General features: G+C 44.1%; 2 protein-coding genes across 2 annotated transcripts; one reads left to right on the forward strand and one right to left on the reverse strand.

Annotated features, from left to right (window-relative positions):
- Window positions 1-22,916: 22,916 nt before the first annotated feature.
- On the forward strand, window positions 22,917-24,146 carry LOC104264925 (olfactory receptor 10A7). The gene is given in 4 exon segments (XM_059830248.1): window positions 22,917-23,083; window positions 23,085-23,126; window positions 23,128-23,852; window positions 24,127-24,146. Coding segments are annotated over 4 exon segments (954 nt in total).
- A 15,977-nt stretch (window positions 24,147-40,123) lies between these two features.
- Window positions 40,124-50,159, reverse strand: LOC104255871 (olfactory receptor 5J3-like). Its single transcript, XM_059830249.1, has 2 exons — window positions 49,248-50,159; window positions 40,124-40,207 (listed from the first exon to the last, which is right to left on the reverse strand). The coding sequence occupies exons 1-2, from the start codon at window positions 50,157-50,159 to the stop codon at window positions 40,124-40,126; spliced, it is 996 nt and encodes a 331-aa protein (XP_059686232.1).
- Window positions 50,160-72,089: the final 21,930 nt, after the last annotated feature.

Raw genomic sequence — 72,089 nt, forward strand, 5'->3', positions numbered from 1 at the left:
GTTTAATGAGTGAAATGAAATAAAATAAAATAATGATAATAATGATAATAACCATAATAATCGTAATGAAAAGTAAAATAACAACAACAAACAAGAAAGACTAGTGATGCAAATGAAAACAATTGCTCACCACCCTCCGACCGATGCCCAGCCCAAGCAGCGGTCCCCCGGCAAGCTTTCCTGTAGTTTATATGCTGAGCATGACATCATATGGTATGGAATATCCCTTTGGTCACTTGGGGTCAGCTGTGCCGTCTGTGTCCCCTCCCAACTTCTTGTGCACCCCCAGCCTACTCGCTGGTGGGGCAGTGTGAGAAGCAGAAAAGGCCTTGACTCTGTGTAAGCCCTGCCCAGCAGTAACTAAAACAACCCTGCTTTATCAACAATGTTTCCAGCACAAATCCAAAACACAGCCCCATACTAGCTACTATGAAGACAATTAACTCTACCCCAGCCAAAAGCAGCACACCCAGCCATTACCAGACAATTGCGTTTGATATAGTGTTGTACACAGAAATCTCAGATGCCTTTTCAAGGGTACCCTCATTGATCATCCGGCATCCTGTATTAATTTCTTCCCCTGCTGTTCACCAATGTTGGGGAACTTTGCCATAAGCTTCATATTTGTCCCAATTCCGTTTGTTTTGTAAGGATACTTTGGTTCTGTGTATGATCACGGTGGAAGGATTTGAACGTCTCCTATAAGAGTGTGTTTCCATACTCCCGGTGTACTTATTATGACATTGAGACCATGGCCACTCTAGGGTTCTTTGATCTCAGGTTAGGAGAAGAAGCATTGTTAGGATTCGGAATAGCAACATGAACAAAGCATTTTCATCTGCCATCCTTCAGGGTGCTGTAAGGGAAAATAGAGATTGTTTCAGTGGGCAGTAGAGTTGCAGGCCTCATGGATTCATATGTTTGGGTGCCAGCAGCTGGGGAGACTGATTTTTCCAAAGGAAGTTACTGAGCATCTAACTAAGTATCTCAGCCAGATACTAGAGGGATACATATTTTATGTACATATGTATATATTTTCCACTAACCGATCTTTATCCTGTTCAGCCACAGAGGGGAACAGGTTAAGGCCATTCATTCTCTCTGTACTTGTGTGAGTGCTGAATGTGTGTGTCTGTATTGATCTGGGTAGCTAGCCATGTGTGTTTGTGTGTATATATATTTTTGTGTGTGTGTTTCGCATACATGTGTCTCTGTGTATGTGTGCGTACGTGCCGGGAATACATGCTCAGCCTTCTTACCGGTTGTACCTCAGGTTATGGAGATGGCAGCCCTTAGCATAGATCATGCTTACTGTGGAAGTATCAAGACAGTCTTAAGACACAGGCTTTAGTCACGTAGTCAGAGACAACAGCTATTGCAGAAAGAGCAAAGGGAGAAGCAGAAACAAAAACCATGGTTGGGCAGAGCTGAAAGATAATGATTATTACAAAGTACAGAGTAGCATCATCCAGGATGTATGTCTGGTTGTGCTGATAATTTTGGGACCATGATTTACAAGTGGCATTCCCATGGCAGTGGGAATTGTCCAGAGGTCCAAGGCTAGGCAATATGTAGAAGAGTAGAGATTTGTTAATTTAGATGAGGTATTACTACGTGAAGTTTATGTAACATTTGTGAAAGTTGTAGATGAACTCTGAGTGTTTTCGTCAACTTTTAGAACGTGGTGATTATACTCAGCCCTGTGTTGAAGCTGTCAGCCTGCACAGCTGTTTATATTCTTCCACTCTTCATTTAAGCAGTATCAATGTAAATGAGTTTTTTTAGAATGGGTCAGTAGTCTCTAAATAGAAGAGCTGTCTTTTGATGAGAATTTCCACCTTGCTATCAGTATTGTAAAAGGTGTAGGGGGTGAAGTAGGCAGAACCCTGCAGTTAATCCCTCATTTTAAAGTTTTAGACAAAATATGGTGTCATTTAGATGTTCTATATAACAGGAACAATAACTTCTGTTTTGCTAGGAGTCTCACACAGCTTGACATCAGTGATGGATTTGACAGATGCAGCATTATTAAGTGGTGCAAAAGACCAACATGAAAAACTGGACAGAATTATGCACAAGAGAGCCAGGCTGAGAAAGATCCCTTTGTTTGAGGATCTACTACTTGTTAAGGTATCTGTCATCGTCCAAACTGAGAGTTAAAAAGACTGGGTGATTTTTGAGCCGAGTGACACTCACAGATATGCAAAGACCTGCTTCTTCCCTTTATGTGATGAACTTCATCTTGGTATTAAGAATGTCAGGAAGATATTTATGGCTTGAAACTTTTGTGAACTTTGTCTAACATTGTACAATCATGTCCACAGCTGGACGTACTGATGATGACTCTGCCTGGCACATGGCTGTGCATTTAACATGGACAAGAATATAAGGTGCTCTCACTACAGATTGATGCTCAAGGCTGGGCTATATTTATAGAGACACAAGGCCTTGACTATAAAAACCAAAATGCTTGGTCGAATCTGATTTCATGATGTGAGACATGAAAAACGTACGTGGAAAAAGATTACAAAAGGGAAGGCTAAAAATGCAGTATATGTCACAGAGATATCTTAAACATAAACTAGCGCCAATGTGTAATACCAGTTACCAACGATCCAGAAACACAGAAGGGTTAAATTTTCTGTGACATGGAATGTATAACAGAAATTAGGACACATGTCCCAGAATTAGCATCAGAAACACTGCAAGGTGGAAAGAAAGCTGAAGGAGAAGGAATATAAAACAGGAACAGGTCTCAGGGCCTTTACTCAGTTGTTTATGGACAGAAAGTTTCAGGGATACAATTTCTAGCACAAAATTCCAAAAGTTACACTAGCTACTTTGTTATTAGCCAGATTCTGAAAGAAAAAAGGAAATGCAATTTATCACTTGAGGTGGTACACTCCTGTGTTTAGAGTCCCCTGTCTGAGCATACATTTCATTGAGTCTGTCAACTATTTACTGATGAAATTAAGGATCCCTCCTGAGTTGATGAGATTTGAAGAGTGCAAAGGTTGTCTCTTCCATTTCTTTAACACCACTGAAAAACAAAATTATGTAGGCCCTCTTCCACAATTAAATGGTACAAAGTGAAGAACGTGATGCTCAAGGTGAAAACACAGTTCTGGCTGTGACACATCATAGCTATCCAGAAAAAGTTTTTTCACCTGCCTGCAAACATCACCATATAAATTATGCTGCGCTCTACTTGCATAGTAACATACCAGCAAATATTCCTCAAGACTAACACTTTAACACACCTCCTTCTGGATGGCTATTACCGGAGGATAAAAATATATTCAGCCTGCTCTATTCAATGCCTTATGTACATGATCAAAAAGTAAAATTCTCACATCAGATATGTTACAGGGTGAAGTAGTGGGGACCTACTGTTTGGGCAGATACATAGTCATTCATGGTTTGCTGAAAGCTTTCAAATTTTATGAGTGTTTTTTCATTCATGTATCAAATGGAGGCTTGTGATGTCACCAGAGAGGGATGGCTCCTTCTCTACCTGCAAATCAGCAACTGCAGAATAGCTTCAGTGCCCTGATAGCAGACATGGGGCTGGAACCTCTGTCTGAAGAACAATCATAGCCCACTGAGACTGAAACATGAAGCAGCATCAAGTGGAAGTGCCTACTAACAGAAAACAAGAGACTCCCTCCTGTGGGGTATGCAGGTCCTTATCTGCTGGCCTGTCATACTGTCCAGGCAGGTTTGATGCTTACTGAGTGCGCAAATCTAAGTCGGTGCAGACAGACTTCCAAGGTTTTCCCAGCCATCTGGCTACCGCTCCCTGCTGTTCATCCTCATAGGAACCAATGACACTTCCAGGGCAGACCCTGAGCATATCAGGAGTGACTACATGCCTTTGGGGATGAGGATCAATGGCATGGTGGGCGAGGTGCCGTTTGCTTCAATCTTGCCACTGAAGAAAAAAGGCCTTGGAGGAACGGGCAGATCCTCATCATAGAATCATAGAATGGTTTGGATTGCAAGGGACCTTAAAGATCATATAGTTCTAACCCCCCTGCCGTGGGCAGGGACACTTTCTGCTGGACCAGATTGCTCAAAGCCCCATCCAACCTGGCCTTGAACACTTCCAGGAAGTGGGCATCCACAACTTCTCTGGGCAACCTATTCCAGTGCCTCACCACCCCTAAATCTACCCTCTTTCAGTTTAAAGCCATTACCCCTTGTCCTATCACTACACGTTCTTGTAAAACATCCTCTCCAGCATTCTTGTACGCCCCCATCAGGTACTGGAAGGCTGCTATAAGGTATCCCCGGAGTCTTTGCTTCTCCAGGCTGAACAATGCCAATTCTCTCAGCCTGTCTTCATAGGAGAGGTGCTCCATCCTCTTGGTAAACACCTCATTCTGCAGATGGTGTCGTTGATAAGGACTCAACTTTTATGAGTATGCAACTGTCTTTTAGGTTTGAGAACATCTACAGAGAGATGGGATCTATTGGAGGGAGGTGAGGCCAAATCCAGAAGCCTTATGGATGTGATGTTGCCACAGTTCTATGCCCTCACTCAATTCACTCGCTGGCATTACATACATATGAGCCCTTATGACCTGTGATCTGACTCCAGGTGCTGACACTTATATCTCCATATACACTTTCACAGAGAATAGTGTGTCCCTCACCTTGTAAGAGTTAGGAATGGAATTTAATAAGAAGATAGGACAGACTGCACTGATCAAGCGTAGAGCATGTCCACACCAGCATACTCACCAGCCTCCTGTTTACATGCAACTAATGCTTTTTATGCATCAGTTTTTGTATACCTCTTTATTTTTCCACATTTTTTCCTCAGCAAATCAGCTAGATCACTCCCTTTTCCCCACCTCTGGTTCCTCCCCTAAATATCCCATAGTAAGTCTTGTACAATCCCCAAATGCTCTTCTCTTGTTTCCATAATATGTTCCATATTCCTAGTCAGTATGTACACATCCGCCTCACCTCCCCTTCAGTTTGAAAGGCGATCCAGGGAGCTGGTTATGTTGACTCATGTTGATAATTATCTATCTCACTTGGAATATGTGAGTGGTTGCTCTCCCGGGTCATCCCTGGGAGGAGCATGGACAGAGGTCCTTTCTTTTGAGTACCTAGTTTAGGCTACCCTTCCTGCCATTGTCTCTGTGTGCTCATCTGTGCCTGTGGAGATGAACCTTTGATGAGCTGATGGGTCTCCCATGATGGCCAGGTCAGGGTGGAATTCAGGTTTTCCCATCTTTCACTGTCTCTTTCTGCTCTTTTCCATGTGTGCAGGTGAGCTTTTATATCACATAATCTAGCAGGATGCACAAGAGAAACTGGGGAATAGGCACTTTCTCACCAGGCTGGGCAATCTGCTGAGGAGGTTTTTATACAAGGAATGATGGAGAAGGGAGATGCCAGCTCACACTTACATGAAGAAATGACTGCACAAATGCAGAGAGTGCAGGGATATGTAGAAAGCAGAGACCTTGAAAACAATGAAACAGGACAGAAAAGTGGACCAGCTAAATTGTATGCAGTCAGGTGAGGGTGTAGCAAAAGGACAGCTTTCTTTTCCGGAAAAATGAGCATGACTGGATATCTATCATCTGAAGTGGTCAGAATGGTCAGTCCTCATATGCAGGAACTCAAGCTACGGTAGAAGGATGCTTTCACGGATGAACAAGGAGCTCCTAGATGAACTGAAACATAAAAGGGAAGCATACAAGAGGGGGAAGGGACCAGTGACCCAGGTGGAATGCACAGACACTGTCTTGAGCACACAGAGAGAGGTTTTAAAAAGCCAAAGCCAATCTGGAACCGAATTGTGCACGGCACGTGAGGAGAAACACGAAGGGCTTCTGCAGGTATATTAGCAGCAAAAGAAGGAGTAGAGAAAATGTGGGAGAAGACATCTTGGATTTATAAAGGGGAAATCACGCCTGACTAACCTGAGAGCTTTCTACAGTGAAATAACTGGTTTGGTGGACCAGGGGATTGTGACAGATGTTTTTTTATCTTTTCTTTAGCAAGACTTTTGACACTGTCTCCCATACCATCGTCAGTGACAATCTAATTAAATATGGGCTAGAGAAGTAGACAATAAGGTGGATTGGAAGCTGGCTGAAACGAAAGGTTCGAAGTCTTATGACCAGCAGCACAAAGCCCATCTGGAATTCAGTCAACACTGGTGTATGCCAGGGATTGAGACTGAGATCAGTACTGTTTAACCTCTTCATCGCTGACCTGGATGATGGGACAGAGTGCACTCTCAGCACGTTTGCAGATGATAAAAACTGAGTGCAGTGGCTGTGCTGCCATTAAGAGGAACATCAACAAGTGGAGAAATGAGCCAAGACGAACCTCATGAAGTTCAACAAAAGTCCTGTGCCTCAAAAGGAATTGCCCAATGCACAAGCACAGACTTGGGATGAACAAGCTGCAAAGCAGGTTTGTAGAGAAGGACCTGGGGGTCCTGATGTACAAGTTGAACATCAACCAGCAATTTTCCCTTTATGCAAAGGTGGCCAACAGCATCCTGTGTTGTTTTAAGAAGCAAACTGGCCAGCAGTTTGAGTGAGGTAAGCCTTACACTCTATTCAGCACAGCTCTGGAGCCCTGTGTCCAGTTCTGGGCTCCAAGTAAAAGCGACAAGGAAGAAGTAGGCTACAAAAAATAAGAGAACATTCAGAAGCAAGTCCAGCACTAAGTTGATTAAGGGCTTGGATCATCTGATATATGAGGAGAGACTGAAAGCTGGGATAATCTAACCTTGAGTAGGGTTATGGGGAAATCTTATGAAACTACATAAATATCTGCCTGGGCAGTAAAGATGCTGCCAGACACTTCGTAGTACTGCCCAGGCACAGGACAGGAGGCAATAGGCACAGACTGAAATAAAAGAAATTACACATAATAAAAACCTTTTTTTACTCTGGAGGTGATCAGACACTGGAATACTTTGCCCAGAAAGGTTGTGAAGTCTCCATCCTTGAAGATATTCAAAACATGACTGAACATGACCATATGTAACATGGTCTAGCTGACCCTGATTTAAGCAGGGTAAGCAGCTGGACTAGACTATCTCCAGAGTTTCCTTCCAACTACTATTTTCTGATTACATGAATACATGAATTGTACCATAGAAAATACTGGAATCATCTGCCTGGGGTCACCTTTTGCTATTTGTACTACAAGGCACAGGAAAAGGTGGACCATATAACCATGTTAAGAGGCATTACAAACTCTGCTGACTGGCTCACCATTGACCTGTGGTGTGTCTGTTGCCGAGCCAGCTCAAACTGACTGTCACCAGCACAAGACAGTCCCTGACCTCCTCCAACAGAGGTGACACCTATAGCCAGCTCTGCTTTTAAAACCTTGCCACTTGTCCCCAGTCCATCCATACAGCAATTACAGTAGTTACACTTTTTCTGTGGTTGATCATGATTGCTGATTATTATGATGGAGCAGAGGAAAAGCGTGAGGAGAAAGGAGTGGCAGAGATGAAGTGTTACAAACCTATACCCCTGCACCACTTTGGCGGGTGGGAGATATAAAAGTTGTGAGTGAAGTTGATATTGGGAAGAGAAAGAGGAAAAAAGGTGTATTTAGATTAGTTTTTATTTCTCACTGTCCTACTCTGTTATTAATTAGCAGTAAATCAAATAAGTCTTTCCCCAAGTCGAGTCTGCTTTGCCACTGATGGTAATTCGTAAGTGCTCTCCCTGTCCTTGTCTCAAACCATGAGCTGTCTTCATCCTATTTTCTGCCCCTGTCTTGCTGAGGAGGCGGAGTGAGAGAGCACCTTTGTGGTCACCTTGTGGCCAGACAAAGCCCACCCGCCACAGTAACACTAGGAATGTGACAACAGAAGAGTCAGCCCTCAAACAATGGTAGGGTGGCAGGTAGGCTATAGTACCTTGCATATGCCATTCCTTTTATTGTTAGCCCATTAGGGAAATAAATTATAGCCACAAAGATGTGTGTATTTCAAACATAAGACTTAGTATAACATGCATATTGTAGTAAGGCAGATTCTGAAGCGAACTACCTCATAATAATTGTGTAAACAGTGTAAGCATCATTCCAAAGACTAGTTTGCAACTTCTCATCAATAAAAAAAGCCAGAAAGTTAATGAAGTCTCAATAGTTGGCATATCTTGTGTTCTGTGTCAGACGTTATACTGGGTGGATCAGCTGGTCTCAAGTGTCTTGCTGCTTGTGAACATGTTTGTGTGAGCCTATAAAGGTGTGAAGGGATGAGATCTATATATGAACAAGTGTGAGTGGATAAAAAAACATAGAGGTTTTTCTAATTAAATATTGCTTTCCTCTTCCATAAAATCTATTTTGTTAGCATTAATTTCCTACATATTGACTAATAAATCACTGGCATTGACATTAGAGAAATTGTCCAGCAAAAAGAAATTGGAGTGTTGAGGCTGCAATCAGTGGTCAATATGATGACAGATCATAAAGTTTCTCAACCACGTTGTCATACAGGCAATGAAGAAGACTACAAAAAGCTGTAGTTTGCAATCCTAAGTGAGACCCAAAGAATCAAACTCACCTAGTGAATTCCGTGTCCCCACCTGCCACCCAAGCACGACTTAGCTATATATTCCAGAGATACAGTCAATAATTTATTTTTTTCTTGAGTGATTCAGCTCATTGTAGATTGTCCACATCAGTTCTCTTAGCTCTACTGAGGATACTGACTGTATTTCAGTTGGCTATAATAAGAACTTAGACAGCTGATATATGTGTACAAAATTACACTGCAGACACCTAATTTGCCTCTTCACTTTCTTAACATCTTTACGCTCACAAATGTTTTAAATAGATATATCAACAAAAATACAGTAATGCGCAGCCTTACTACGTAAAGCGATTTCTCATCCACACATTGCATTGGGTTTAAGTGGCAAGGTTTGGGTAGTGAGGAGGGCTGCAAAGGTAGCTTCTGTGAGAAGAGACCAGGGGCTGCCTTGGACCAGACTCAGCCTGCTCTTGCCAGCTCTGAAACACACCCACCACAGGGCAAAGCTGAGCCAATCAGGGGAATTGGTGGACACTCTGTGAAAAAATATTTAAGAAAAGGCAAAATGCTGCACAGCAGTATGAGGAAGGAGTGAGAAGAAGAAAGTACGAGAAACAATCCTGCAAACACCAAGTTCAGAAAAGAAGGAGAAGGAGGATGTGCTCCAGGTGCTGGAGCAGATATTCGCCTGCAGCCTGTGGAAGAGAACACAGTGGAGCAGGTATTTCCCTGTAGCCCATGGAGAGGACAACACTGGAGCAGACTTTCACATGGCAGTCTATTGAGAACCCCATGCTGGAGCAGACTCTCCTACCAGGAACTGTGGACCCTGGAGAGGAGCCAGAACCATAAGCAGGTTGTCCTGATGGGAAATGCAGCCCATGAAAGACCTATAATGGAGCCGCTTTATCCTGATGGAGTGCAGCACATGAAGAAGACAAACACAAAGACTGCAACCTGCAGGAAGGATCCATACTGGAGCGGGGAAAATTATGGGGAGGAAGGACTGGCAGAGATGAACTGCTATGGACTGACCACAACCGCTCATTCCCCGTGACCATGCACTACTTGCAGGGAGGGGGAGGAGGTAGAGCAGTTGGGAATGAAAGAGTGAAGTTGAGACTAGGAAAAAGAGGACATGGAGGAATGTGTTTGAGTTTTTGTCTTTATTTCTCACCATCCAACTCTATTTTAATCGGCAATAAATGAAATTAACTTTCCCCTAGTCTGTTTTGCTCATGACAGTAACTGTACATGATCTCCCTCTCTTTGTCTTGAACCACGAGTTTGTCATCTTACTTTCTCCATTCTCCTATTGAGGAGTGAGAGTGACAGAGTGGACTGACTGTATTATTGAAAAAATAATACTAGTTTGCAGTGCAGAGTTGAGAATAACAGAGCTCCTTATCGTTTCCACACATGCTCTTCGGTTCATTATTGTTGCATAGTACAGTGATTGGCAGATGGCAACACAGTCATCATAGGACATAACAGTGAGAACAGGCAAATTTGCCACCATGAGGAAACCAAGGAAAAAGTTTTGAGCAACACATCCAGAATAGGAAATTTATCTGGTGTTCAGCAAAAAAAGTGCTCATTGATTTAAGGATGGTGACAGAGATGCTTCCAAGATCTCGGACTTGTAAGTTCATAAAGATAAAGTACATGGGAGTGTGAAGGTCCTGGTCGAAGGCTTTGACTATGATAACAGGCAGGTTCCCCACTATGGTTATCCCATAAATTATTTTAAATAAAAAGTGCAAACTCTGCAATTCTGAAGAATCAGAGAATCACAGGAGAATATATTCAGCTGGGTTGGACAATACCTTTCCCAGTATCTGATCCTTCATGGAGAAAAGTGAAACATCATACATCAGTTTTTATTTGCTCCATTGTCACTACTGAAAAAAGCTATTTAGTTACCTTCAGCTTAACCCAAAGACAGACATAAATTATATAAATGACTACTGTAATAATAATTCTGCCAATGTCTTACTGTTGAAAGAGTTTGAATAGAGTAACTCTTGATTTCCCAACCTAGTGCAGAAAATGCAAGAGAAAAATCCTTATTCACCACAAAAGTCTTCTTCCTCTGTTAACATCAATCAGGCTTGTAAGACTCACTGGCGCAGAAGATTTACTCTTGTTTTCATGCATAAAAAAGAGAATGTTGTCAGGGCATCTTATTCTAGACATGCACAAGCAGCTTTTTTGATGCAAGGAGAGCTCTGACTACATTTTGATGACTGCCGTTAAGCACATCCTAAAGAGAATAAAGCAAGGCACAGAACTGCAGGTACTGTTATATAGGTGAGAAAGGTGTCATCGATGCTCTCCAGGATCTTCCTGGCTTGCTTATGCGTTGCTTTTTGTTCCTTAAGCAGATATCAGGATGGTTGAAGTCCTTTATGAGGACAAGGGGTGGCAAACGTGAGGTTACTCTTAGCCGGAGAGAGTGTCATCCACTTGTTCTTCCCAGTCAGGCACCCTATAGCAGACAACCACTACAATGTCACACTCACCTGCCTGGTCTTTCATCCTTACACATATGCTCTCAGTTGGCTCCCACCCATTCCCGGGCAGAGCTCCAAGCATTCCAGAATTTGTCTATCATAAAGGTCAACTCCACATCCTCATCCTCGCAGCATGTCTTTCCTAAAGAACTTATATCCCTGCATTGGAACAGTCCAGTGATGGGAGTCATCCCACCACGTGTCCATGATCCCAACAAGGTCATAGCCCTGCATCTGCACACATATGTCTTACTCCTCATGTTTATTGCCAATACTATGTGCATTAGTGTACAGGTACTTCAGAGTGGCAACCTACCGTGCTGATTTCCCAGCAAGGTTTTGGGAGATTTCCCCCAGTAGTGCCTTGTAGGCACTTCCTTGCTTACATGCAAATTCTGAAGGTGACCCCATTTAAGCCATGTTCTGCTGATTTCATTTTCCCTTCCATTTATATCCCTCCAGGTTCTTTTGTTGTCAACCCTGTATATCACTCCCTCCGAGGGCTGCTAGTAATTTGTCCATCCCCCATCATTCCTAGTTTAAAGCCCTCCTTACCAGATCAGCCATCCTGTTGGCAAAGATATGTTTGCTTCTCTCGGTGAGTTGGATTCCATACTCCCCCAAGCAGATATTGATCCTCGAATAGGGTCACATGATCATAGAAACCAAAATCCTGTTGCTGACATCAGCTACGCAAACAATTGTTGACATCCGGTATCAGTGTCCTCCTCCTCACAGACTTTCCCCTCACTGGAAGGATTAAGGTGAACATCACCTGGGCCCCTATACTCCTGACTATCATCCCAAGAGCTCTCTACTCACTTTTCATATCCTCAATGTTCTCCTTGTCAGTACCATTAAAGTCCACATTGAATAACATCAGAAGTTAGTAGTCCGAAGGTCAGCTGTCTCTCCACAGCATCAATGATTTGGGCCTTCAGCAAGCAGCAAATCTATCTAGACAACAGGTCAGGTCAGCAGATGGGCGCCTCTGTCATTCGCAACAGGTAATAGCCCAATACTATCACCAACCGCGTCCTCCTGGTGGTCTTGCAATGTTCTGAGTCAGTTCGCCTGCATTCTTTTTCTGAAAATGCATCTGGCTCCCCCTCAGTTTTGAGGGCAGTGAGCCTGTTTTTTTAGATACAAACCTTCAGGTGGAACATCTTATGCAAAGATGTTTTCATGTAGACACCTCCGTGTAGGTGTCTTAATCTGTAAATATGATTCATACCCCACACTGCAGAGTTCTCTTTTGCTAGATTAGACAAGAGCAGTGGATGTTGTTTATCTTGACTTCAGTAAGGCTTTCTATACTGTATCCCGTAGCATCCTTGTAGAGAAGCTGACTAAGTATGGGCTAGCTAAATGGACAGTGAGGTGGGCTGAAAACTGACTCAACAGGTGAGCTCAGAGGGTTGGTATCAGTGACATAATGTCCAGTTGGAGGCCAGTCACTAGTGGTGTGCCTGAGCATGTATCCCAGAGACACACAGACACACACAAGGTGGACGCTGGCAAGGCCAGTCACACAGACTACCACAGCCAAGGCATTGCCATCAACAGCACTCATTTACAGGGCCCACAAAACAGACAAACACAGACAGCCTCACCCCCTCCTCTTCTGGAGCTGTCAGAGACAGGAGGTCACTACTGCAGGCACGCACACAACACTCTCAAGGATCACAAGCACACACACATTAGCAGATGCCCCAAGAACTGGCATGGCCACTCTGTCTGGCCGGTACCCTTGCTTGGACCGTGGCCCTCTGACTTACCCCACGGGAACCCTACTCACCACCTGGTTCCACATGAGGCACCAAACATGTAGCACTCACACACTCATCCCACAGACAAACCCTGCGTACCAGCATGGGACCCTCCATCTGCCTTATACCCCCTCCTGGAACCAAGGCCCCCTGTTTGCTAGTTGGTCCAGCTTGAAGTTTGCTGGTGAATACACATCCACACTCCATGTACACCCAGTTTGGCGGAGGTACAGACAGTCGTCCTGCCAGCAGCCAGCAGCAGGCATATGGGCTGTGACCTGTGGTCCTGTTCCAGCGACAAGCGCTGAGCCCCTCACTTGCCTCCATCACACCTGTGCCTCCTCTAATGGTATGTGGAAGGAGACTGTCTGCTATTTTAACAGCATCTGGTCAAGGACGATTACAATGCCTTTTCACAGCTGTTCCCAACGCAGTGGCTGGAAGTTAAAGACCCTCACACTCACTCCAAAGCCTGACAACCACAGGCCATGGGGACTCCTGGTCTGATTCCCATTGCTAGCATAGAATCCAGGCACACTTGTTTCTCCAGCAGCTGTTATCTAGACCTCGCAGCCCTCACACACACACAGATATACCCACACTCACACTGGCCCGCAGTAGCTGTTTATAGGGACACACATCATTCCCACCTCAGTGACTGATGGAAGAGACACCCTCCCTCTCCAGTTACTGGAACTGAGACCCCACTTACTCCACTTGCTGCACCACAGGTCAAGGGCACCTACACCCCCACCCTGACTTCCAGTAACTGGTCGAAGATCCACTCTCACAGAATCACAGAATCACTAAGGTTGGAAAAGACCTGTAAGATCATCAAGTCCAACCATCAACTAACACCACCATGCCCACTAAACCTTGTCCTACAATGCCACATCCACATGTTCCTTGAACACCCGCAGTGAGGATGACTCCACCACCTCCCTGGGCAGCCTGTTCCAGTGTTTCACCACTCTGTCAGTAAAGAAATTTTTCCTAATATCCAGCCTGAACCCCACTTGGCACAACTTGAGGCCATTTCCTCTTGTCCTGTCACTCATCACGTGGCAGAAGAGGCCAACACCCACGTCTCTGCAACCCCCTTTCAGGTAGTTGTAGAGAGCGATGAGGTCTCCCCTCAGCCTCCTCTTCTCCAGGCTAAACAACCCCAGCTCCCTCAACCACTCCTCATAAGACTTGTGCTCCAGACCCCTCACCAGCTTCGTTGCCCTTCTCTGGACGCGCTCCAGCACCTCTATATCTTTCTTGTAATGAGGGGCCCAAAACTGAACAGAGTATTCGAGGTGCGGCCTCACCAGCGCCGAGTACAGGGGCACGATCACCTCCCTACTCCTGCTGGCCAGACTGTTTCTGATACAGGCCAGGATGCCATTGGCCTTCTTGGCCACCTGGGCACACTGCTGGTTCACATTCAGCCGGCTGTCGACAACACCCCCAGGTCCTTTTCTGCTGGGCAGCTTTCCAGCCACTCGTCCCCAAGCCTGTAGCGTTGTCTGGGGTTGTTGTGGCCAAAGTGCAGAACCTGGCACTTGGCCTTGTTGAACTTCATCCAATTGGCCTGGGCCCATCGATCCAGCCTGTCCAAATCTCTCTGCGGAGCCTTCCGACCCTCCAGCAGATCAACACTCCCACCCAACTTGGTGTCGTCTGCAAACTTGCTGAGGGTGCACTCGATTCCCTCGTCCAGATCATCGATAAATATATTAAACAAGACCGGCCCCAAAACTGAGCCCTGGGGGATTCTGCTTGTGATCGGCCGCCACCTGGATTTCAGTCCATTCACCACGACTCTCTGGGCTCGGACATCTAGCCAGTTTTTAATCCAGTGAAGAGTGCACCTGTCTAAGCCATGATTCGCCAGCTTCTCCGGGAAAATACTGTGGGAGACAGTGTCCACATAATGAAATTTTGATTATATGATCTCCTGCTCTGCAGAAAGGTTAGCTGTCCTGGAAAGCCTTTTCAGGTGGTCATTTTCTGCTTTAGCATAAGTTGTCCACTGCCTCATAGTATTCAGAAAAAATTTTTGCATTTAAGGACTTTGTGGTAAGTGCAAATAAGATGCTTCTAGTGATGAAAAATTCGTTTACCTTTATTCATTTACCTCCATTGTAACTGTGTTTTTGTTTGCTAGCTTGTAACACATGGTCCCAAAATTATCAGCACAACCGACTCCTCTGTGACATACATCCAGCCAGTTTTTTACCCAGCAAAGAGTGCACCTGTCTAAGCCACGATTCCCCAGCTTCTCCAGGAGAATACTATGGAAAACAGTGTTGAAGGCTTTACTAAAGTCCAGGTAGACAACGTCAACAGCCTTCCCCTCATCCACTAGACGGGTCACCCGGTCATAGAAGGAGATCAGGTTGGTCAAGCAGGACCTGCCCTTCATGAAACCATGCTGGCTGGGCCTGATCGCTTGGTTGTCCTGCATGTGCCCTGTGAGCGCCCACCAATGAGTGCACACCAGTCCACTCAGTACCTGGCACTTTGGACACATGGTCTGTAGGACCCTCCCTAGATTCTGAGAGCTACGGAACCTCCAACTACTAGCACTGAGACCCCACTGGCTCCAATAGTTGACAGCACAGGTCGCAGAGTGCCCAGGGCCTTGGTCTGACTCCAATACGTGGCACCGAGGCCCCTTAAGCTTTTCTCCCTAGTAGCTGACACTTAGACCTCGCAGCACACATGCACACATGATAGACAGTGAGATTATGTAAAGAGATAGCTAAGAAAGGGTTTAATAAGAAAGAGGACGTGCTGTGGTGTGGGGTGCAGTGGTCTATCAGACAAGCATACTTATCAGCCTCATTTTACATGTTACCTGTTCTCCCTTCCCCTGCACATTCCTTCATCAGTTGGCACAGTCCCACTGACCCTGTCCATCATCCTGGACCCTCAGGTTTATAATCTTACCAGTTGCAAAGCCCCACTTTGCCTGTAGTTTCCTGATAGCTCATCAATTAGTGTGACTGATGAGGTTTTTCTTTTCTTTTCCTCCGTTATATTTGCCTGTAAGATTTGTGTGTCTGTATACTTTGTTTATGCCATCCACCTTTTCCCCGGTATCCATTTAATAAGGTCCTCAGTCAGATAATGTTACTGAAATAAACATTCCCACATACCACATAGACTTCAGGGTGACTGACCAGGTCTGGTTCTCGTTACTGCCTGTTGCTGCCGCCCTTATCATTCTCACTCAATTAGGTTTGTGTCTTTCTATATACTTGTTTATATGGCTTCCTCTTTTTCTTATCATCCCCTTTTGCATATAAAAGGCCCATGACCAGTTACCCTTAAAAAAACAGATGCTCTCTCCTTCCACATGTCTTAACAGTATATACTGTAGACTGGATCTTCTGGTCCAAATGAGCTAGATAGCTCTACTAGCATTGATCTCTAAACTAGTGATTTGGCAAACATAAGATCACATGAATGTAAAGTTAACAGATACAGTATAGGTAGAGCAAGACTGACAGTTCCTTCTTTGTGAAGCAAGACCGTTGGCAGGAAGGGAAAACACTGCTTTCACAGATAACTTAAGGAGGCTATGATTAACTGTTTCTGGAAGAGTTTGGATAGCTCTTTTTTTGGTGATAGCCAATCTTCCTACAAGGTTTTAGAAAAAAACCTGCACACCTAATTATTAGGATTTTCAAAACAAAATATCCATCAGTCCTTCAATGCTGGGTATAGTTTAGTCATCAAAGCACCCTATGAATAGGAAGGATACATTTGTAAACAAAAGAAATGAGATAAAAGATTCTACCTTGGGAAAACAGTAAGGTGGCAGACCCACAAGCAGGAAGGAGGTGAGTGAGCCAGCAAATAAGAAACAATCATAGTGGTCTTACTACACTGCCAGAAGGATATTTGTTTTACCCATTGCACTTTAACCTGCATCTCCTCAGCCTATGTGCTTAGTTAACCATGTACAGAACAGTTTATTCCTCAAACCTCTTTCATCTCCTTGTTCCTCAAACATTGGATATGATGGTCCAATGCCAGAGCAAGCACAGCATAAAAAAAATGAACATGATTCTGCTGTGGTGCAATGGATGTATTGTCCTTCACCTGGCATATGTGAAAAGAGCCGCTGTGAAGATGATTATGATTACAGGAAGAAGAGAAGAAGGCTTTTTTACTTTCCCAGTGCTGAGGGCATGCATAAAATGGAAGACATCATACTACTGGAGGAGCAACACTGAAGTAGACAAAGTGGAGTAGGGTGATGCAGCTGGAGAAGGAGGTGATTTTGCTCTGTGACCAGAACCTAGACAAAAGCTAGGGTAAAGTTACACACATCTATGTCACTCAGGGTAAGATATAGTGATGGGGAGCACAGGTTCGGTCATGAAAGGTTATAAAATGTGGCATAGCCTGGGCCACTAATTCTCAGTGCAGATTTGGGACATGCTATAACTAAGAATGAAGGAGGACAAAAACACAGTACCAATTACTGTGCTGTAAAACAGCTCTCACCAACTTCTCCATGTCTAGAATATTCACTGAAACAGGTCTGTCTCACATATGCCCATGTTTCATTTTGCCTAATCTAGACAAAAAAAACAGAAGTGAAGCTGTATCCTGAAATTAATTGCTCTATATACTTGTTATTGTCACTGTTAAAATCTGTACTTTATCCTAATCGAAAAGGATAGGATTTCTATGTCAAAGTTGGCACCTCCACTGTAGACATCTTCATCTGAATTTCTGAATTCACTTTTTGTAATGCAACTCAAGGGATTGTGTACAACTTATTACATGGTATATGTCTAAAAATGAATTAAATAATTTCCTTCATTTTAGTAAAATTTATCTCAGTAGAAAATAACTTCCTTCAATAATTTGGAACTTCTTAGTGAGATAGGAAATTACTACTTTTACCTTGAAAGTTGAATTATTGATTTATGGGTTTTTCAATGTGTAGTTCAAAGCCTGCATTCACACAGCCCTAGTGCCATTGGCTTGTAGATCTTTTGTTTATTCCCCACCCACTCCCACAATCTCCTTGATTAAGAACTACGAGAAGGTTAATGTTTTGAAAGAGATTTTAAATAAAACTTAAATGTAGCGGTCACTTAGACTTCCTGCAGAATGCCACAAAATCCCACGGGACAGTGATTTCCAAGAAACAGTTATTTTGTCATTGGTGTAACTGGGATGGTTCATTATCAATTTTTTTAGAGAAGTCATCAGACACCCTTACATCTCTATAGATTTCTAGCACCAACAAGATTAGCTCTGTCCTAGCCAATAGTTCAGCCCATCAAGAAGGATTATATGTTTTATAACAGGGAAAGAAATACATTAGAAGACAGAGCACTGGGGAGGAAGCTGTCCCTTCAGTGGAAAGTACTGTGGCAGAGGTATCTTCAGCATGGGGAAATTATCCTAGGAAAATTATCCTAGGAAAATTATCCTAGGAAAGATCATAGTTTTCTAGTAAGTAGACTGCGGCCTCCAGGCATAAGTAACAACCTCTGCCTATCTGATAGGTGGCAACAAAGTTGAAATCAGTGCCTCTGCTAGGGAAAAGGTGAATTTACTTCATGTGGAGGAGGAGAGAATGGGATAGTTCTCAGTTTCATGATTCATGGTAGCTTAACAGAGCTTTTCAGAGGTGCAGTAGTTTTCTGAAGTCTGGCACTGAGCCTATCACGGATTGGATACCTATTACACTATCCAATCAGATGGCCAAACTCATTTGTAGCCAGTAATCTTAAATAGAACAAAAGACATCAATTCACTTGCTCACACATACATTAATTCAGTGCCATGTTAAATGCACTGGGGTGTCTTGCTAGTCCTCAAGTTGTCCCTCCAGGAATTCACTGGTCTTCTGCAAGTTCTTTCTCGTATCCGCCAACTCCATGTGATGTATCAGATAGTCCTGACATATCAAATAGAGAATTCTTTGTAGACACCTGTTTAAAGACATAACTAGCTTTCCAGGATTCATTGGATGTTCAGGCTAGCTTTTCAGCTCATTTGCACACACATAGACATCTAGTGTCATAAAACATGTTGTATAATATCCTTTATGGCCTTCAGCTTCTACTGCAAAACAACGTGTCTCTCCTGTAAGTGAATATCCTTTGCTGTATCTGCCAGGCCCATGTGGATGGTTCAGATGTTATTAGACTATTTTGTTTAGACAACTGAATCATGCCACAAAGCACTACATGCTACAGGTAGGGCTTAGACAGCTCATTATCTTGTAGACACCTGCATTTGGCTCAGTAAATGCAGGTCCTTTAATTTCAAACTGATTCCTGCCTCTGTGTTGTAAACACCTAATTTTAAGAACTGCCTTATCTTTAAATGGTAGGCACAGACCTCTCCAGGGGTCAGGAGCTACGAGGATTGAGAGAGTGATTATAACTTGCTTGCATGTTGATATAAGCGATTACACCAATGTGTTCTATTCCTGGCACACATTTCTGAACTACAGTCTTGGCTCTTCTCTGATATTCGGAAAGAAAGCTATGCTGTCTCCCATACAGAAGATGGGATTCAGTAGCTAAACATAGGCATTTAGTAATTTTTTGATATTGTGGTATGTCTGAGACATCTGTATGGAAGTGGCAGATATGACATAGGACATATGGAAGATCCCGACAGCACTTGTAAAAGTACCTGGGGACATGAGTGCCTAGGATGCTTGCAATGTTATAGTTGTTTATATTTGGACAACTAAATCCTAGTCATGATATTTTCAATTACACTAGTGCGAAAATCGGAATAGTGGATAATGACTAAAAGGAAACACTGGAAGAAAGAGGCTCTGGGAATTCTCTTGTTCCCATTAAAAACCTACCTTAAGTACAGCAATGGATATTTACATGGTATTACTATTGCCAGACTGAATTTACTTTTTATTTTAGGCACTGAGTTTGCCCTTGAATAGAAAAATTCATTTTTCTTATTGAAATTAAGCAAATAGCTAAGTCTTCAAAATATCTACTATATTCAAGGGTCAAGGAAGTGTTATAAATCTGCTCCACTGAAATCTCAGTGGGTATACTTAGTAAAATAATATAATTTTCATTTTGTGCAGAACTCTACATCTTATCAGTTCAGTAACTACACACCTTAAACCAGCCAGTTACTAGAAGATGGGGGAGGGGAGCTGAAGTTTCAGTGTAACTTTAGAGTCAAGTCACTAGAAAACACAGTGCATTCTACTTGTATGAGGTAACAGTCTATTAAAATTCCTTCAGGTCAAAAAATAACTGGTGCAGTTCTCTTTCAGTGGTAATACATGACAAAACTGGAGGTAAGAGAAACAGGCTTCATTACTTTGTAGATAGCATTTATTATACCACAGAAAAGAACTAACACTGTTCGGTTTTTTTTTCTGCTAGAATTTAGTTGTTCTAACACTGAATAGGATTCAGACCATTAAACTTAAGTCATTTAGGCTAACTTTCTTAACTTCTACATAAAGCATATACAGAGAGCATATAATCATCAACAGCCACTGATCCACCTCATATATACTTATCTTATATACTCTTCCTTAAGCAGAGGAAAAGGAATCACCTTTTGAACAGGTATGTCTCTCTTCTGTCATCTGCAAGGAAACCTGGATCCTTCTTTGCTAACTGTAAATATTTGAGAATGATTTATCTAATTCTAAGGTAGTCGTTTCAATCCCCTCCATAATTAATGGAGACAAGTAAGGTTTTTCACAAAATAGGTGACTTGTCCTAGATTTGCTGCTCAGACGAGAGCTTATAATGGAGTATATAGAAGTGCAGGTTCTTTCCACTGCCTATAGAAAGATCATAGATGAATTACCTACATTTAAAAGACTGCAATTTCAATGGCAATAAAAGCTTAGGGAATTTTCACCTGTATTTTTTATATATATAAAAGGACCAATATGTCAACAGACTTTTTGAAGCATAATTGAAATAGCAAGAATTTAATTTTTCTCTAAAAAAATTTTGTGCCCTAATATTTTATCACATTTTTCCACCATTGTTAACTGATGTCTCCATATTTCAACTGTTCAGATGTAGTAATGTATCACAAAGATGCTGAGAATGGAGAAATCAGTAATTCAGCCTTGAAAATGACATCAATAATTATTTCATGAAAAGAAATTTTTACAAGACCTCAATTCATACAAAGGCATTCTGTGAAAAACCTGGAATGTCTTCAGTTCACTATTTGCTTCATCTGAGCATAATGTGATTAACTCAGTCTCCAATACATGAAATTTCTGTGATGTAAAATTAGTAACAGACTATTTCTTTACAGATACTAAAATTTGTCTGGACTCCAGTTCTGTCCATCATCCCTTCTGAGTTCTCTATTATTGCCAGGAAAGATATTGAGACTTGTGAGCTCACCTTTCAAAATTGAAGAGATTCTGGATGTATGGTAGGCATGTTTTTTACCTGACTTTTAATACTTAGCGTGGAACAGACCTTATCTATAGACATCTCCCACGTGGTCAGTCCAGCCTCCTTCTCAGCAGGACGCTACAGATTTTTAGTGCATCATTCATCATATTTAAAGATAAAAGCACAAAAGAAGTTGGGTACATCATCCCTTGGCTATTAAGGTAGCTTATGATGTTTAGCTCTTATGTAGGTCTCTACACTGCAGGCTTCTTAATTAATTTATGTGAATCCATTTCTTGACCCTCATCCCCCACATTTGGCTCTATGATTGGAGACTATAAATTTTGACAGTCATTTCAAAGATGTTGGACTTGCATCATTAGTCACAGTCTAGGCAGTTCCTCAGTAATGTCGGGGTACAGAGCTATGTTCTCTTTGTTTACTTCTTCCTCCAGATCAGAACAAGCAAAGAAGAAAAAGTTCTGGTGGCACAAGTCTCTATGTTATTAGCCTGCAGTTCCTGCCTGTTACCATATCTGAATTTTTTTCTTCCGTACCTTCCAACAACAACAACAAAAAAATTGACAACCATCTAAGACCTTCTTCCACTTCTATAATTCTCAAAGATAATAATATTTCCTATACTTCATATTAAAATATTTTTTTATATTTCCTAGCTTCATACATATTTCCTAATCTTCGATTTATTATTCTTTTATCATTAAATCCTATTTGTTTTCGAAGAATGTAATGTAATTTTGATAGCAGCTCTGTGATATTTAGTGAGATCCATCCTGACAGATCTTCAGTTCATATGAAAGAGGACAAAACCTTTATCCATATTTCAATGAAAAAGATCAAAAAATGGAAAAAAAAAAAAAACCAAAAACATTTAACTTAAATATAATTCTACTTCCATTATTTTCAGTACTCCTCACAGTAAGTCTCTTTCAAAGAGGAAAAGAGCAAAATGAAAAAACTTATTTGGAAAATTTATTAGAGAAGAAGGAGAAATTGTATTAAACCTTTTAAAATCCTTTTTCATTACGAGTGGCAGAAGATAGAAGTATTTATTTTCTCCTCTCTGCTTGGCTCTTTTCTCTTTTTTTTTATACTTTGTGTTTTCTCATACTTAAACTCTGGTTTTTACTGCAGTACGTTTCATTGTCTATTTTTTTGCACGTTTTTATCAAAATGCTTCCTTTTTCTTTTACTGTTAAATGAGAATTCCTATTCTGTTTTTGACTGCATTTTTTTATCTGGGAAGTTATTAATTTCATCTTTTCTTTTCTTGCAATTTGGATGATGGCCACAAAGTTTTGAGATTTACTTTTGAAACAAATTTGGGGTAATGTTTTTCTCTCTGTTGATATCAGTGAAATGGTTTAGGAATTCAGATTTATATAAAAATTGAAGATTTCTATCTAAGACTTCTTTAAATTCGCTGATCTCTCAGCAGTTATGTACCTGACCTTAGATACACTACACTCAGACCTTCACTCCACAGGTAATATTGTGTAGTTTTCTTTTCAGCTATCCGTAACCTCTACATCAGAGGAAGAATTCATCTCTCATAGGTTTAGCCTTCTGAAATTGCTGTATAGAGCTTAAAATGCTAGGTACAGTACTGAAGTAGACAATGTGAAAAAAAATCTGAAAATGTATGATTTTGTTTCTTGGAGAGATAACAATTTGCTTCCTACCTTTTGTCATTTTGAAGTCTTCCTAGATGAACCATACAGAAAAAGTTGGTAGAAGCACCTGCACCACAGTGATTGTGTTCATTCTCCTGGGCCTCTTCAGACATCCTGAGCTGCAGATCTTGTTTTTCTTTATGTTTCTACTGATTTATACTATTACTATCATAAGGAACAGCCTTATCATCATTGTCATCATTTTATAGACCCAAGTACTTTTTTCTCAGGGTCCACTCCTTCATGGCTATGTACTACTTCAGTCATTGTACGCAAGATGTTAGTGAATTTTCTGTCACAGGACAAGAGCATTTCTTACACAGGCTGTGCTGCCCAGCTGTACTTCCTGATTTTTCTAGCAGCTCCTGAGTCCTATCTATTTGTTGCCATGGCCTACAACCATTATTACATGGCCATTTGCAAACCCCTGAGATATACAATTATAAAGAACAGAAGGGTTTCTTTTTCCCTAGTCCTGCTGTCTTTCCTCTCTGGTAATGCTGTGTAAGTGGTGCAAAGTACTTAGGTGTTCACATTGCCATTTTGTGGGCCTAAAAAGAGTAACTATTTCTTCTGTGATATCTCACCAGTGTGCATACTTCTGTGCACTGAAACATCTCTGTATGAAATTCAGGCCATGACAATAAAAGTACTGGTCATTTCCACCCCATTTTCTCTCATCCTTCTATCCTACATCTTCATCACCTCCAGGATTTTGACAATGTCTTCTGCAAAGGGAACATACAAGATCTTTTGCACCAGTTCTTCCCATCTACTAGTAGTGATGCTGTACTACGGGAGTGGCAGCCTGATTTACCTAACACCCAAGTTCAGCTATCCACAGGACGCTAAAAAATTGCTGGCTTTAATGTGCACAACCATAAGTCCCATGTTGAATCCCATTATTTATAGCTTGAGAAATAAGGATGTGAAAAGAATTTTAAGAACAATGATGACGAAAGTGAGGAAAGGTAAATTTCTTATTGAAAACACCGAGAGTGAGTTTCATGGGATAAATTCAGATATCAAATGTAGATATATACAATGTTTCTGTAGAGTCTGTGTATTCATTCTGTTCAGCAAAGAAAAAACTCCCAGATGTTCCAAGGAAAATATCATATGTCCTGTTTCAGGAGTGTCTTACGGTGATATAAATCACATCCTAGAAGTTCCTATTACCTGCATTTAGTACAAAAAGAATCTAAAAGAAAATTTATCTTACCTGACTTTATTATTGTCATTCAGCTCCAGACACAGACATCTAAAAGAAAATATCTACGTGTTAGGTAGCTGTCTGTGCTGGTTTTGGCTGGGGTAGAGTTAATTTTCTTCATAGTAGCTAGTATGGGGCCATGTTTTGGATTTGTGCTGGAAACAATGTTGATACACAGGAATGTTTCAGTTACTGCTGAGCAGGGCTTACACAGAGTCAAGGCCTTTTCTGCTTCTCACACCAACCCACCAGCGAGTAGGAAGGGGTTGCACAAGAAGTTGGGAGGGAACACAGACGGCACAGCTGACCCCAAGTGACCAAAGGGATATTCCATACCATATGATATCATGCTCTGTATATAAACTACAGGAAAGCTTGCCAGGGGACCGCTGCTTGGGCTGGGCATCGGTCGGAGGGTGGTGAGCAATTGTTTTCATTTGCCTCACTTGCCTATCTTGTTTGTTGCTGTTGTTATTTTCCTTTTCATAATGATTTTTATAATTATCATTACTATTATTATACTTTATTTCATTTCACTTATTAAACTGTTTTTATCTCAATGCACGAGCTTTCTCACTTTTACTTTTCCGATTCTCTCCCCATCCCACTGGGGCCGGGGGGGCAGTGAGCTAGCGGCTGTGTGGTGCTTAGTTGCCAGCTGGGTTTAAGCCATGACAGTCCTTTTTGGTGCCCAACATGGGGCTTGAAGGATTTGACGTTATGACACATTGAACAGAACTTATTAGAAGGGATTTCTATCTCTTAAAAGTTACAGGTCACAATATTGATTGATCTGTTCTTGACATTCGTATATTTAATCTGCTCCATGCTCTTTATTTTGCTGTACCTGTTAAAGATTGCTGTTGGCTTTTTCAGTTTGCTGTGCTCTGTAGTGATTAGTGATGCTTTGCCTGGGAGAACCGTTTTTAAAACACTGAACTTGAGCTTAATCTGGTATCTGGTCTCTGTACTGAAGCCATTACTGTACTTCGGGTACCATCTCATGGAGACATTTAACAATTATACTTCTTCCTCTGAGAGGTTTTTTGCAGAGAAAATACAGAACGGCACCCTTGCTACCTTCTTCTGTGATGTTGCCTCCCTCGTGACAATGACTTCTCAGTATCTTGAACATCCTTGGGTAGTTAAAATACTTCTATTGGTATTTCTTAGAAATATTGCTTCAGTTTTCTCTAAGGTCAACAAGCAATTTAGGAATATGACTCAGGCTCCATGCGAGTATGGCCATGGGTGGCACGGCATGTGGGAGAATATGGGCAGGTATCTAGAGAACTTCTCACCTCCAATGGTCTGGAACTTCACTCCCGAACAACTACAGGATCCTGATGAAGTGGTAGAATGTTTGAAAAAAAAATGCCGTGGCTACTCCAAAGAGTCACATCTTACTGCACTGTACTGGGCCCTGGCCAGTGTCTCCCAAACACTGCTCGACACTACGCAGTACCCCAAGGGAGAAGAGAGGGGAAACAAACCAACAGACACTGTGGCTAAACCAGGCACTGTATCAGTCGCCCCTATAACTAAAAAGAAACAGTGGAAGCCTGAAGTCAGCTCGTTTAGTAAGGGATGAAGAAGCTTCTCCTAAGAGGGAGCAGGAGAAAGAATCAGAAGAGGCAGCCTGTTCTGCGGCAGAGCAGCCACAAGAACAGGAGGAGGAAGAGACTGAGATAATCAATGAGACAGAAACCACCCGCTCCCTATCCCTAAGTGAGCTGCGAGATACGCGAAAAGATTTTAGCTGTCAACCAGGTGAGCTAATTCTCAGAGAAAACGAAGATAATCTTGCTCCCTCCAAAGGGACAATCAGGTTTACTGGACTGTGTGGATTCGATGGCCTGGCACATCTGCCCCACGGGAGTATAAAGCTCTAGTGGACACCGGTGCACAGTGTACTCTAATTCCATCAGATTACAAGGGGGCAGAATCCATCTGTATTTCTGGAGTGACAGGGGGATCCCAAGAACTGTCTGTGTTGGAGGCTGAAGAAAGCCTAACTGGGAATGAGTGGCAAAAGCACCCTGGTGTGACTGGTCCAGAGGCTCCATGCATCCTTGGCATAGACTATCTCAGGAGAGGGAACTTCAAAGACCCAAAAGGGTACCGGTGGGCTTTTTGTATAGCTGCTTTGAGTAAGGAGGAAATTAAACAGCTGTCTAGTGGTCTCTCAGAGGATCCTTCTGTGGTGGGGCTGCTGCAAGTTAAGGAACAGCAGGGGCCAGTTGCTACCATGACAGTGCACCGGCGACAATATTGCACCAATCGAGACTCCCTGGTTCCCACCCATAAATTGATCCGTCAACTGGAAAGTCAAGGAGTGATCAGTAAGACTCATTCACCCTTTAATAGTCCCATATGGCCCCTGCAAAAATCTAACGGAGAGTGGCGGTTAACAGTGGACTATCAAGGCCTGAACAAAGTCACACCGCTGCTGAGTGCTGCTGTACCAGACATGCTAGAACTTCAATATGAACTGGAGTCAAAGGCTGCCAAATGGTATGCAACAATAGATATCGCCAGTGCGTTTTTCTCGATCCCTCTGGCAGCGGAGTGCAGGCCACAGTTTGCTTTCACATGGAGGGGTATCCAGTACACCTGGAATCGACTGCCCCAGGGGTGGAAACATAATCCTACCATTTGTCATGGATTGATACAGAGTGCACTGGAACAAGGTGAAGCTCCCAAACTCCTGCAGTATATTGATGACATCATTTGTGTGGGGCAACACAGCAGAGGAAGTGTTTGAGAAGGGGAGAAGAATAATCCAGATTCTCCTGAAGGCATTGGGAACTAATCAATGGCTCTTATCTGATATATTACCTCAACGGGAAAGAATTAATGAAAATGACTACCAGCTAATTGTGAACACACTAGGTGCAGCCCAAATGAATGTCTCTCTCACTCTTAGATGTATTCAGGCTCAGTTGTGGGTACAAACTACTGTAGCAATGATTGTAAGAGAAGGTGAAGAGGTTTAATCACAGCTGGCAACTAAGCACCACACAGCCACTCGCTCACTCCCCCCCGCAGTGGGATGGGGGAGACAATCAGAAGAGTAAAAGTGAGAAAACTCGTGGGTTGAGATAAAGACAATTTAATAGGTAAAGCAAAAACCGCACAGGCAAGCAAAGCAAAACAAGGAATTCATTCACCACTTCCCATCGTCAGGCAGGTGTTCAGCCATCTCCAGGAAAGCAGGTGTCCATCATGCGTAACGGTTCCTTGGGAAGTCAAACGCCATCACTCCGAATGTCTCCCCTCAAGCTTTATATGCTGAGCATGATGTCATATGATACGGAATATCCCTTTGGTCAGCTGGGGTCAGCTGTCCCGGCTGTGTCCCTTCCCAACTTCTTGTGCACCCCCAGCCTACTCGCTGGTGGGGTGGTGTGAGAAGCAGGAAAGGCCTTGACTCTGTGTAAGCCCTGCTCAGCAGTAACTAAAACATTCCTGCTTTATCAACATTGTTTCCAGCCCAAATCCAAAACACAGCCCCATATTAGCTACTGCGAAGAAAATTAACTCTACCCCAGCCAAAACCAGCACAGCACCTTACCCACAGAAATTCGAAAGGTAATCTGGGATAATGCACCTAAATTTGAAAGGGCATTCCAAATCTGGTGGTGTCTAGTCAATTTCAGTTATGACCCCACCGACAGTAAAGCCACAGTTTTTGTTTTGACAATATGCAATGCTTCTGTACCCACCATATGCCCAAACATTGCGCTGTGATTAAATCACCATGGAACTGTACTCTATCCATTAGAACATAAATTATGGTCCCAGCAAAATGGGAACAAATGGCAAACAATTGATGTTGATGCATGTGTTGTAAGGGAACAACAAGGATTTATTTGTGAAAGTAATACCATTAAGGCCCAAGACATTTATCTTGACACTGAACAGAATGTTTTTCATTTTGAAATACATCCTGATGAAACCTGTGAAACTGTACTTGTCTATGTTGGAAATGGATGTGTTTGCATGTGAACACTTTGTGATTCTATACTTGCAGATGACACCACTGTGAGAACATATAAGCACTCGTATATATGTATTTGTAATTTTAACAAAATTATAGGACATAATTTTAACTATTCAGCTCCTGTCACAACCCACCAGTTGCTACAATATAACTAGACATTATATCAACATTTATTGTCTACCCCCATTGGAATGAATCTCATATTGGTGAGAAAACTCTTTCTACATGATGACCTATGTCAATTGCTAAAATGACTTTGGAACAAAGAACTCTGACTTCCATCCATCATGATGCAGAGGAGATACGCTATGTCCTAGAAAGAGTGAATAAAGATGGAGAACATCACTGGTGGGAAACGCTTTTTTGGTGGTTACCAAAAGCAACTGGAATTTTGAATTTGATTTTGCATCCAATTGTAGTTTTGTCAGTCTTAACCTTATTATGTTTATTGCATATAACAACTCTGTATATGAAAGTTTGGCAAAAAATGAAACAAATTGCATCAATCCAGCATGTAAAATGTATACAGTCAACTGATTTGGTACGTCAAATGTTATGTAACTAACATTAATTGTGACACCTAAACTACACAGCTTATCAACTAATTGAACTCTCACCACTGATCTGCAATATGCCACATATTTATGACATAGAGTCAGGAGGTAACCGCACCAGCATTCTATGAGTCGATGAACTGGATTGACTGTAGTCACAGCATGGACTGTGACAGGTGCACTTGACCCCTTGACCAGACTGGCACTGGTTTGGTGCAGGCTGTGGAAGAGAGATAGGCTTGAGCCATAGCAGGCCATGAGCTCCTCTAGTTTCAATCTCTTCTCTGAAAATCCACAAAAGAGCAGAGTGAGACAGTGAGCATCAATGCCTGTGAACCTGGAACACCGGTCATGTTATTAACACATAACTAGCGGGTGGCTTTTCCAAGACTCATTTTCAAGGAAGAAAGAAAATTGTGAGTACAAGGAGTCTCATGCATACCTTTTCCATCGTACGTAATTTGACTAGGAGCAGAACATTTTATCCTATAAATACAGCAGCCTAAGTGAGCCTTCTTTGAGCTCTCCCTGCTAGACAGCATAGCAGCATGATGGTGATCTCCCCTTGAGCTGGGACACCTCTCAAGGTTGCTCCTCGAGGCAGAGAGACCTCTTATGTGGAATAATTGCTGGAGGTAATTTAGGAATTAAATTTATATTAAAGGTACAGCATTGAAGAAATCTTCAGGGTGGAGTGTGGCGAATATGCAAGGAATCCATCCCACAGAAGTTCCCTAGGCACCCTTAGATGTTGGCAACACCAGGGGAGCTTGGTGCGCTGACTCTAAGAGAAACTACACGGAGGGTGGAGCGGAGTGAAGACACCGCGGCCAGGCTCTGTGATAAGACGGGAACTGGAAGGTACTATGGAAATGACAAGCTGCATATTTACTACCCTGAGCTGCATATTTACCACCCTGAGCCAACAATCTGTCTTTTTTTGACAAAATACTATCCTTTGGGTGAACTTTGCTCATTATAATCTCATTATAATACCAAAAAACACACCTCCATCCCAAAGCTACCCACCTCCAAGGTGTGACCACCCCTCACTGAGCTTGCGCTCTGAATGGCTTAAGAGAGGAAGGATGCCAGGGAAGATACCATCGCAGACCACCTCTGACACCTGGGATCAGTTGACAGGCTGAGCCTCTCTTCCCCCCCATAGGGACGCCTTTGGGTAAGATTCGAACACTTGGTTATACCGAGTGCTTCCCCAGGAAACTTAGAAATCTCTATAGAGTTGCTTTATAACTTAACGCGTTTGTAGCCAGGCTATATTACTCATATTCTTGGTATTTGCACATGCTTTGCAAGCAGTAATTTTATCACCGGCAATCCAAAAGAGCTTGTGTATCTGTTGCTTCAATAAACTGCACTATTCACTAATCTAGCCGTGAGAGTTCTCATTGAACGCCGCCACCAAATCCCTTAAGTGTGGCTGTGTTAGTTCATGGAACGCGACTAGACTGAAAGTGTGCAGTGTTACGAGTGTATCCGTAATCGTGAGAGTTCAATACATTGAACGCAACCAGACTTGTAACATCCTGATGGTGTTACGAGTGTATCCGTAATCGTGAGAGTTCAATACATTGAACGCGACCGAACTTGTAACATCCTGGCGGTGTTACAAGTGTATCCGTAATCATGAGAGTTCAATACATTGAACGCGACCGGACTTGTAACACAGAAAAATTGGGCATCACTCAGAATCTAAGCCTAGCCGCCCCCCAGCCCCTCTGATATCTGAGGACAAGCTGGAATGCAAGGGGGTTTATTTTCTGCCAAATTGCCTTGCCCTTTAAGGCGACACTCTTACCAACAGTAGATCTTTTGTAAGCAACCAATATCGCGCAAAACCCTGTAGTATGGTAATTTTGATTTTGCCTTGGTAACTTTGATTGCATGCTGAATTGATGCTAATGGAACATTACATAAACTTTGCATACATAATCCTTTAGATATAAACCATTGTCCAATTCTGAGACTAAGATTGGACTTAGGTGCACCTAAGCTCTATCAGGAGTTTAGAAAGAAAGCGGGTCCGCTTTGAAACTCATGGCTCAACGTGAGGGTCTTCCTCACCCTTCACATCACCGGTCTGTCTGTGAATCATTGTGACTCGAGTGTAACTCAATTCTCCTTTGCATGCTTCCTCCATACGTTACAGAGTGAACCTTGCCAATGATCTTTCTGAAGTCGCACTTTTACAACATCGTATTAAAACAACTTCTTCTCATAGCCTTCATGGTGATTCTTTAAGCAATCTAAAGCACCCACTCATGATACATATATATTTCCTTAAAATCATTTTCCAGTGTCAAAAGAGACACACCTCCAGTAGTAATAATAGTAGCTTACATTGCTAACTCAGATACAGACACTTTCATCTGGATGCTTGAAATCAGATGTTTTGATATCCTTTATAGAAATCTCAATGATGGTTGATGTGGTAAAGCCCACATTTTTCCTTGACTTCAGGGTGGATTTCAACAAACTAAGTGATTTTCTCAGTTGCAATAAACGCTGCACAGGAGTCTTTTGTACAGGACCCTTTTGCTTCTAGAATGGGTTCTCAACGCCCCCTTTATTGACCAGCATACAGGCTCTGGAAGGGATGGAGTTAATTTTCGTTATCACAGCCCTTATAGAATCACAGAATCATTTAAGTTGGAAAAGACCTTTAAGGTCATCAAGTCCAACTGGAGACCTAACACTGCTAAGTCCACCACTAAATTATGTCCTTAAGTGCCTCATCCACACGTCTTTTAAAGACCTCCAGGGATGGCCACTCAACCACCTTCCTGGGCAGCCTATTCCAATGTCTGAGAACCCTTTCAGTGAAGAAGTTTCTCCTAATATCCAATCTAAACCTCCCCTGGTGCAACTTGCGGCCATTTCCTCTTGTCCTATCACTTGTCACTTGGGAGAAGAGACCAGCACCTACCTCTCTGCAACCCCCTTTCAGGTAGTTGTAGAGAGCAATAAGGTCTCCCCTCAGCCTCCTCTTCTCCAGGCTAAACAACCCCAGCTCCCTCAACCACTCCTCATAAGACTTGTGTTCCAGACCCCTCACCAGCTTTGTTGCCCTTCTCTGGACGCGCTCCAGCACTTCAATGTCCTTCTGGTAGTGAGGGGCCCAAAACTTAACACAGTATTTGAGGTGCAGCCTCACCAGCGCCGAGTACAGGGGCACGATCACCTCCCTACTCCTGCTGGCCACACTATTTCTGATACAGGCCAGGGTGCTGTTGGCCTTCTTGGCCACCTGGGCACACTGCTGGTTCACATTCAGCCGGCTGTCAATCAACACCCCCAGGTCCTTTTCTGCTGGGCAGCTTTCCAGATTCTCCTGAAGGCTGGTTTTGCTATAAAACAAAGAAAGGTCAAAGGGCCTGCACAGAAAGTTCAGTTTTTAGGAATAAAATGGCAGGATGGGCGTCATCATAGCCCAATGGATGTGATCAATAAAATAACAGCCATGTCTCCACCAACTAACAAAAAGGAAACACAAGCTTTCTTAGGTGTTGCGGCTTTCTGGAGAATGCGTATTCCAGGTTATAGTCTGATCATAAGCCCTCTCTATCGAGTGACCTTGAAGAGGAACGACTTTGAATGGGGCCCTGAGCAGCAGCAAGCCTTTGAACAAATTAAACGGGAGATAGTTCGTGCAGTAGTGCTTGGGCCAGTCCGGAGAGGACAAGATGTGAAAAACGTGCTTTACACCTCAGCCAAGGATAATGGCCCCACCTGGAGCCTCTGGCAGAAAGCACCTGGAGAGACTTGAGGTCGACCTCTAGGGTTTTGGAGCCGGGGATACAGGGGACCTGAAGCCCGTTACACTCCAACTGAAAAAGATATATTAGCAGCATATGAAGGAACTTGAGCTGCTTCAGAAGTAGTTGGTACTGAAGCACAGCTCCTTTTGGCCCCTCGATTGCCTGTGCTGGGCTGGATGTTCAAAGGGAAGGTCCCCTCTACACATCACGCAACTGATGCTACATGGAGTAAGTGGGTCGCACTGATAACGCAACAGGCTCGCATGGAAAACCCCCACCGCCCGGGAATCCTGGAAGTGATCATGGACTGGCCGGAGGGCTGAAACTTCAGAGTGTCGCCAGAGGAGGTGACTCGTGCTGAAGAGGCCCCTCTGTATAACAAATCAGAGAATGAGAAGCCATATGCCATCTTTACAGATGGATCCTGTTGTATTGTGGGAAAACATCGAAGGTGGAAAGCTGCTGTGTGGAGTCCTACGCGACAAGTTGCAGAAACTGCTGAAGGACAAGGTGACTTGAGTCAGTTTGCAGAGGTGAAAGCCATTCAGCTGGCTTTAGATATTGCTGAATGAGAAAAATGGCCAGTCCATTATCTCTATACTGAGTCATGGATGTGGCAAATGCTCTGTGGGGGTGGCTACAGCAATGGAAGCAGAGCAACTGGCAGCGCAGAGTTAAGCCCATCTGGGCTGCTGAATTATGGCAAGATATTGCTCCTCGGGTAGAGAACCTGGTTGTAAAAGTATGTCACATAGATGCTCACATATCCAAGGGTCGTGCCACTGAAGAACATCGAAACAACGGGCGGGTGGACCAGGCTGCTAGAATCGAAGTGGCTCAGGTGGATCTGCATTGGGAACATAAGGGTGAGCTATTTATAGCTCGATGGGCCCATGACACATCAGGACATTTAGGAAGGGATGCAACATACAAATGGGCTCGCGATCGAGGGGCAGACTTGACTGTTGATGCCATTGCACAGGTTATCCATGAATGTCAAACACGTGCCATAATCAAACAAGCTAAGTGGCTAAAGCCTTTTTGGTATAGAGGACAATGGCTGATATATCAATACGGGGAAGCCTGGCAGGTTGATTCTATCACACTACCGCGAACCTGCCACGGGAAGCAGCATGTGCTTACAATGGTGGAAGCAACTACTGGATGGCTGGAAACATACCCCGTGACCCATGCCACTGCCTGGAACGCTATCTTGGGCCTTGAAAAGCAAATTTTATGGCGACACGGCACCCCTGAAAGAATTGAATATGACAATGGGACTCATTTCCGAAACAATCTTATTAACACCTGGGCCAAGGAGCATGGCATTGACTGGGTGTATCACATCCCCTACCATGCACCAGCCTCTGGGAAAATTGAACAATACAATGCACTGTTAAAAACTACACTGAAAGCAATGGGTGCTGGGACATTCAAGCATTGGGATACACATTTAGCAGAAGCCACTAGGCTACTTAATACTAGAGGCTCTGCCAGTCAACCTGGCCCTGCCCAATCAAAACCCCTGCGCACTGTGGAAGGAGATAAGATTCCCCGTATTACATATAAAGAACTTGCTGGGAAAAACAGTCTGGGTTATTCCTTCCTCAGCAAAAGGTAAACCTGTTCGGGGGGTTGTTATTGCTCAAGGACCTGGGTGCACTTGGTGGGTAATGCAGAAGAATGGGGGAGTCCAGTGCATACCTCAAGGTGTTTTAATTGTGGGTGAAACTAATCCATGATTTGAGTTACATGTTACAGGAACTACTATAGCAGGAACCACCTGAACCAATGGAGGACAAGCCTTACAAGAAACAGTGCAAGTGCAGCAGTGATCCCACCTGAGCTGGCTGTGGTGCCCAATAACTCCATGCAATACAACATCTCTTCTGTCCTGAGTGACAGCTATAACAGATGGAGACAAAAGTCATGGACTAAATGAACTCAATGGACATTTTTTCGACATTTGTGGATATTCATGGGCATTTTACAGACATTTCACAGGAGTGATCCATAGACTAAGGGAATGGTATATGTGTATTCTATCAAAATACGGCAAGGGGGGTGGTGGTTAATGAGAATGTATTGGATAGTGTGAGACCTGAGCATGACGTAAATGGTATGGAATAAGGGGTGGAGAATGTGCTGGTTTTGGCTGGGATGGAGTTAATTTTCTTCATAATAGCTAGTATGGGGCTGTGTTTTGGATTTGTGCTGAAACATTGTTGATAAAGCAGGGTGGTTTTAGTTACTGCTGGGCAGTGCTTACACAGAGTCAAAGCCTTTTCTGCTTCTCACACCATCCCAGGCTGGGTGTACACCAGACGCTGGGAGGGGACACAGCCAGGACAGCTGACCTCAACTGACCAAAGGGATATTCCATACCATATGATGTCATGCTCAGTATATAAACTAGGCGGAAAGCTTGCCGGGGGACTGCTGCTTGGGCTGGGCATCAGTCGGAGGGTGGTGAGCAATTCTTTTCATTTGCACCACTTGTCTTTCTTTTTTGTTGTTGTTATTTTCCTTTTTATTATGATTATTGTCGTTATTATAATTATTATCATTATTTTATTTTATTTCATTTCATTTCATTTCACTCATTAAGCTGTTCTTATCTCAACTCATGAGCTTTCTCACTTTTACTTTTCTGATTCTCTCCGCCATCCCACTGGATACTTTTCCTATTCTTTTCTCCATCCCACCTGGGAGGAGTGAGTGAGCGGCTGTGTGGTGCTTAGTTGCCAGCTGGGCTTAAACCATGACAGGTCATTAATGAAAATCTTTAATACTAGTACTCTCAGGAAATGTTCTGTATATGCTTGCTCTTGATAGATTTCTAATAGGAGATTAAATATTTATGAAGGGTTACTAATTTTAGGGATCTAATTCAGATACCTCAGCATAAGTATCTAATGACAGTGGTCACAATGTCCATATGTCCAAAGGTATCCAAAATAACTGCAAAGAGCTGGATGCATAATAGGACCAACAGAATCCCATACTTCTAAAATTCAGTTTGAGATAAGGAATGATACCCTAGGTATCTCAAATTCAGCTGTCCAGCTATGTGTAGGTATCTGCTTCACTCCTCTTAAATTTTGCTTAGTTGCTCTTGGTAACTTCTCCTATTGTATGGATTTCCAGCTTTACACTATATATAGAATGTATAGTTTCAATCTTTACTAGTAGGTTAATCTATACAATCGTTCCATACTTTCTTGTAAGAAAAGTGTTATAAACACACTAAGGGTAAAATAGGTATGACTTCTACCACTTCTCCAATATACCTGAGTAGTTACAATATGACAAATATTCATATTGTTGTTATGGTCTTCCAGAGTAATAGCTTATCACATGGATAAAATCTGATGGAATTGAACCTAAATCTTTCACGAATTAGAGGCATTATGTGGAAATTAATTTCCTGATGTAGCATAAGACTATAAGCTATAATATTTACTCAGGACAAAGGACTATCTTACACAGTTCCCTGTCCTTGAAAGTGGTCAAAATTTTTTCCTAGGGAAATGCATGCTATAGGACAATCCTGTAACGATACAAACATAGTGATAGACTGTCTTTAATATTTTTAGGTGCTTAACTCTCTCTTCTGACTAATGAGTGAAAACAGATGACAAATCTATTTTCATTCAGCTCATTGTTAGATGACTAATATCAAGTGAGAAGAATTCTTATGGAATAGATGCTAAACCGGGGGGAAAAAAGTGCTCAACTATTTCTCCGGAAAGCAACTCCATCTAAGTAAGCAACTTTCTCACTCAGTTAAACTTTGCTCAACCCATAGTTTCTGTCAGACTACAGTTACAAAGCCTCTGCAACAAGATGAATGATTAGTAGTAGCTCCCTTGGTCTCACAAGGCAGAAAACACATCACTCCAGAGAGTTCAATAGAATAGTCTTCTAATAAAAGACAAGAGGAGGATGAACAGAACATAGGAAAGCTACATCACCTCCTTTCCCAGCAATTCTTTCTCGTAGGATTTGCTTGTTCCTATTTGGATATCTGGGCTTCGGATGATGACAGCTCAGGTAGTTATTTCAATTGCTTTTATAGTCAGTATGAAGAAAAAAAAAGTTCATAGGTATGGTTCCGATAGGGCAGAAATTCACTCTCTACAAATGCCTTTTTCTCTTCTTTGATAATGTAATCACATTAGCCAACTAGCTCAGCTGCTGTTATTGACATGGTAGCTCCTTAACATTAGAAGAACAAAAACCATCTCTTAGATGACTGTTCAGTCATAAATGAGTTCTCAATTTCATGCTAATCTCAAAAGTTTTAGCAAATAAAATAATTTAGTTTTAATTTTAGTGACTTTAAATCAACATCTTATTTTAATTTCAGCTGAAGTATCAGTAGATACTGTCAGTATGAGTTAATAAAAAGTTTCTCTTTTCAACTTCCCTCAAGTTATTCCTTGAGCATCACATGAAAGTTGGGGGGATACAACATTCTTCAAGGTCAGAGTGTGTGAAAGACAGTCTCAGTTAAGGCAAAAACTCTCTGGGGACAGAAGAAACAAAGTCACAACCTATTATCCTATCTTTTGTAAAATGCTAATTATTTCCTGTTGCATAATGTTTTTAGTTTCTTTCACATGCCACAGAGATAGTAAGAATATATTTAGGTTCTAGAATTAAGGCTGAGTGAGGAATAGGAAAGGAGATGAGCAAAAAGGAGAGAGGTGTGTGTTGACATCCTCCTTAGCAGACTACCAGCAACATGGCGAAGCCTTTTTTCCTGATGGTAAACTGCACATTTTTGTGTACAATTTTTGGCTTAAAGATGAACTGACAGGAAAGATAGAATAGAATAGTGACACATCTTGGATAAGGAGTCAGCTAGAGAGAGCTTTCAATATTATAGGGTTATAACTTTGGAAACATTTACAGATTTTTTTTCTAAACAGATGAATTAACAGAAGAAGACAGAAAGGAGGTATTGCATGGTTCAAATTCAGGTATCTAGCACGAGTTAATTACTCTATTTATCCATCAATATATCTGTTGATACATTTAATCAGCCTATCTGCATTTCTATTATAACCTGTTCTAGATAAGCATGTAGGACGTAGATGAACTCCACTGTTAATTTTGGAGTATATATATGCTTGCACATTTGTTATCTCATTATGCCATGTTTTTGTACTAATAAACTCATTCAACACTTTCCAATATGCATTTGTAGAGAGACAAGAAGGAAGATAAGCAAATACTTAATGACATCTTAAGAAAAAGGAGAAACTATTGTTTCCTTGGTGAGTACACAACTTCTAAACAAAATAACTCAGTGAACGTACATTTTGCAAGAACTATAAGTTAGTGTGGATTTCTGGGGGCAGGACAAGACAGTGCAGAATCATGCTTATACATAAATAAAAAAAAACCAAAAGTGAGCAGGCTTTGGCATTGTATATGTAGCCAAATTCCTTTCCATTTAACTCTGTAGTACTTTTAAAGTACACACAGCATATTTCCATAGCTCTTTTTTGTTTTACAATACTTAAACCACAGGTGTTATCTTTTTACCAGACTACTTTTCTTTGTGCATAACATCCTACATATTTTCTTTAAATTTAATGGAATAACTCTATCTAGTTTTTAAAAAAACAACAAAATTAAGTCCTTTAAGAGCACAATTTAAAGAAAAAAAAACAAAACAACTTTACCCAGAAATTAGTAGATGGATGGATTCAACTTCAGCTAAGTTTAAATGTAATTACATTTTAAATTGATACAGAAAAACATTTGCAGATGCTTATTCCTTTCCAGCATCTCGAATGCTAACTAACTGACATAAATCATCGTCTGGAAGTGACCATTTTTCCTTAAATCTAGGTTTCTATGACTAACTTTTAAGCAAGTCAAAATAGGAAAAACTGTTTATAACTAAGAACATGTAGGTAAGACGACTTCCTAAAAACCCGTAATTTTCCCTTTTGCAGACTACTGTGCTCTAAGCAGAAGAACCCAAGAACTAGGCACTGATGTAAATGAAAAAAAAATCTTTACTCTTTTGTAGGATATCATATCTCAACCTGTGGCAGCCTTCACTTTTTGTGGTCCCCTGATTCCTTTCAGATCAACTCCACTCTTACTCCTACTTGCCTTGCCTGCCCCTACATGTGACATGCTGGATCTGATGCTGCCTGAACTATGAAGTCAGCTAGCTTTTCAGAGTGGTAAACCCATGTCAAATGTGGAAGTGGCAAAAATGGGGAACTGACTCAAACTGCAGTACTGCCTCCTGGGACACTACACTTACAGTAAGAGTGTGGAGAGAGTTTGCGATGATATTCTATGTCATTGCATAACTGAGATAGATAACTTAGTTCTGCATTCAAAGCGTTGAACACCTATGTATTTGAGACACATCACATCTGTGTTAGACGTCTCTCAGTAAAGTGACTAAAAATAATTCCACAGTCTGGGAGAGTATTATGCTTGTGATTCTTACTGCTTTTTCCATACGTAACTTTCTTCATTTTACTGAAAAACGTAATAAGGGACCTAGTTCAGAAGGGCACGTTTCTTCAGAAAACATCCCATGAGTGTTCTCTGCTTTAAAATCCAGCTGTCTGATGTTTGAGCACAATCTTCATAAAAACAAAACAAATTAAAAAAAAACCCTAAGAACTCTCCACCTCTCCCCCAAAACCCAAACATTTCAGCACCAAACTTCCACTTGTTCTAGTTCAACATGCAAGAACCATATACATCAATATATAGCTCACAGACTTCTGTGTCCACAAAGGTTATACTGAAGCCATATGCTGTGGGAATTATGGGCTTTCAGCAGAATAAGAAAAATGCTAAATAGTAGAATTCCTGAAAACTGGAGGAATTTTTAACACAGAGTTTGTTCAGGACTTACTTACTTAAGTTATAATTGAGGAAGCAAAGTCTAGGACCAGGTGCCCAGACTTTGTGGAATTCCTATGGTCTCCCCATGCTTGGGGATAGGTAGCCTAATTTGTAATTGTGGATTGTCAGGAGGAAGACAAACCACAAATCAGAGAAGTATGTCCTCAGTCTCAGGCTCAGCTTTCAGGAGTTCACTCCTGTGTGGAATCTGAAAGGTCCTAGTAAGAGGACAAAATTAATAGGAACAGGAAGTGCCAATGGGGCTCAGTGGGGAAAAGGCCTTTTTCAAACATTTTCTGCACTTTCTCTTCCAAACCCCCTTCTTCCTAACATGGATTGAAATCTTCTTTCTTAACCCCACATTGGCTTGCTACCTGGGAGTCAATGCAGGTGATTTTCTGTGTTCTGATTGCAGTGCTAACATCATGCATTTCTCTCCCCTTCAGGTCACAAAATACAGTAAATGGATAACCAAACAAGTGGAACTGAGTTTGCTCTCTTGGGATTTACAAGAGATCCCCTCCTTCAGAGCCTCCTATTCACTGTGTTTTTAATCATTTACCTAATCATTTTATTAGGAAATATGGTAATCATGATGGTCATAAAGACTGATCTGCATCTTCACTCTCCTATGTACTTCTTCCTCTTTCATTTAGCCCTTGTTGACATCTGTTATGCCACTGCTGTTGTTCCAAAGTTGCTGGCGAATTTTCTTGTGAAAGGAACCATAACTATTGCTGTCAGTGCTTGTGTGACTCAAATGTTCTTCATTTTCCTCTCAGCTGGGTGTGAAGTTTTTATGCTTTCAGTAATGGCATATGACCGATATGTGGCGATCTGTAATCCACTGAAGTATGAAGAGGCTATGAGCAAACATTTCTGTTATCAGCTGGTGGGAAGTGCATGGACAATGGGTCTCATATATTCAATTCTAAACACGATTCCTGTGTTAAATGTTCGATTTTGTGTGCACGCAGAAATTAAACATTTCAGCTGTGAGCTGCCCCCTCTCCTATCTGCTGCTTGCAGTGGGATATTTCTCAGTAAACTCATTCTTCTTTTTTCTGCTGTGATCTTTGGGTCCAGCTCCTTTTTGCTCACCCTCATCTCCTACATCTATATCATCGCAACTGTCTTGAAGATACAGTCTGCAGAAGGGAGGCACAAAGCTTTCTCCACTTGCAGCTCCCACTTCATTGTAGTGGGGTTACTCTACATAACTGCTCTCTTCCAATACACAAAACCCAAATCAGTGTCATCAATCATTCTAGACCAAGTGTTGTCTACCCAGTACAGCATCTTAACCCCCATGCTGAATCCTATTATCTACAGCTTGAAGAATAAAGATGTGAAAAGAGCCTTAGGCAGAACTGTAAAGAAACTTCAATTTGTGTAACCTCTCAGCTGTATATTTCAAATACATGTTCTTTAAAACATGGACTTATGAGCAAATGACCTATTGGGATTTGCTGGTTGTGTTTTCTAGGCTATGTGCTTAAAAAAAAAAAAAGATGTCCATATATCCACAAAGGAGCACAATGGCAGGAGGCGACGAAAAATAATACTCTGCCCCAGCAGGTCTCAGACCCATCACAGAGAGAGCTATCAGCCCATCAGTGGCGCATCTCCACAAGGATAGAGGAGCACAGAGGTGAAATGGAAGTCAGGGGAACCCAAATTACAGGCCTAGAAGAGGGAACACCCTATCCAGGTTCCTCCCAGTGCTGTCGCAGGAGATTTAACAGATCTATTCCAGCTGTGAAACCCATCATGATGAGTGAAGGGGAGTAAAGGCTGTAGCACCTTTTGAACTAATGGGAGTTACTCCCTAAGGGTATGGGACACATTGTGGGATGCAGGGGACCAGGATTTTGGGCATGCAGAGGACTGATTCTGGTGTCTCTAAGGGAGGAACCAAAGGCAGAGAAAGTGGTGGGCCTGTTACAGAACATCTCGAAACACAAAGTCAAAAAAAAGTGAAAAAGAATTTTAAGAAGATAGCTTCATAACGAATGCACATGGTATTTAGACACATTAAAGATAAGAACTGTCTCCACTAACTTTCCACTAACTAGCAATAACAATTAACACAAGGACGTATTTTAGAAAAATGGAATAGAGTGCCATAAATTTAACCTGCCTCATTATAATCTCATTATAATGTGAAACCACACCTCCTAGCTAGAAAACGCCCCCAACCCAAATAAGCCCCCTACTCTCTGGCCATGCATAGTGAAGTAAAACAGAACTGTATCTTTAAGATGAAGTAAGAAAGACACAAACCAATAGTTAGTTAAGGGGTGGGTCCAGTAGGTGTAACTAACTTTGTTTAAATACCTGTTACGATTTTAATCAGGTGTGCATGTTAGGAGGAGAAATCCCCCATGCACCCAGCACTGCAATAAAGCAATATCATCTTTCTAAACATTCGTTAGTTTGGAGAGTTTTCTTTGTTACAATTTTTGGTACCAGACCTAGGTGATTTGAGGAGGAACATATGTGTGAAAATGGGATAAAAAGGGACGGTTGCATGTAAACAAGGATTGGTCAGCATGCTGATGTGGTCATGCCCTGCACCTGATCAGTGCAGTCTATTCTATATCTTCTTAAAGAATTTTATTTCTAACTCTTTTCTTGGGTGGGAGTCTGTTTTCTGCATATGTGTGTGTATTCCAGTGTGAATGCCAGCAACTGCAGTTAGACCAGAGGTCACAGGGCCCATGTGTCTGGGTGCCAGCAACTGGACACAGAGAAATTAGTGAAATCAAATGCCAGCCACTGGAGTGGGACACAGGCCAGAGGCCTTTGTGTCCACAGTGCCAGCAACCAGAGCGAGTGATGGTCTGGATGTCAGCGACAGGACTGGGAGCAGGGCTCGGACAGCCCATATGTTTATAATGCCAGCAACAGCAATGAGTGCAGGTGTGCAAGTGAGCACCATATCTGAGGCCAAATTCTATACAACATGTAGGAAAAGTTAGATTGCAATGTATTTGACCGTTTTTAAATTCATTTCTGGAGGGCAATGTTACAGTCAGTAGTGGGAAACAAGTATCTTAAAAAAGCAACAATAGCTCAGATTAATAATGCCCCAAAAGTACCTTTTTTTCTTGTGTGAGTAAAAAGATAACTGAATGTTACAACTGGTATAATTGTTTTTGCTTCATATAGCTAGGATTAGGTGAGACAAATCTTGTCAAGAATGTATAAAAGTTGTAGGCAAATGGCATACAAATTTAAGCAGCATTAAAACTGCTTGAGTTTTGCCCTATACATACACCCAGAAAATATAGCGGAGTATTCACAATAGCTGGTAGTTTTTTATGTTGATGATTGATTTATTTCAATAAATGTAGTTCAATGTGCTTAGTTTGTTCTCTTGAGTCCTATGTTAAGAGAATAAACAATTCACTCTGATGGAGTCATCCCTTAATAATTACTTTCTCAGAGAGAAATTACAAGAACCATGCATGTGACAAAATGTCTGACCCTCACAGGACATGGGAATTATGACAAATAATTCTTTCACCTCATTCCTTGCAGTTCACCCTGCTCCTTTCCCCATGACAGTGGGACCTTGAAAAAAAAAGTAGTCAAAAAATAGAATTTACACTGTTTTTTTCTGATGAGGTCAAACATTGTGACTCTTTTCGTCTCTCCCTACCAGCTATTAATTTTAACATGGCTGTGAGAAATGGAACTGTGAAACTTTTGTCTCAAATATTGATTGTTGAAGATGAACGAAGACTGTTTGTTTTAGCTGGCTGCTGAATGCGATAAGGACAGCTGCAAAGCCACAGAGGCTTCCAGTCTGTGAAGCATCATCCTGCCCAGTCAAGCGATATGCACGAATGCTGACGCTTGCAAGTACACCTTTGTCATGGAAACCGCAGCCCCTGAGTGGGAGGATAAAAGGAATGGTGGAAGAAAACTTTTGGGGCTTGCTCACCATGAAACTGCAATTGCCCTCTGCAAAAACCACTGACAGGTTTTGGACCCCCGGGATGCCGTGGTTCCATGGCAATGACTATTCTTGCAACTCTATCTTGACTGCTTTCTTGATTTCTACCTTTTCTTTCCACTCTATCTTATCGCTACTTTTTTCCACATTTGATAATAAAAAACTGTTCTAGGCATATGGCATATGACCTCGTTTGTGTCTTAATCTTGCTCTTGGGATCATATCGAAACCTCCCCTGACATTGGACCAGGACAATAGCAAGATGGAGAAACACATTGAGAGAAAGCAGGAGACAGTTAAAAAGAAGAGAGGAACAAGTAAAAATGGGAATCACTGGGAAGAAGTGAATAATTAAACAGTCTAAATGGCATGAATTTCCATCTGCCACCCTTGGAAAATGACAGTGCTTACATGGAGGCAGATGAACTAAACCAGTGAAATGTGACAAATTGAATCATTATTGTTTCATGACAGCACCCCAGGCACACTGTCCTCAGTGTTACATGGAGAGATGCAAGATAAACACACAATGCACGTAATCTCCTTGACCAGATGATGGCCTGGGGAGTGGAGACAACCTTGCCACATTCGTCTGTGGCAGGCACCTACACCAGCAATGCGTGGTTAGGAATCCAGGTGAGACTGTTGCCCCTAGCTTTCTCCATTAAAAAGGGAAACATCTTATTTAACCTACCATTTAAAGCTGCTTTCCAAATTAATGGAGGTTTACAAGCACCTCCAAGGGTAATGTATTTTCTTCTAAGATAGGTGTCTTACATGTATTCTGTGGAGAGATGACCAATCATCAGTAATTTTGCATTCTGCTATAATGGAAGTGAAAAAAACATTCTTCACAAGCCTACAATGCTACAGGCTTGGGGAAGTGTGGCTGGAAAGCTGTCCAGCAGAAAAGGACATGGTGGTGTTGGTCGACAGACGGCTGAAGATGAGCCAGCAGTGTGCCCAGATGGCCAAGAAGGCCAAAGGCATCCTGGCCTGTATCAGAAACAGTGTGGCCAGAAGAAGTAGGGAGGTGATCATGTGTATTGGGTTTGAGTGGCAGCGCTTTGGTAGCAGGGGGGGCTACAGGGGTAGCTTCTGTGAGAAGCTGCTAGAAACTTCCCCTATGTCTGATAGAGCCAATGCCAGCCGGCTCCAAGATGGATCTGCCACTGGCTAAGGCCGAGCTAATCAGCAACAGTGGTAGCGCCTCTGTGATAACATATTTAAGAAGGGGGGGGAAAAACTGGGACACGGCAGCCGGAGAAGAGAGGAGTGAGAATATGTGAGAGAAACAACTCTGCAGACACCAAGTGAAGAAGGAGGGGGAGGAGAGGCTCCAGGCGCCGGAGCAGAGATTCCCCTGTAGCCCGTGGTGAAGACCATGGTGAGGAAGGCTGTCCCCCTGCAGTCCATGGAGGTCCACGGTGGAGCAGATATCCACCTGCAGCCCGTGGAGGACCCCACGCTGGAGAAAGTGGATGCCCGAAGGAGGCTGTGATCCTGTGAGAAGCCCATGCTGGAGCAGGCTCCTGGCAGGACCTGTAGACCCGTGGAGAGAGGAGCCCACGCTGGAGCAGGTTTGCTGGCAGGACTTGCGACCCCGCGGGGGGACCCACGCTGGAGCAGTGTGTTCCTGAAGGACTGCACCCCGTGGAAAGGACCCATGCTGGAGCAGTTCATGAAGAACTGCAGCCCGTGGGAAGGACCCACGTTGGAGGAGTTCGTGGAGAACTGTATCCCGTGGGAGGGACCCCACGCTGGAGCAGGGGAAGAGTGTGAGGAGGAAGGAGCAGCAGAAACAACGTGTGATGAACTGACCGCAAACCCCATTCCCCGTCCCCCTGCGCCGCTTGGGGGAAAGAGGTAGAAAAAATCGGGAGTGAAGTTGAGCCCGGGAAGAAGGGAGGGGTGGGGGGGAAGGTGTTGGTTTTTTAAGATTTGGTTTTACTTCTCATTATCCTACTCTGATTTCGATTGGTAATAAATTAAACTAATTTCCCCAAGTCAAGTCTATTTTGCCCATGATGGTAACTGGTGAGTGATCTCCCTATGTCCTTATCTCGACCTATGAGCCTTTTCCTCAAATTTTCTCTCTCCTGTCCAGCTGAGGAAGGGGAGTGAGTGAGCGGCTGTGTGGTGATTAGTCTGGCTGGGCTTAAACCACGACATCATGCCCCTAATGCCCCTCAGAGCTGGTGGGCTATATACTCTTCAGAAGGGATAGGCAAGGAAGGAGAGGCGGTGGGGTGACTCTGTACGTCAAGGAGTGTTTTGATTGTATAGAGCTCGATGATTATGATGACAGGGTTGAATGCTTATGGGTAAGGATGAGGGAGAAAGCTAACAAGGAGGATATCCTGCTGGGGGTCTGTTATAGACCACCCAACCAGGACAAAGAAGCCGACAAAGCGTTCTACAAGCGACTGGCAGAAGTCTCACAGTCGCAAGCCCTTGTTCTTGTGGGGGACTTCAACTTGCCAGATGTCTGCTGGAAATATAGCACAGCAGATAGGAAACAATCCCAGAGGTTCCTGGAGTGTCTGGAAGATGATAACTTCCTGACGCAGCTGGTAAGCGAGCCTACCAGGGGAGGTGCCCTGCTTGACCTGCTGTTTACAAACAGAGAGGGTCTGGTGGAAGAAGTGAAGATCAGAGGCCGTCTTGGGCTTAGTGACCACGAAATGATAGAGTTCTCATTTCTTGGCCAAGTAAGGAGGGGGTCAGCAATAACACTACGATGGACTTCCGGAGGGCAGACTTTGGCCTGTTCAGGACACTGGTTGAGAGGGTCCTGAAGGGCAACGGGGCCCAGGAGGGCTGGATGCTCTTCAAGAAGGAAATCTTGAAGGCGCAGGAGCAGGCAGTCCCCATGTGCCATAAGAAGAGCCAGCGGGGAAGACGATGGGCTTGCTGAATAAGGAGCTTTTGCTGAGATTCAGGGAAAAAAAGATAATTTATCACCTTTGGAAGAAGGGGCAGGCAAGTGAAGAAGAGTACAAGGACCTCGTTAGGTCATGCAGAGAGGGAATTAGAAAGGCGAAAGCCCAGCTAGAGCTCAACCTGGCCACGGTCATGAGGGACAACAAAAAAAGCTTCTATAAATACATTAACAACAAAAAGAGAGACAAGGAGAATCTCCATCCTTTACTGGATGCGGCGGGGAACATTGTCATGACGGATGAGGAAAAGGCTGAGGTACTTAATATCTTCTTCACCTCAGTCTTTAACATCATACCAGGTATCCTCAGGGTATCCAGCTCCCTGAGCTGGAAGACAAGGATGGAGAGCAGAACAAACCCCCCGTGATCCAGGAGGAAGCAGTTAATGACCTACTATGCCACCTGGACACCCACAAGTCTATGGGGCCTGATGGCATCTACCCAAGGGTGCTGAGGGAGCTGGCGGAGGAGCTTGCCAAGCTGCTCTCCATCATTTATCAACAGTCCTGGTTAATGGGGGAGGTCCCGGACGACTGGAGGATTGCCAACGTGATTATGATTATACCCCAGAGCCGGTATCTGTATGGCCACTTATTAAAACTGAAGTCATAAATGAGGGGAGAGACGATGTTTGTACCACTACGCGAACTGTCCCATGGTCTCCTACTGACTTAGCCAAGCTGCAGGAAAAATACTCGCAGCGCCCAGGGGAGTCCGAGACTGAGTATGTGTGGCATGTCTCCCTCACAGGTGGCGATAACATTTTCTTAAGTGAAGAGGAAGCAAGAGGTTACTGGGGTCCTGGAGTGTTTTTAACCACCACGCCGGGTGATCATAATTTGTCATTGACAACAAGGGCTGCTTATTGGGCTGGTGGTATTGACCCGCAAGATAGGGGAGACCCCCGTGTGATAAAGACTTCGGGGTTCTCTGGCTTGAATGCGTCTGTGCAAAAGGCAGCCTGTATACAGGCCATGTATGAGCGAAACTTGTTAAGGAGCTCCCCGATGTTAGCCCCTGTTGATGCAGCTAGATTGACCCCCCTTATCCGTGGACTCCCAGACAGTCTAAAAATGTGTGTGGCAAATGTGCAAGATCACATACATATGGGCCACCCGCAATGCTGGGCAACAGACCCTTGGCAGCAGCCGACCACAGGAATGGTAGTCTTTGGAATCTATCTTTACACTCCAGAATCACATGATGCTGTATGACCTTACGGGACAAATTGAAGCATTGGCTAATGCGATTCGGGTTGGACTGGAGAAATTAAATGAACAACTGCAGGCAACGTCGAGAATGACAGTGCAAAATAGACTAGCTTTGGATCTGCTATTGCTGCATGAAAATGGAGTATGCAGATAGTTGGATTTAGCAAATGATAGTTGTTTTGTTCATATACCGAATGTAACTAAAGATCTTGACGAACAACTAGATCACATAAAACGTGTGGCAAAGGCCAGCCGTGAATTGAGAGAAGGGATGGAAACAACCTGGTTGAACAAGCTGTTGCATGGATCGGGATTTTCACTATCAGGATGGTTTGCTTCTTTGTTGCAATCTGTGATTGTAGTTATTGTAGTAATTGTTTTTTGTATGATATTGGCTTGTGCCAAATCTACGTTTACCTGGGTGTTAACTCATCAGGTGCATATGATCTCTGGCTGTACAGAATTAAAGGTGAGTCCTGGAGTGGAGGAAAAGAAGTCTAATGTGAGGGATACCCCCAAAAGCGATTTTATGCGAGTGTGATTTGGATTTCGATCCGAGTGACTATAGTCACAGGGCGGATAATGTGGAATTTGGATAATGAGGTGGGATTCCTTTGCACAAAGAACCGTTTGTTCTTGAACTGCATTCCTTTTAACGTGACACCCCCTCACCACCAAGGTACCCATTTCTGTTTTTACTAAGGTCTGTTCTTTCCTTCTTTGGTCATGTGTGCTAGGTCTGTTGCCTGGTAGTACTTTTCTTCTTCCTACAGTTCGTGATTCCGGACCCCCCTATATCATGGCATTAATCAGAAAGATCCCCATCACCAGTACAGCAGGCACCTTCTTTGCCACATCTCCTGCAGTAAGTAAGGATTTAGTATTCAATTGATTTCTTTGGGTAAGGTTTATTTGAGAAATGTGCCCACCAAGGGGTCTGACCATCTTTCACATCACAGACCAACTGGCTCAGCTTTATCCACTACCAGGAGGGACCTTCCCACTGTATTTGGGGGAAGGCTCAATAACCCGGGCATGCATATGTGCTGGTCTTGTTGGTCTCTGGCATTAAACTTAGTACCAAGATTTCACTTTATGAAATCCTAATGGAAAGAGTGATTAAATGATGTGAGGTGATGCTTTTTCCTGCAGCCCATCTTTCCCTTCACCACTGTTTTGAGTGGTACATGGGTAGCTGAAATGTAGAAGTTGCTGGAGTATGTCTAGAAACTGGCAGCACATACCTATCATGTAGGCAATCCTGCTTGAAGTTGTGGTATCTAATGCAAGCCTAGTGGAGCTACCTGCTAGAACTAAGGCTCAACTGGCATAAAGGAACCCAAAAAACCTAATTCAGTTTTAGACATCTACACAGCAAATACCTAAAATTAGAGATCTGTTCTACTACCTTCGTCTATTCTCAGAGGACTGGTCGAACACTGTCTATAATTGCAGCGGTCATAACATGAGATTAGATGTGGGGCACTACTCTGTTACAAAGCATATTGCCATTGAAATAGTGACTGTCACCATCTGAAAAGTTAGTTCCTAAGGACTGTTCAGTGACACATTCCTCTTTTAGGAGGTGAGGTAAAATAGGGAGCCCTGCAACAGGAAGGGGGGCTGCCTACTCTCTTTCACAACAGACAGATGCAGCAACATTTGGTCTTAGATACTGCTCCCTTTTCCTTTCTGTTTGTCAGGGGAAAAGCAACCTAGGTGCATATTCTCTTTTGACAGTTCTCAGGTTCTCTCAGTCCTGCTTGGACTCCTGAATCTCTGTGGTACACATGGAGAGTAATAGAGCCTTGCTACTATCCTTCGAAGGGCTTCTTTGACTTCCTTGTTCCTCAGACTATAAATCATAGGGTTCAGCATGGGAATTGCCAGAGTATAAAACACAGAGATGATCTTGTCGTGCTCCACAGAGTATTTTGAACTGGGCCGTAGGTACATGAAGGAGCCTGTCCCATAGAACATGGTGACAGCACTCATGTGGGAAGCACAGGTGGAAAAGGCTTTGCATCTGCCTTTGGCGGATTTAATCTTGTGGATGGTAAACCCAATGCAGACATAAGAGATAAGAATGAGGAGCATGGTTGAGATGACGAGCACAGTAGCACAGGTGAAATGGACCAGGTCAGCGATATAAGTGTCAGAGCAGGAGAGCTTCAGGATGGGAGGCACATCGCAGAAGAAATGATTGATGATGTTGGAATTGCAGAAGGACAGGTGGAAAATAAATAATGTCTGAATAGTTGCATTCATGCAGCTCATGAAGTAGGAGCCACACACAAGGAGCACGCAGAACCTCTTGGACATAATGACAGTGTAGAGCAAGGGGTTGCAGATGGCTATAAAACGGTCATATGCCATCACGGCCAGGAGGTAGCACTCTGCTGTCACTGCGATGCAGAATAGGAAGAGCTGAGCTGTGCATGCTGTGTAGGATATGACTTTTGTCTCAGCCACAAAGGTCATGAGTGTGCTAGGTATAATGATGGTGGAGTAGCTGACATCTAAGAAGGAAAGGCTGCTAATGAAGAAGTACATGGGGGTGTGGAGCTTGCAGTCAATCCGGATGAGCACAATCATCCCCAGATTTCCCACTAGGGTCAACAGGTAGATCAGTAGAAACACCATGAAGAGAAGGACCTGCAACTTCAGATTGTCTGTGAATCCCAACAAGATAAACTCAGTCACCACAGTATGATTCCCTTCTGCCATCTATCATATGTGGAAAAGCCAAGATTACACTGCAGAAAACAAGGCAAACACAGGCTGACTGTCAGTGGGTCAAACTGGTTCTCATCAGGTTGGTCTACGATGAAGGTATAATTTTGTGTATGTTCCTATTAATTTTTTTCAAGTTCTGAACTCAAGTGATCTCATAGGCATTTCCTGCCTTTCAAAGGCTTGTATTTTTTCTGTGTACTCTGAAGGAGCACAGCTTAACAAAACACACTTATTCCTGCAGGTCTCACTACCTCTCCCTCCCCAAACACTTAGTTTAACGTCTAAGGTGGTAATCTGCACAGTGAGCACTAACTCCATTATATTTGTTTCACCTCACCTATTTTAGACAGTTACTCAAACATGACTTGAAATGCTTCTTTTTCCCATTTTATATACACTTCATCTAGATAATTAACTTTGTACATTGTTGGGTTATAAAGGTAAATACATGCTAAGCTACGAATATCTCTCAGACAGAAGAATTGGGGCCAGAAGTGTGTACCTCATCACTATGACAAAATGATATTTTGGGGCAATTATGGTAAGCAGAAGGCCAAAGCTAGGGGTTTGGAAAAGCTCAAATATAAATACTAATGGCATTTCAGGCTGAGAGGGAGCATAGCTTCTGCTCTACTGTTACTTCCATAAAATAAAATGAGACTTACAATCAGTTGAATTCTCAGGCATAGTCTGCTTATGAAGCCTAAAAATAAGCTTTCTGTTCCCAGGAATAAAAAATTAAAAAGAGACCTGGAAGAACTGATTTTGTCCATTTCCCTTTTCCAAAGAAGAATGAACTCTACTGATGTAACTATTTGAAACATTGGTCTAATTTGTTCTTTTAAATCTCCAGTATCATAGATTTCCCATGGCCCCTAGTCACTTTTGTTTCTTCTTAAAAAGTTAATGTTATCCAGTTTTTTCCTAAAGATTCCCATTGTAACTTAACTGAAAAAGTTTTTGTGTCCTCCACTCCCATTGTGGGGAAAAAAAAAACCAAAACACTTTTCCCCTTCCACCATTTCATAGAATCATACAATCATAGAATAGCTCAAGTTGGAAGAGACCCCAAGGATCATCAAGCTCAACTCCCTGCTCCTCGCAGGACTACCTAAAACTAAACCATACAACTAAGAGCATTGTCCAGACGCTCCTTGAATTTATGCATTTTTCCACCATGAGTTTTAACACAGTGGCCTTTTTGGTATGTTGTTTTTCCTAGACTGTCTCCTGTAGGGTGTTGGTTCACTTTATAAATTGTTACCTTGAAGCAAATAGTTTGTTCTCATGGCAAACATGTCAAACAGAACCTTAGCAAGATGAGAAAACTATTGCTTAGAAAGCTAGTAAACCCAGGTCCCAAATTCTGAAAAAAAAGAAAAAAACCAGAGATTTTTCAAGAATACCTGTATTGTTATATTATAAGGGGGGGAAGTGGGAATTCTCCCTCGCTCCCCAGTAAAGCAAAGGTATAAAATATGTCTAATATACGCATTCGTACTCATCACAGAACTTTTAATTCCAGCCCTGTTCTTACCTTACCACTCATATCTTAGCATGCTGGGTGCATTAGTGTTTCTTCTCTTGTCAATGTAAAAGGAAAAGGAAAGAGGAAAATACTCTGTTAATGCAGATTTGACTGCAAGGTGTATATCCTCTATTAGCTCCAAAAAAGAAGTGATTTCTATCTTCTAAAACCAGAAAGGAAGAGGTACTGTATCTCTAGCAGAGTCAGAGAGAGGAAAATCTCTCGCACCTTATCAGCAAGTAGGTATTTTAGCAGTTAGTATGCACATTCATATACTTTCAGGTGTAGAATTCCTGATGGGCCACAGAGTCTGAACCCAAGACAAGGCACAGCGGGACCATTAAAATATCCTTTGCACTCCCAGTGGAGATAGCCTGTTCTCTCTTTTCCTGCAATTAGACAAATGGACTTTATTCCTCTCAGTTTTAAAGAGAACTTTTTTTTGTTTTTTTTTGCAATGTGAGCCTTTGTGCTATTTTTCTTGTTTTATGCTGCTACTTCATAACCTAGGACTACAGGACTATAAAATCATGGACTATAAAAACACTTTCCATATTGGGAAGGAAACAACAAGCAATGAGAAAAAGTTGTTTCTGTTCAGCAAGAACGAAGGCTCTCCTCCCAAAACTTCTCTGAAACTGATGAGTAATTTCAGCCCCACCAACTTGTGGTCTGCTGCTCCAAGATGGATGTATTAAATCACTGGGTAAGTGCTGCTTAGGTCTAGTTTCACATTCTGAGAAGCCCGTTTCTCAGGTGGTTGTTGACATCAGGCGTGTCCTTCAACCTATTCTGAAACATGCTAAAGATATAAGAAGCACAGGTTTGAATTGCTACTTCAGAAACTTCTAATTTCTGCGCTGGGGCCCTCAAAGTGTGGAATACTTCAGTAAATTCATTTACTTCAAGCCAGAAACTAATATTCTTCTAAGATCCTTCAGCTAAGCTTATTATCCGTTTGTTAAAGCTTTTTCTTATGCATGAAGGGATATGATTATGTGTAACGAAATAAAATGTCTTTTCTAGTTCTACAGAACTACACCAAGTGATTAATGCTGCCTTTTAGGCAGTTATATCAAATCTGCAACGTTTTCAAATTCTCAGAAAAATCACACTGAAATAAAGCACTTCTGTCATTTCTTCATAAAATCATAGAATCGTAGAATGGCTTGTGTTGGAAGGGACTTTAAAGAGCATCTGGCACAACCACACTGCCTTGGGCAGGGACATCTTTCACTAGAGAAGGTTGCTCAAAGCCCCGTCCAACCTGATCTTGAACACTTCCAACCATGGGACATCCACAACTTCTCTGGGCCACCACTTCCAGTGTCTCACCACCCTCACTGTAAAAAAATTTCTTCCTTAGGTCCAATCTAAATCTACCCTCTTTCAGTTTAAAACTGTTTGCCCTCATCCTATCACTACCGCCCCCTTAAAGACTTGAAAGGCTGCAATAAGGTCTCCCTGCAGCGGTCTCTTCTCTGGGCTGAACAGCCCCAACTCCTTCAAGCCTTTCTTCATAGGAGAGGTGTTCCAGCCCTCAGATCATTGTTGTGGCCCTCCTCTGGACCTGCTCTTTCTGTGGTCCGTGTCTTTCTTGTACTGGGGACCCCAGAAATGGACACAGTGCTCCACGTGGGGTCTCACCAGAGCTGAGCAGAGGGGAAGAACCACCTCCCTCGACCTGCTGGTCATGCTTCTTTTGATGCAGCTCAGTATATGGTTGGCTTTCTGGGCTGCAAGTGCACATTGCAGGCTCATTTCCAATTTTTCACTCACCAGCATCCCCAAGTCTTTCTCCACAGGGCTCCTCTCAACCCATTCACCCCCCAGTCTTTACTGAAAGTGGGGATTGCCTTGACCCAGGTGCAGGACCTTACACTTTGCTTTGTTGAACTTCATGAAGTTCACCTGAGCCCACTCCTCAAGCCTGTCAAGGTCCCTCTGGATGGCATCCCTTCCTTCTAGTGAATCAACTGCACCACTCAGCTCCATGTTGTTTGCAAACTTGCTGAGGGTGGACTCAACCTCACTGTCTATGTAATTGATAAAGATATTGAATAGCATTGGTTCCAGTACGGACCCTTGACGGACACCACTCATTAATGGTTTCCACTTGGACATTGAGCCATTGACTGTAACTCTTTGTACACGGCCATCCTGCCAATTTCTTGTCCATCTAACAGTCCATCCATCAAACCCATATGTCTCCAATGTAGCAGCAAGAATGTTGTGGGGGACTGTATCAAAGGCCTCACAAAGGTTCAGGTAGATAACATCTGTCGCTCTTCCCTTGTCCACTGATACAGTCACATCATCATAGCAGGCCACTGGATTAGTCAGGTATGATATGTCATTGGTGAAGTCATGTTGGCTGTTTCTTAAAAGATCAAATCTTAGCTCTGAAGTCACTGTTCAGGAAACAATACACTCAGTCCAATAGTAATAAGTCTCCAATCAATACTGTTTCTTGATTTCCCTGGGTCAGTCATTTTAAGTATCAAATAGTTCATTACTCTTTGACACTGTTAGGTATGAGCCCAGTTACCAGTCATACAGTAAAGAATTCTGTGAAAATTGTATTTCTTGAGAATCCCTCTGATTTAAGTTCTTTTGACTTCCCCCATTAGGATAATTTTCTTTATATTCTTCAGCAATTCTTTTGATGTTTTCTGTTTCCAATTTTGAATGATCTGCCCTTGTTTACTTTGAAAATTTTCCAGGTCAGCAAGTACTTCACACACTCTCACTTGGTTTGTTTAATGTATAAAACCTCAATAGCTGAAGCTTCACAGTGGAAAGTCACTTTATAGTCAAGGACTACTCTTCGCAATTTTCTCCCCTCCATGTCACAACAATATTGCTATTGCAAATCTTCCTTTTTCTACAGCTCTTATCTTCATTGACCCTTTTTTCACATCATAACTGGAAGGACACTGAGTTGATTCTGCCTATACTTCCAAGATTTTTCAGTAATTACATGACAGTGAATGGTAGAGTGACAGTCTATAGATGTTTCGATTCTGGCTTTGTCATTATGTTATTTGACCCAGTCCTTGCAGGCATCTTCAAAAAGATTTTTCATTTGCTTTTAGTAAGAAATTTACAAATATTTGATACATATTTTTCTCTGATGCTCTCTGCACTATCTGGAATCACACTTTTTGTCTTGAATTCAAGATGACACTCATCGTTTAGCATTTTCAGTAGTTCTCAGAGCTGCACACTTTTTTCAATCAGTTAACACTGAGTTATTGTCACTTATTTCAGATTTTTTAAAAGTAATACATTGTGATTTGCCTTTATCTTATTGATACTCTTCCCTCTATAGAACTTTTTTCCCATTTGACAAAGTTACCCCTTTACCAACAGCTGAAGTAGACCTGAATATGAAGCTCTTGAACACATTTCTCACTTTCCATCTTAAGAGTTAATAACTTTTTTTTACTGGGAGAGACCACTTTTAGTGCAAGGTGTTTATGCACGTTCCTTGAATGCCTGCTCCCCTTAGAGTATTTGTTTTGAATTCTTCCCCCACTATGCTTTTGGCGTTATGACATACCATGATGTTTCTCATGAGTCCTCTCGCAATGGGCACAATGGAGCATGATATTTTCTTACCTTGTGGCTTTTTCCCAAGCAGCCCACCAGAGCTGGATCAGCACATGCTGCAGGTCTGGTCATTGGGTTACTGTTGAGCTCTGATACACAGCCCTAGGACTGGCATTTTGGACAGACTGGGAGAACACAGAAGTAAGCCAAGTTTTTTAGTTAGGCATCTAGTTTTCTAGTTATAGGCTGGAAACATCAGGTCAATGATGGTGACTCAACATCTAGAATGGGAATTCTATATGCTACAGTCTCCCCAGTTTATTAATTCTGATTATTCTTCCTAAATGTACCAAATTAATATGGTTTTGTTTTGCTTTTTAATGTTTTCCAAAAATCATGTCCGGATTCCTCTTCATTTCATTGCTCCCTACTGTGGAAGGGCACGAGTCAAACAAAAAAACCCACAAAATAAACCAAAATAAGTATGTGCATATACAATGAATAACCTGCTGAAAATGTCAAGGCATCCTCATTCATATATGATAAAAAGGGCATCTGAACGATTTCCTTAGTGTGCTGACTGCTTCTATCCCTAAAGGCTAAGGTATTTTCAGACATACGCAGATCAGATAATATTCCTTGGTTCTAGTTATGCCTATCGCAATTTGCAGGTACAATAGAGAACTTCTAGCATCAAATGTATTTACTTCACGCTATGGTGAAGACCAGATTAACAAATATTTTGTTTTAATTCTTCCAAAAGCTGGCCCCCCCCAATGTATTATTTTCGTTTTGAAAACAGATGTGCTGGTTTTGCACAAGGGATGTGTTGTTAAGAGCGACAAATTCTAGACAAGGAGCTGTGTAGTTAAGCTGGGCAGGCTGTATCCACAACTTATCTCAGTTCCAGCTTAACTGCATGTCGCTGACAATGGCAACAATTATATTAATGGTTTGATAGTAATATGACAGCATTACACTGAACTGGTTGTAAATGTTTAAGAACTTCTATTTGTGCTTGGAACAATAGTCCATTGTTTTAACACCAAGTTTCTAATTTTCTTTGGCAGATACTGTGCTACAAACTAACAGTAGCACAGGCTAGAGAAGTCCTGTCTTTATCCACAGAGGCAGTATACCCATAGAGGCAGGACTGTTTTTGCTGCCAGACACTGCAGAAGATATGTTGGATCCAGTATGCTGTCTGTTGCTGATAAGTATCATCTGCATGTTTTGGTTACATCTTCAGGTTGAAATTGGACCTATCTAGATTTCCAAGAGATGCTTACTAGGATGATGTTTCTCCTCCAATTGCTCCTATGGCATTACATTTTGGCTCAAGGTGGATACCAGGTGAAAAAAACCACTCAAATTCTTCAACTTCTGTTACTAACTTCCTAGATCTCACTCTCTGCTCTTTTGAATAAGAACATCCTTCCTGATCCACATTCAGGTGCTAACCAAAGTGTATGGGCACTCAGGACTCCTTTCACAGTCAAGGGGGAGAGAGAGAAAGATAAAACCTTCAAACAGTTCAGATTTCAACACCTCCTGAAGTTTACTGAGCAATTTTTTTTTTTTTTTGATTGAGAAAGAATAATTATGTGCATTTCTGATTTTGAGCAAATATTTTATAAGAGAGCAGATGAGTGCCTCATTTGTTTCATTGTTCAACAGGATCCTTTCCTATCAGTCAGATTTCTTGGTGCAACTTTGTACCGTTTTCACTGATACTCCACTGATTGGTTGCTCCAATTTTAAGTGTGGGATGGAAGAGGAGGGGAAGTGGGGAATGAAGTGGTGGAGGCTTAATGGAGAAATTAATATAAAATAATAAATTAATTAATACAAATTAATATAGGCCATCCCTATGTGTTGAAAGACAAGGTGGCAGGAAAGAAGACCGCAGCTTTTGCTGCATCTCAGGAAAAAAAAGAGAGTTTATGACCTTAATTAGAAGTGCCAAAGCCCAACTAGAACTTAATTTGGCTGCTACGGTAAAAGAAAATAAAAAATGTTTCTATCAATACATTTACAATGAAATGAAGGGCTAAGGAGACTCTCCATCCTTTGTTGGATGCAGGGGGAAATACAGTGACAAAGGATGAGGAAAAGGCTGAGGTACTTCATGCCGCCTTTGCCTCAGCTGGATGGCCAGGCCCAAAATGAGTTGTGGTGAATGGACTTAAATCCAGTCATTGGCCGGTCACAAGTGTGTTCCCCAGGGATCAGTTTTGGGGCCAGTCTTATTTAATGTCTTTGCCAATGACCTAGATGAGGGGATTGAGTGTACCCTCAGTAAGTTTGCAGAAAACATCAAGTTGGGTGAGATTGTTGATCTGCTTAAGGGTAGAAAGGCTCTGCAGAGGGATCTGGACACGCTGGATTGATGGGCTGAGGCCAATTGTAGGAGATTCAAGAAGGCTAAGTGCCAGGTCCTGCACTTGGGTCACAACAACCCCATGACATGCTACAGGCTTGGGGAAGAGTGGCTGGAAAACTGCCTGGCAGAAAAGGACCTGGGGGTGTTGTTTGACAGCTGGCTGAATATGAGCCAGCAGTGTGCCCAGGTGGCCTGGGCACATGGACAAGCAGGCCAATATCATGCTGGCTTGTATCAGAAATAGTGTGGCCAGCAGGACTACGGAAGTAATTGTCCCTTTATACTCAGCACTGATGAGGCCGCACCTCGAATACTGTGTTCAGTTTTGGGCCCCTCACTACAAAAAGGACACTGAATTGCTGGAGCACATCCAAAGAAGAGCAACAAAGCTGGTGAAGGGTCTAGAGAACAGGTGCTATGAGGATTGGCTGAGGGAAGTGGGGTTATTTTGTCTGGAGGAAAGGAGGCTGAGGGGAGACCTTACTGCTCTCTACAACTACCTGAAAGGAGGTTGTAGCAAGGTGGGTGTTGGTCTCTTCTCCCATGTAACAAGTGATAGGATGAGAGGAAACAGCCTCACGTTGCACCAGGAGAGGTTTAGGTTGGATATTAGGAAAAATTTCTTCACTGAAAGGGTTGTCAAGCATTGGAACGGGCTGCCCAGGGAAGTGATTGAGTCACCATCCCTGGAGGTATTTAAAAGATGTGTAGATGTGGTGCCTAGGGACATGGTTTAGCGCTGGACTTGATAGTGTTAGGTTAATGGTTGGACTTGATGATCTTAAAGGCCTTTTCCGACCTAAATGATTCTATGATTCTAAAGGGCTAGAAACAAGAATTTCAGCTTCAACCAGAGGTTTTTTTCCAAGAACACAGCCTGAACTAGTCTGTGATTATGAAATTGTTCTGCTTTCTAATAGTGTTTCAGTTATAGAAGAGCATTGTAAGTCTAGATTTTCAGCAAGCTCTTTAGCCTCTGAAGCACTTCAGGATATTTCAGACTTAGATCGGGATTCTTCTTAACTAACTGCCTCTGAACTAATCTCTGTGATAAACTTACAGAAACAGGCACTATTAAGATGGAAATGGGCATCCTAATGTACGTGATTCTCATAAACTGCATATTAAAATGCCTATTTGTCTCTACTGCTTTACCTGGCCATAAGTGGACATTCACGATTGTCCTACATATTAAATCCCTGCAACACTCAAGAGATGGTGGATTTCTGATCCAGAGAGTCTGAGTCTCATTACTGCTGCTAAAGAGCACTGTGTCCTAAAGAGAGGGATTCTGTGAAACATGTTTCACTTATCATCACTGCGTTACAAAGACCTACTTTTTCCACATCCACATATTTTCTAATGATTGGAGGTCAATGTCTGCCTGCTTTCCTGTCAAAGTGGAAACCTGTAATTTATTCAAGTTCACAGAATCACAGAATCACTAAGGTTGGAAAAGACCTGTAAGATCATCAAGTCCAACCTAAAAGTTCACCACAGAATGAAAAAAATTTTCTCAATAGAAAGTAACAGTCATAAATGGAATAAACCAGTGTGATTCAGATTTCTAAAGTGTGGTGAAATGGGGCTGATGACAGCCCCAGGACCACTGGCTGCCACTGCAGCTGCATCTGTTGCCACCCCAGGGTGCAGCGTCCTGCTCAGAGGGACCCTGTCCCCTCCCACTGGCTGTATTGCCCATGCTGAAGGTCAGGTGGGCATCAGAACCCAGCACAACAGCAGCCCCATGGGGATGCCTGAGTAGCACCACCCTGTCACCCTCCAACATCCTGTGTTGTCCCATGTGTATAAGAGGAGTGGGCTGGGGCCAGGCGAGGCCCACTGCACTGGGGAAAGTCACAGGCAGCAGGGGCGTAGGCGGCACTGGGTGTCCTGCAGCCCCTTGGGGGGAGAGTTGACATCATGTGGTGGGTGCTGCCGAAGCATGGGGGTTACTGGTGGGTCTGGACGCACTGCTGGAGGTAGTGGTGACCTAGTGTTGCAGGAATTATGCAGCCGCCACCTAGTCCATGTTAGGAATTACGCGGATGCCATCTCAACAGGGCTCGGCCCAAGGTTTCTGCTCGTTCTTTCCATAGCATACCCATTGCATGACACATTCTAAAGGCATATTTACAGGCAGTATAAAAAGTTACTCGCTGATTATGTCCCCACAAGGATGCTCTTGCTAAAGCAGTTAATTCAGCCCCTTGGGCACTCACTGAGGGTTGTAGGGGTTCTGCTTCAAGTACCTCTAAGTTCCTCACCACTGCATAGCCTGTGTGTTGTTTTTCATTCACATAGTACAAAGATCTATCAGCAAAAAGGGTTCTCTAGAGGTTGATCCCACAGATGTTGCTGTAGGTGGCTGGAGTGAAATGCTACCTTAGCACAATCATGATGCGGCTCACCATTGGAGGGAACAGGCAGTAAAGTTGTGGGTTCAAAATATTACAACTTTTTAAAGTCATATTATCCACATTTAAAATCGTTAATTCATAATGATGTGCTTTTTGTGGGACAATGCTCGTGTAGCATGTTGCTTAAGAATTAATTCTACTTCATGTGGGACATACACAGTTGTTGGGTGACCCAGAACTGATGGTGTGCTCCTTTTTATGATAATGGCTGTTGCTGCTGTCACTCTAACACAGGAATTATTCCCTGATGCTACAGGATCCAGCTGAGTTGAGCAATAAGCCAGAGAGTGGCGGTGTGGGCCTAGCTTTTGTGTAAGGACTCCGCCAGCTACTCCTTTGCTCTCATGCACAAGTAGTTCAAAGGGCTTGGAGTAATCTGGCAATCCCAGTGCCAGAGCAGAAGCTAAACCTTCTATAGCTTGGAAAGCCTTTTCTCTCTCTGGACCCCAACATATAGGCTCCAATTCCTTTGCCTTGGTAGCTTCTGTCAATGGCTTACTTAATATCCCAGCCCTGGTATCCAGGGTCTGCAGTATCCTACTGCACCTAAAAATCCTCCTAGTTGTTTCTTTGCTACCAGTCGAGGCATTTCTACAATAGCCTGGATCCGTTCTGGGTCTACTAATCTTTGTCCTGCTAGAAGAAGACAAGTCATCAATCTGCTGAGTAAATAAGTGATTTATTTATCCGACATGCAGCTTGAGCTGCGTCTCACCAGGGAGTGACCCCTACTGCAGATCGTACACCCCAATTATACCCTTACAGACAGATTTCCCATTACCGGATCCCGAAGTCCAACCACTTAATTCTGGTCAATTTCTTATTAGTTTTCTTGGTCACTGGGCTGGCCTTCATCTGAAGTTACCTCATTCTCTTGGAATTGTTTCCTTCATCCTTTTCTTCTTCATTCTGCTAGATCTGCTGGTCTCAGCTAGTTTTGCATTTGCAACATTAGCTTTCTCAAAAAGTTTACTCTCAGTCAGCTCTTGCGGCCTAAGGCATCAACTACTTTAGTTTGTAGTGTTAAGCAAGGCTATTAATCCTAACAATTCTCAACAGCTAGATGGGGTGTTTTAGGGCTGAAGCTCAAGGTGCAGCTAGATTGGGTTGCTTAGGGCAAACCCCAGCTGGTGCTAAGCTCTGCTGCTTTGGGAGTGTGCACATAGGGCTGGCTGCTGCACCAGGACCTGCTGGCAGCCCTGGGCTCTGTGTCGAGGGGCCTGGGAGCCCCAAGCTATGCACCTGCCCTCCCCTGCAACTCCCTGTGAAGGTTATGCCAACGGAGGCCCCAGGCCGGAGCCCCATGAGCTGCCAGACATGCTACATCCTCCAGTTCTTTGAGAAGTCTTAGAGCGCACTGGAGGAGATGCAAGTTCCCTTTTCCATCATGGGGGTAGGTGGGCGGCAATGTGTAGAGGGGACCGGGGTACTGCAGAGCAGCTGGTCCCAGCACCCCAGCCCAGTGGGGAGGGGAGTGGGAGCACCTTGCAGAGAGTACTTACGGGCATGGGGACTCTTCAGGTTATTCCTCTCTCTGCCCCAGCATAATGTCAAGTTATCTTCTTGACCCTGGAGATGAACCAGATGCTGCTGCCAGTGTACAAAGCAGGTCTGAACAGCGCCAAGATCACTCGCAGCCCCCCACATCCTCACCCCTGGGGTGCTCTCCTTACAGTGCGGAGCTTGGCTGGTGCTCTGCCAGTCTTCTAGAATAATGGATAAAACAGACACCCACACGTTCCAGTGTGCCACCCAAGGACAGAGGATGCTGCAAGGGACAGGACTGTCCTGTAATAGCCAATGTCCTGTACTGTAATGGCCAGTGAACCCTTCCTGGGATGCACCAGCTGCTGTGTCTGCTGCAATTCAGCACAAGTGTGCTCTGATCGGGCTTCTTCTAGGCCGCACTCTCATGCGAAATTCTCTCTTGGGAGAGTGACACCCCTGTGACCACATTTACAGTGAGCTACAGTTTTTACTGTCTCCAGGACAACTGGCCTGCAGCCCCAAGGGATACTACTCTTGACAAAAATCACAAAACCCAGGACTTAAAAGTCAGAAACAAGTTTGCTAATGCATGCTACATTGTTTCCTTTAGCCCCAAAAGATGAGCAAATACCACCAGATGAAGCACCCACCACCTGCTATTGCAGACCACAGTTGTCATTTGGGCATTTGTGGGTCACCAGAGGAAAGGGAAAATCTTGTTTACTATGGAGTCAAGGAGCCTGGACGCAGTGCAGCAGAGTTGCAATCCACTAGGGGCATAATGCAATAGGAATAATATTACACTGGAACACAGCTAATGTGTAATTATAAGGGTTTCAGTTAAGGCTTTTGTACAATAGGCATATAGTAAGTGTTAAACACTGTGTATGATGCAAGAAGCATGTAACAAATCCAGTTAAAACACAGCAGCTGAACAAAATGGTGTGACGATTCATCTCCTCGGGGAGCTATGCAGTGCTGCTTGGGATGCCTCCCTCTGCCTGGAGCAGAGACAGCATGGTTTATCCTGGACAATGTCCCTGCACACTGCTCACCCTGACCCTCCTGCACCATGCCTTGATAAGGCCCCCAACAGCCAGGACAGAGGGGATTTCCACTTGAGCACTTCATGGCTTGGCTATGCTCAGGGCAAAGGCAGGACAGGCTGGACTGGCAGCTTCAGAAGGCCCTGGTTCCTCTGTCCGCCTGAAGGTGGCTGCAGAGAAATCCTCTCTCTGCAGCATGGCTCAGAGACACCACAGCCCAGAGAAAACAGAGTGACCAGTATGTGCCCGAGGATGCAGAGCTCACAGACAGGAGGAGACAGAGGGATCACTGGAGCCGCAGCACTGTGGACATCATTTAAAGCAAGGAGCTGAAATACAGAGCTCTTGGTCAACAAGAGCGAAGCTCATGATTCTTCTAGCCTGTCTCCCCTTTCTCAGACAATATTACATGCTGAGCTTTGGTCTACCTTTTGAGGTTTGTGTGAGGCAAAACTTCACTCCTCTTCTCTGGCTAATGAATCCTGCCCCCAGTCCCCAGCTAGTCTTAATGAATCCAATTAGTGCATATGGCTTTAAATTTAAAGGCCCAAGGAGGCTCCCTCAGACTCTTTATAGGGTTGGTCTTTCCTTGTTCCTCTCTGTCTCCTTCCCCAAGAGTGGGGCTTTAGGGTTAGATTTACTCTTCTTCAGCCCCTTCACAAGAGACCTGACCCTGTTTATCAGACTGCTGTTTTTCTGCTCATGGATTCTGAGACAGAGTTAATTGATTGTCAGCTTGTGAGCAGATGCTCTGGAGGCAAGGATTAACTGAGCAGAAGCATCAGTGCTGCAGGGCAGCCATAACAGACTGTATCTCCCTCCTGTTCTGGCCACTCCATTGTCTTCTTATTTGCATAGTTGTTTGCCATTAACTGTCCTCCACAAAGTTACATAAGGAAAAGAAAACCTATCTATTCCTTGTGTGTGTGTGAGAGAGCGTCTGGTTTAATTTGAAGAATTTCTCCAGTACAACAGAAGAAGGTAGACAAAGACTAACTCTGCAATGAAATGTTTCTGCCACAAACTAATCCATGATGCCATCAGAGAAGGAAACATTTAGTATTGTTTGTCTTTTTTAAAACAAAACCAAAAAACCCCAGACCCTTGCACACAAAATCCAGGACTATAAATCTTTAGGAAGTATACCTTGCTGTTTTATCAAACAACCTGGTGCCAGAGGATTGAAGAGCTGAACAAATGCTGCTGGAGAGCTATCATGATAGATTTGATTTCAGCCTTCTCATTTTGATCTCTTCCTGTGTTCTTGCCTTCTCCTATGATGCATTGGGGCGTTCTTTCTCGCCTTCTTCCTTTCAGGTGCCAGAAGTCCTGCACATCCTTTTACAGACGCATGCAGACTATGCAACAGAGCACCCACAGGCCCCTCCTGCTCCAGGCGGTGTATCTCCTGGCCCACTTTCACCATGAGCCCATGGTTGACAGCCTCCTCCAGAAACATCTGCCCATGGACAGGTCTGCGCACTCCCATCTTGCCCCGCTGTGGTTAAAGACAGACCCCATGGCTTGCCTGTGTTAGGGGAAATCCAACAAAGAAGAAGGTTGCTTGTCTCCCAAAAGGTCTGGGTGTTGCAAGGCCGTGTGCTCCCATCCCCAGAAGGAACCAGGCATCATAAGCCCCATTGCTGACGAGGAGAGCGTTTGGCCTCTGGTGAGGGCACTGCAGGTACCAAGGATATGAGTTCAAGGGTGAATGTCTCTTCCCCTGCCGGGACGCGATGGAGCTGTGGCAGACCCTGGGGAGAAGCGTTCTTGGGATTCAGGTCCTGAAGTGCTTAACACAGAAACTAGAGGCAGTGGGAGAGAACAGCCCTGGGCCCCACTCCTCCGCTCACAAACCAGACCACAGCCCGGCTGCTCTGGAGTCCCTCATGGTATGTTTGATGGCAGAGGCATTCCTGCAGCTTCACATCTGCTTTCTAACTATCAAATGCCTGGGGAGACTGCACAGGGGTGACGTGCTGGGGCGTCTCAGCGCTAGCGCTGTGAGGGGCCAGGACACTTTGCTGCTCCTGGGCCGCAAGGCTGTCCTTGGCGTGAGACCTGCAGGCAGCAAAAGCTCTCTGACGGAGGCAGCAGGACTGCACTGGTAGGCAAAGCCCTTGTTCAATGGGTGGTTCTTGGCTGAATTTCCTTGTAGCTCCCCCATGCCATCTCCGAGGTGGTGTTCGTGCTGCTGACCGAGGAAAGGGTCCAGCGTCTGCTTCCCCGTCTCCTTCCAGGCCTCCTGGTTGAGGTCAACAAGGCACTGGGGGGAGTAGATGCTGCTTCCCCCTCTGAGATGCCGGAGAGGGCTCTTCCTCAACACACCAAGCAGTGAGGACAAGCTGCGCAGGTAAGGAGCAGGAGGGGCAGGGAAGTTGGGGAGCTTTACTTCCTGAGCCAGGCATGTTCATTTGTGGTGCTGAGGGAGCACTTTGGCCTGCCCTGTTTCCTAGGCATGGCAGCAGGTTGCCAGGGCTGGCTTGACTTCTCTTCTTTCCTGGAGAAATGTCCCTTCCTGGAGAGGAAGGGGACACTGGGTTGGCAGCACCGGCTGCTCTTGTCCTGCCTCCTGTGCAGCCTCAACAGCAGTGTGTCCTTCTCCTCCCTCCACTAACCGGGGAGAGACCCTGTGTGGGGTTGGCCCGGTCGAGCAGCCTGCAGATGGGGGAGACCCCTCCTGGCCTGGGGGCCACGGCCCAGCTCCAGTCATGGCCATCTATGGTTTGGTGTCCTAGAGACTCAACTCACGTAATCTGTGGCCTGGCAGGGTGTGACCGCAGGGTTTGGCTGCAGCAGTGGAGTTCCTGCCTGTAAAATCCATAGGTGGGCGGACCCATCGTGTCGCCTCCTCATAGCGCTGGGCTCTGACCCTGCTCCTGCTCCTCAAGGGTCGGGGGAAATTGGGGCTGTCTGTGATCTGCAAGTCACGCTGCTTAAAATGCTGGTGAGAAAAGCCCGTAAGGGAGCGCCTTGGGTGTCTGGTGTCGAGTGAGCCCAGGGACCCTGGGTTTCCTCCTGCTGTCAGTGGCTTGATGAAAATGCCTATTTTCTGAGAGATTTATGGACTTGAATGCTACAAAGCATCATTTCAGGGGTACCTGGTCTCCAGCCTGGAGGAGTTTGAGATGAGTGAACCAACACCTTCCAAGGCAGCGGAGCTTTTTAGCTCTGCTACAGACAAATCTTCCCCCAAAGTGCTGCAATTTGAGATGTCTTTAGGCTTTCTTTTTGCCAGCCCTTACTGTGAGGCTCTAGAGCTGGTGCTAAGCAGATGCATGGAGAAGAGATGGCTGCTGCTGCTATGGAGGCAGTGAGCGTGGGCATCCCTTGAAAATCCGCGGGCTCATGCCAATGGCATGTGTCTCCTGATGAGGTGAGACCCCAGGGCTGCGTCTCACCTTCCCGTGGGTGGCTGTGCCCAGGGAAATGGCTGCCAGAACTGTTCCTGTGTGCCAAGGGAGCTGTCTTGTGAGGCTGAGCCATGCCTGCATCAGAGCAGAGGAAGTTTTGGGACGTGGCCTGCTGCATGACCATATATTGCCTTCTTGTGCTCTGTGTGCACTGTCCTGCTTTACAACCAGCTCATCTCCAGGGGTGTGATACGGGCCTTCTCCCAGTGGCTGAACTCTCTCTCAGAAAACCTGCAGCTCACGGCAACAGCTTTTCTTGCTGAGGTGAGGCAACAGGAGGGGAAGGAAGGGTTCAGAGGGCTTCTCTTAGGAAATTGCTGCTTTGGATGTCTCTTTCTAAGGGAAGAAGGGTCAACATCCAATGGATCCAATAGATCCTAGTTTCTACGAAGCCCGTTCGTGTGCTGCGCCTGGGCTTAGGTGGCACCCTGGCACTCATGGACATGTTGCTTTATTTTAGCTGATGAAGGACCTGCTGGTCATGGAGAACACGTTCCTGGAGAGTGTCCTAAGTATCTTAGTGGAGAAATCACAGCACCGAATCAGCACTGTGTGGCAGATGGCAGTGAGAGGACTGGGCAATGCAGTCAGGAGAGCACCCAAGAGGGTGAGACCAACTTTCCCCTTCTCTGACTGCAGCCCCTCACTGGCAAGAACCTGGTGGAGAGATGCATGGGGCTTTCTGCTGGAGAGCTGCACGGGGCTTTGAGAGCTTGGACAGGCTAGCAAAGGCAAATGGGGCTCTTTCCTAAGACCACGCTCCTTTGTCTGATGTCAGCAGGGTGGCAAACGGGAAACCTGGCGCCAAACAAGGCTTCCTGGGCTGAGATCTCCTCTGAGCTGGTTTATAGCAACTTCAGCCCGTGGCAGCTGAAGGGATCCTCAACAAAGACCGTTACCCGTCAAGGAGTTACAGAGTGACCTAACAGTTAACCTGACGAGGCCCAAGCCTGTGCTGCTCTGTGCACATCCCTCAGGATGGAGGAGCCCTCAGGCCTCAGGAGGAGCTTAGCCAGCTCACTGCAACCGAGGAGCCTGCAGGCAGCTCCCCCATATACCAGCGATTACGCCACCTGCATGGCCTTGTAGGAAAATTCTGTAACAGCTCAAATGGCAAAAATGGCCTAACCCTTCCCACAGGTGGGGTCTGCACAGTGCCCTGCACGGGGCTCGAAGGCATGTTCAATGCTGCACAAGTCAGGGTTCCCAGCATCTAAATGGACTATCTATATTAGTCTCTCTTTCTTTATAGTGTTAGCAATGATAAATGATGGAGAGCAGCTTGGCAAGCTCCTCCGCCAGCTCCCTCAGCACCCTTGGGTGGATGCCATTAGGCCCCATAGACTTATGAGTGTCCAGGTGGCATAGCAGGTCATTAACTGCTTCCTCCTGGATCATGGGGAGCTTATTTTGCTCTCCATCCCTGTCATCCAGCTCAGGGAGATGGATACCCTGAGGATACCTGCTGTGGCTGTTAAAGACTGAAGCAAAGAAGTCATTAAGTACCTCAGCCTTTTCCTCATCCTTCATGACAATGTTCCCCGCCACATCCAGTAGAGGATGGAGATCCTCCTTGGCTCTCTTTTTGTTGTTAATGTATTTATAGAAGCTTTTTTTGTTGTCCCTCACGACTGTGGCCAGGTTGAGCTCTAGCTGGGCTTTCGCCTTCCTAATTCCCTCCCTGCATGACCTAACGAGGTCCTTGTATTCTTCTTCACTTGCCTGCCCCTTCTTCCAGTGGTGGTAAGTTCTCTTTCTTTCCCCGAGCCTCAGCAAAAGCTCCTTGTTCAGCCAGGCCGGTCATCTTCCCCGCCGGCTCTTCTTACAGCACATGGGAACTGCCTGCTCCTGCGCCTTCAGGATTTCCTTCTTGAAGAACGTCCAGCCTTCCTGGGCCCCTTTGCCCTTTAGGACCGTCTCCCAAGGGACCCTCTCAACCAGTGTCCTGAACAGGCCAAAGTCTGCCCTTCGGAAGTCCATGGTAGTAGTTTTGCTGACCCCCCTCCTTACTTGGCTAAAAATTGAAAACTCTATCATTTCATGGTCGCTAAGCCCAAGACGGCCTCCGACCTTCACTTCTCCCACCAGTCCCTCTCTGTTTGTAAACAGCAGGTCAAGCAGGGCACCTCCCCTGGCAGGCTCGCTTACCAGCTGTGTCAGGAAGTTATCTTCCGCACACTCCAGGAACCTCCAGGACTGTTTCCTCTTAGCTGTGTTATACTTCCAGTAGACATCTGGCGAGTTGAAGTCCCCCACAAGAGCAAGGGCTTGTGACTGTGAGACTTCTGCCAGTCGCTTGTAGAACACTTCATCGGCTTCTACGTCCTGGTCGGGTGGTCTATAACAGACCCCCAGCAGGATATCCGGCTTGTTGGCCTTCCCCCTCATCCTTACCCATAAGCATTCAACCCCGTCATGACAATCATCGAGCTCTATAGAATCAAAGCACTCCTTGACGTATAGAGCCACCCCACCGCCTCTCCTTCCTTGCCTATCCCTCCTGAAGAGCTTATAGCCCTCCATCGCAGCACTCCAGCCATGCGAGTCGTCCCACCATGTTTCTGTGGTGACGACCATGTCATAGCTGCCCCGCCGCACGATGGCTTCTAGCTCCTCCTGTTTGCCGCCCATGCTGCGTGCATTGGAGTAGATGCACTTGAGCTGGGCTATCGATCTTGTCCCCGACAATGGCACGTCACCCCTAGGCTCATCTCGAGGTATCCTGGCTTCATCCCCTTCCCCCTTCAAGTCTAGTTTAAAGCCCTCTTGATGAGGTTTGCCAACTTACGGGCAAGGATCCTTTTCCCCCTTGAGGACAGCTGAACACTGTCTGCACTCAGCAGGCCCAGTGCCGTGGAGACCACCCCATGGTCAAAGAATCCAAAATTCCTCTGGTGGCACCAGTCTCTGAGCCACGCGTTGACCATGTTTGCTTTCTTATTCCTTTCAGTGTTCCTCCCCGCCACTGAAGGGATTGCAGAAAACACCACCTGTGCTCCCGATCCCTCAACCAGTCTCCCCAGCGCCTTAAAGTCCTTCTTGATCCCTTTCACGCTTCTTTGCTCAATCTCCTCGCTGCCAACCTGCAAAACTACCAGTGGGTAGTAATCGGTGGGCCATACCAGACTGGGGAGTTTCCTCGTGACCTCTCTCACCCGGGCCCCAGGGAGTCAGCAGACTTCCCTGTGGGTTGGGTCAGGCCAGCATATTGGGCCCTCTGATCCCCTCAGGAGGGAATCACCTACAACAATTACCCTCCTTTTTGCCTTGGTAGAGGTGGTTGTGATGCGTGGGGCAGGCTGTCTCGCCCTAGGCAGCCCCGCAGATGGACTTTTGTCCATGTCCTCGTTAGCCTGGCCCTCAAGTTCCAGAGCCCCATATCTGTTATGTAGGGGCAGCTGAGCAGGTGAGGGTGAGGGAGGCCGGGAGGGGATTCGCCTGCTGCCCCGAGCAGGGACGTTTTTCCATTCCCCTTCGCCTCTTAGGTCCCCTCCTTCTGCCTGGCGGCAAGAGGGTAAGGGGTCCTCTGCTTCTCGTGGAGCCTCCGTCCTCTGCCTTTGCCTCAGGGATGGCAGGGCATGGCTCCACCAGTCTATCTCCCTCTCGCACTCCCTGATACTCCTCAGCCTGTCCACTTCCTCCTTCAGCTCGGCCACCAGGCTGAGCAGATCGTTCACCTGGTCGCACCGCACACAGGCGTTGTCTTTCTGGTCCTCCGGCGCCAGCAACAGGCTCAGGCACTCCTGGCAGCCAGAGGCCTGGACAGCCACATGCCTGGGCAGGAGATTTGTCTGGGTCACCACATTCCTTCTGGCGATGGCTTTCGGCCGAGTGGAGACCATAGCTGGGCCTCTTCTGGGGGGGCAATGACCACTCATCAGGAGAGCCTTCACAGCCAGGAGGGCAGGACTGCACCCTGCCTGCACGCCTACCCTGCACGCCCTGCCTGTGCGAACTGACGCGCAAACTGACGCGCCACGCCCTTCTGACGCGCCACGTCCTGTTTGCCCGCCCTGTTCGCCGCGCTCCGGGTCACTCGCGCTCTCTGGGGGCTGCTCTTGTACACGAGGGTGTTGGAACGCCGCTGCTCTAGTCCCCACCCACGCTGAGTCAGAGCTGCCACTCGTCAGGAGCTCGCGCTGCCGGCTCGGGGGGGCGGTGTGGGGGCGGGCTGGGGCACCCTCTCTCTCCCTGAGCTTTCGCCTTCGCCGTTTGCCGCCCTAGGAAGGGTCCCCCATCGCGATCCTCTGCTCCGGAGCCCTTCGCCTCGGTGGCTTCCCAGGACAACAGGGTCTCTCAAACGCCCCTGCGATTTCTCAAGCATTTGACAGCTCCCCTGCCAGAAAAGATGCTTAGGTGCCCTGAGACTCCCTGTACATTGGGAGTCACACTTGGACTCATGACCTACGTGCCTACTGGTTTATTGAGGGTGGGAATAAGTAGACAAGAGCTATTTCTTGGGCTGTCATCCTCTGCAGGCAGCACACGGTTGTTGACGTTGTTGTAAATACTCTGACTTTTTAAAAACATAATTAAGATTTAATCATATAGAAAGGTTAAATTTGATTAATAAATAAAATAATAAAATACAAATGCATAAGTTAGGATTGTTAAGTTAGAAACAATAACCATAGGAACCTCACCAGGGAGTTGCTGTTCCATACTAAGGAACTAATTGTAACAAGATGGAATGATGAAGAATTGAAGAGAAAAGTCTTGTTTGAGTCCTGTGACAATGTGGCCTGATATGCACCAGTGATGCTGCTTGCAAAATTCCTTACCTTTCCCATCTTGATTCGAATATCAAGAATTCCAATTAATAAATATTAATAGAAATGACCATTAATTATTTTAAGTATGGTTATTGATAGAATAGTATAATCCAGAGAGCAATTAATAAAAATTAAATTATATATATTCTGTATGAAGGTAACTAGGTATGATTTATCTGTGATTTAATCATAAACTAACTGTTGAACAACATAGCATTGTGAATAGGTAGAATTTGCTTGTCAAGAGAATGATAAGTTGTAGGCCTGGTCAGTAAACCGAGGAAAACTTAAGAGGCTTCCAAGAATGGAATTTTGCAAACAAGCTGAGTATGCGCAAAGATTGGGTTCAACTAAAGGACACCATGAGGAAGACTATGGACGACCAGCAGAGAACCTTAGATGACCACCTGTGTACCTGAAGGTGCATGCGTCATGAGCATTTACATATATTAATGAGTTCTCAGAAATTGTATGAATATGTTAATTGTTTCTTGGAAATATGATGAATATGTATACTTTGATTGTATATAACTTTTGTAGCAGAGAAACTAAGCACGCACACTAGGTGGAGTGATCCCCTGTGCGTCCAGCGCTGCAATAAAGAAGTGCCTGCTCACCTACATACATTGTGTAGATGAGTTTTTATATTACAGATTTGTAACAATGTGGGGTTGGTAGGAGGTGCCCTCATTACCCAGCTGACAGATGGGGTCTGTGATTTCCAGGAGCCAGAGGTCCTTCACTCCTCAGCCTTCAGCCTCTATGCCGTCCTGGCATCCTCCGTCTCAAGGAAGAGATTGTTCTTCACCAGAGAAGTGGGGGAAACCTGGGTCGGCCTTCTCTTACATCTCTGGGATCCTGACCCTGAAGTGTCCAATGTAAGACCCCACAGATCTTATTTGCAAAGCCATAGAAAGCTGTAGAAAGCTGTAGAAAGCCGTAGAAAGCTGCCTGGTGAATTGCTGCAGCCAGTGCCCTCCCTGCCTGGAGACTGTGTCTGGGACAGCCCCCTCTGCTAGGGAGAGATCAGCAGAGCTCAGCTGGATGAGCTTTTTGTGAAGGACCCTAACCACACCAATGGGGGAGGAATGACATGGCACAAATCTTTTTCAGGTGTGCAGGACCAATCTCTATCTCTGCGCTCCGTTTTTTGGGCCAGAGCAGGTGCAGCAGGAGATTGTCACCTCCATTGGGCTGAGTGCAGCCGAGCTGCAGTACGAGGTTTGCCATTGCCTAGTGAGTGAGCTGTGCCCCAGGACACAGGACACAGATGCAGGGCCCTTCTCCAAAATAAAGAGGGGAGCATGAGGCAACACGCC

The sequence above is a fragment of the Gavia stellata genome, chromosome 28 (assembly GCF_030936135.1).
Source record: "Gavia stellata isolate bGavSte3 chromosome 28, bGavSte3.hap2, whole genome shotgun sequence".
NCBI lineage: Eukaryota > Metazoa > Chordata > Aves > Gaviiformes > Gaviidae > Gavia > Gavia stellata.

What these genes read in the sequence shown, in the direction of transcription:
- LOC104255871 (XM_059830249.1), bottom strand. Translation starts at nt 50,159, where the DNA reads ATGGCAGAAGGGAATCATACTGTGGTGACTGAGTTTATCTTGTTGGGA. An exon ending in AAGAAGCCCTTCGAAGGATA is followed by an intron (nt 40,208 to 49,247) that starts GTAGCAAGGCTC and finishes ACTTCCCACCAG; the next exon opens with CTGATAACAGAAATGTTTGC.